Source organism: Ochlerotatus camptorhynchus, unplaced genomic scaffold (assembly GCF_037179485.1).
Source record: "Ochlerotatus camptorhynchus isolate MF236.1 unplaced genomic scaffold, CSIRO-AGI_Acam_v1.1 ptg000226l, whole genome shotgun sequence".
Taxonomy (NCBI): Eukaryota; Metazoa; Arthropoda; class Insecta; order Diptera; family Culicidae; genus Ochlerotatus; species Ochlerotatus camptorhynchus.
The window spans coordinates 1-72,089 of record NW_027040716.1 but is presented as its reverse complement, the minus strand read 5'-3'; the positions used below and the strand labels follow the sequence as shown (position 1 = coordinate 72,089).

Below are 72,089 nucleotides of genomic sequence, written 5' to 3'. Positions count from 1 at the left end.
TGATGGGTTATGGCAAATAAATTTCGATTTCTGAGTTGTCGAGTAGGTGCATAAAAATTGAATTTTGATAAAAGTTCTGCTGAGTTGATGCACTGCGAAACGGTATCGTTTACAAACGAAACCATTGCATATTCACGTCGCTCTTTTAATGTTTGCATGTTTATAAACATGCAGCGTGCTTCATATGATGGAAGAGGAAATTATGTCCAACCTTATTTACGAAGGGCATATAATAGAAATTGTTTTTGTACTTATTCTAATCTTTTTTTCGTGCGTAATTGAAGAAAAAAAGTATGGACCTCACATAGGCAATATATAGTGTTTTAATTATGTATGGGTCCCGATAGCAAAAGCTTTTGATAAAGTCTAGTATGTTATTTGTCCTGTGAATTATTGTTTTGTAATGGTCTATGAAAGTTAGTCTAAGATAATCCCAAAATCAATAACTCTTTCACATTTTTCTACAATCTGATCTCCTAATGCAATTGAAATGTTTGATGGTGTTCTTTTTCTGCTAAAAGATATTAAGTTGCATTTTTCACGTTCAGTTCTAATCGGCATTTTTACACCATGTGTAGAATAAGTGTATTTCACTTTGGAATATATTGATGTTTTCATCATTTCTTATTTACAAAAAGAGCTTCATATCGTCGGCATAGATTAGGCATTGATTTTGAGGATGAAATAAATGTCGTTTACGTATAGAATAAAAAGAAGCTAAATTTCTTTCCGTTGAATTTAATTATTTGTTGGTGGCTAGTTAAATATGATTCAAGCCATTTCAGGAGTCCTGGCTCGATTCCATTTTTTTTTTTCAATTTGAAGAATAATATTGGTATGTTCATTTGGTCAAATGCCTTGCTAAAGTCCGTATAGAGGGCTTCTACGTGGTTTCCATTATCCATTGCATTTAATGTATAGCCTATAAATTCAAGTAAATTTGTCGAGGTTGAAGCCGGGTTGCATGTCAGTAATACTATTTTTGGTTTGAAGAAATATTTTTTCATTTACAATTGCTTCGAAAAGATAAGCAATAGATAATGGCTATTCCACGATAATTACGTACGTCAGCTTTCCGGCCAGATTTTAAAATAGGTACTAAAAATGAGCTTTTCCATATTTTTGGGAAGGTTCCGGATTCCAGTGACATATTAAAAAGTCTAAACAATGGAGCAGTGAGTTCCATTGCTAGACTTTTTTAAAATACTGGAGGAATTCCGTTAGGTCCAGGACCTTTTGAGGCGTCTAAATTATTTAAAGCCTACAAAATATCCTGCACTTGAAAATTCTGGATGAAATGCTTTCAACTTCTGGATGAAAATCTTCTTCGAAAAATGTCGTATAGATTTCTGAAAAAAAAATTGCAAAAATATTACATTTTTTCCGAGCTATGCCCGACACGTTCGTCAAGATGCATTATCGATGGAAAATCGTCAGATTTTAATTTGCCCTCCCCTTGGCTAGTTTTTGCACCTTGCTGTTGGTGGCCGGGCTTAATTTCATGCTTTATAGTGGAGTGTTGGAGACGGTACGTTTATGGTCGGCGTTGCTGGCACATGCCGCGATAGAATGGCGTCATGGACAGGCAATGGGAATTACTAGGCTTCCCCTCTCTGATAAACCACTGCATGAGAGAACCAAAGATCTAGTCTAGCAGTGATAATATCACACTTGTTACTCCTTTAATTGAGAGCCGCGTCGTAGTACGCTTACATATAGGCACTGACGTTGGGTGTGATACTGGCGGGTTTTGCCGCAAATCACTCTTATTTTATTTATTTTTACGCAGATAAATTTATTTGGGTTTGCAAGGGAATTGTACTATTGAAATATTTCAGAAAGTGCCCAACGGTGCTCCTTCTATTTGCGTGACAAGCTTTCATTGTTGTTTTCATTGAAGTATTACTCAAGAAACAATGTCAAACCTCATTTTTGTACATGGTATTGTAACTAATCTTATATGTGCTTCATTGTGTTTGAACTATGGCTCGGGATTTCCACTGTGGCGTGCTTCTATTGTGACATACCCATACGTATTTTTGAGGTGCGACATAGTGGAAGCGTGTGAGCATAGTTGGAGCATATACCCTATATAATTTAAAAATCAGCTAGGAAACTAACTTCAAAATGCAGCATTTTAGTCACATGAAGGTGTTACCTGGGTCGAATTAAGATATAATAAATAGATATAGGCTTAAATCGAAAGTACTTGAAACACGTTTAATTTTAGATTACAAGCACAAGTGCAGGTACTTAATAAAGCATGGGTTATGATTGATTAGGTGAATTAGAGCTTTTAATAATTTATTAAATTAGACTAATGAGATATCATAATCATCAAATGAACTTAAATAAGAAACTTCAGAAAGTCTAATGACATTAAGTAGATTAACAAAAGAATTAGGATGCGGGGGGTCCGCTTAGGGAGGCAACTAACCTTTAAAGTTGTAGAATAAATCTTCTTATTTAGTCTTGAACTTTAAAAAGAAAACGCAAGCAGACCAATAGCATTAAGCAGATTAACAAGGAGAGGAATAGTTTAGGAAATAAGTAAAAGTAGAGGTATGTGACAATTAATAGCTTTTAAACTTTTGGAGGTATTGTATTCCCGTGAGTTTGTTGTACTCGATTACTATATTATTCTCTCAATACGCGAAATCTCTTATAAATGCGGTTAAAGCATTTGAGTTAACTTATTTCTTAGTGTTCAAGTACTTCCATTTTTAAACAGCAGTCAATGTTAATCTATGAGCTAAACTATACGTAAGATCGATTTTTCCTTATGTGGTATTGATGCATGTTTAACTTTTCAAAGCTGTCGGAATCAACGCGCCTACGTCTATGGAGCTTACGCAGAAGTGATTCGCTCACCAAAAGTTTTTTTTTAGCTTCTGTGGTATAGAATTTGTTCGGTACGGTCGCGAAATCTTGAAATTATTGATACGCGCGGTAATATAGCTAAATTGAAACAAAGCTCAACAGTAAAGTAAGTAGAATATTTAGGGAGGAAACCAAAATTAATCAACTTGCCAACATAGGCTATCACATTTATTTTGGTGGCACTCTTTAAATGATAATAAGCCTTTTTTTCTCGCACGGCTTTCGGAATTCGTGCGGTTTTCGTAACTTACATAATTTCGATATTTCGTTCGCAAAGGATTTATTTATTCAATCGGTTTACTACGCGGATGTATCTACGCGCACACGTCACAGCATTTTTTATATAACTATCTTGAAACAATACATACGGAATCCAGTGTTCAAGCGGCCAACATAGGCTAGTCCTTCTGCTGTATTGTCAAAGATAGAAGCAAAAGTTATTCAAATTGGTCAAGTCTTGAAAACTAAGCTATCACGCAGCTCCAGCTTGAACCCAAAATAAAAAAAATAAAAAAAAGAAAAAATAAATCGTCAGATTTTAATTTGGTTTTTATGTAATTAAAAAAGTTCTTTGGACAGTATTTCAAGTTCAGTTTTTGAATTAAATTGTTCAAATGCATTACTGATGGCTAAATCCAGTTGATCGCATATGTCCAAATAGATGTCGGTTTTCGATTTTTTATGTTTTTTATTTGTCTGTTATACCAGACTGGATTCTTAGTGCTTCTGAAGCGTCTTTTGTTCTTCAAAATCTTCCGAAATTATTCCTGATAAAATTTGGTAAGAGATGTCTATAGCAATTTCGAAATTTCCTTCATTCCTTAGAATTATTTGCCAATTGTTTAATTTATGTTTGATTTTTTCGTAGTTTGCTAATTTGTATTCAAAAATTTCCTCGCATTCGCAGTCGTCGGGTCTTTGATATTCGCGCACAAAAAAAAAAAAAACAATTGCTATGTGAAACGTTTCGTTTTTCCACAATGGGTTTAATGATTCGGTCACACAGTTGAAGTCTCCATAGATGTTAACTTTCACCTCAGGAGGAAGTTGAGATATAATTTGTTCAGCATTTTGGAAGAATGTTTCATAAGTGTTTTTATGAGCATAGTCGGGTGGAAAATACACTGAAGCGAACACGTGTGTTTCATCTTCTATGTGAAATTTCACCCAAACATGCTCAAATTCATTACATTTTGCTGTAGAGATGATTTCTGGGTTAAAATTGGCCGAAAGAGCTATGAGGACTCCGCCGCCTAACTTCTTCTGAGACGCATAAAAATTCCTGTCGTCTCTGAATACATTAAATGCACTTCCAAATATTTCTTCACTTCGAACGCTTTCATCTCAGCTTGTTTCAGTTGCCAGAATTACCTAAAAGGATGAGCATAATAATTTTTTATATATTTCCTTCATTTTGGCTGGGCTTTTCATGCGATTAAAATTTTGACAGTAAACCAAGATTTCAGTCGCATTCTGTTGCGCTGATTTTGGTGTTTTCGCGAATACAGGTGGCAGGTGGCTGGTCATGCAGGAATGAAATATAGGACCGCACAATGTCCATAATTCTGGGTAACTGTACCTTCAGAAAGCGTCGGTCGCCAAATGCTGTTCAGTGAGTCTGACTATAGGCGAACGCATTGGGTCCATCATTGGAGGGTGTTCATGTCCAGTTGGCTTTTCGGCACGATAAGGGTGAATAGTTTCCCCTTTTTCGAAGTTAATGAATTTTAGTCCATTGTCTGTGCTTGGTGGACGAGAAAATTGTATACGTGCAGCAGCCAAAAGCTCTTTGTCCAGAGGTAATGCCGTATGTGCATGTGTGGAGTTGATTAGTGTCGTCGTTCTTATTCCATTGCTATGATTGTTGTTGTTGTTGTTGTTATTCTTTCTTTTATTTAACGTCGGTCTCTGTTCCGCAATCTAGTGCCAATCACCGACGGACATCGTTGTTGTTGTTGTTGTTGTTGTTGTTGTTGTTGTTGTTGTTGTTGTTGTTGTTGTTGTTGTTGTTGTTGTTGTTGTTGTTGTTGTTGTTGTTGTTGTTGTTGTTGTTGTTGTTGTTGTTGTTGTTGTTGTTGTTGTTGTTGTTGTTGTTGTTGTTGTTGTTGTTGTTGTTGTTGTTGTTGTTGTTGTTGTTGTTGTTGTTGTTGTTGTTGTTGTTGTTGTTGTTGTTGTTGTTGTTGTTGTTGTTGTTGTTGTTGTTGTTGTTGTTGTTGTTGTTGTTGTTGTTGTTGTTGTTGTTGTTGTTGTTGTTGTTGTTGTTGTTGTTGTTGTTGTTGTTGTTGTTGTTGTTGTTGTTGTTGTTGTTGTTGTTGTTGTTGTTGTTGTTGTTGTTGTTGTTGTTGTTGTTGTTGTTGTTGTTGTTGTTGTTGTTGTTGTTGTTGTTGTTGTTGTTGTTGTTGTTGTTGTTGTTGTTGTTGTTGTTGTTGTTGTTGTTGTTGTTGTTGTTGTTGTTGTTGTTGTTGTTGTTGTTGTTGTTGTTGTTGTTGTTGTTGTTGTTGTTGTTGTTGTTGTTGTTGTTGTTGTTGTTGTTGTTGTTGTTGTTGTTGTTGTTGTTGTTGTTGTTGTTGTTGTTGTTGTTGTTGTTGTTGTTGTTGTTGTTGTTGTTGTTGTTGTTGTTGTTGTTGTTGTTGTTGTTGTTGTTGTTGTTGTTGTTGTTGTTGTTGTTGTTGTTGTTGTTGTTGTTGTTGTTGTTGTTGTTGTTGTTGTTGTTGTTGTTGTTGTTGTTGTTGTTGTTGTTGTTGTTGTTGTTGTTGTTGTTGTTGTTGTTGTTGTTGTTGTTGTTGTTGTTGTTGTTGTTGTTGTTGTTGTTGTTGTTGTTGTTGTTGTTGTTGTTGTTGTTGTTGTTGTTACCGACTGCTGCAGAAACGGTTTTTGCCATTTCTTCCATATGTGCTTTTACATCGAAAGCTAGAATAGCATTTGAGTCCGCTAAGTCGTTCTTAATTTCCGTAATTAATTGCGGAATTAGGTCAATTGAGTGCACTGTTGCTGTTGTTATTGATGTGATGGCTTCTACTACTGCTGTTGCTGCCGAGTTGACCGCCTTTTCTACAGCGATACAGGCATCTGCTGGAGGTGTGTCCAAAAGTGCTGACAGTTAACTTTTTATTTCAGTCGAGCTAGTATTGCTGCTGTTGGCGAGGTTGGAAATGGTTTGTTTTACGTCGACAAGCATTTTCTGAGACATAACATGGGATGTTCTGAGGCATAACATCTCTTATCACGCCTTCCTTTGGAAGGGAACTAAAGCCGTTGGTCCCCGGTTCATGAGTTGATGGGTCGATTCTAAGAGAAGAGGTGACAATACGGGGGCGAAAATGAACCACTTTTCTGTCAAACGTGAACCAGCTCCTGATTGGCCGATTTCATGTGCGTAAGATAAAGATAAAGATAGATAAAGATAGAGATAGATATAGAAATAAAAGAGGAAGAAGCCAATTGTCACCTCTTCCTCTTAGGGTCGATTGGTAGGGTCTAGGTGTGGAAGCTGCCTCCCTGGCGTCGGTAGCATTGGTGTTCAGCACGGAAAACAAGATTGACGGAAAACGAATAAAAAAAAAAGCATTTTCTCAATGTGGTCGAGCGTTTCGTCATGAGTGGCGCTTATGCTTTTGAAATTCATGAGGAGTTTGTGGTTTGCTGCCAATGTATGTCCAATGTTTTCCGTGATATTTTGGAAAGACTTGGACAGTTCCTTTATGTTAAGTTCAGCGGTGAACTTTTCCTGACAGTCTTGGCAAAGAGGCAGCATGAAGGTCCGCAAAATTTCTTCATGATTCCGCTGTGCGCCTACGTAAGCTGCGTGGAAAGTCCGATTGCAGGCACCATGGCAGCGCCATAGGAAGCGATTGTCATTTAGCACGCAATTCACGATACCGCACTTCATTGCACTCGCGTCGGGTGATAAAAAAAGCAAAAATGTGCTACTTGAAAATGCCATTATTAAAACTTATGAAAAATAAAACAAAGTTTGAGTGGTAAAATATATACAAGAACGCTGCGAACGCGCGTCCAAACTCAAAGGTGGTTCGTGGTGGAGTCTATTAATAATGAAATTTATCTGGAAAAGATTGCGCTTATCAGCACCGATCGAGGAAAAATGATAAAAGTATTCTTTTGAACAATTGTTCAAAATATAATTTCAAAAACGTGAATTTTAGGCTTTTTTATAAAACTTCCTGTATCTCAGTTGTTTGAAGATGTACAGCTTTTATTTTTCCGGCAACTTTTCATAACATTCTACGTTCTACAACGTTGCCCAAGATAGCAAACCACTATCTTGCGAAATAAAAAAATTATATTGCTGCACCATCTTTGCGGCCATAACTTGAACTATTTTTATCCAACAAATTTTAGTACTAATTATTCCAAGAAACTTCACTCCAGACGTGAGTTGGATGCAATCCCAGAGCGTTATATTTTTTTTTCCTGTTAGATTTAATTCCTAACCCATTGTACGTTGGAAGTATTCAGAGTTTCCGTTATACAAAAGAATATCCTTAACTACCAAATGGAGGGAGAGCCTCCAGGTTTCATGGCAAAGTGTTGGCCATTAGAGTGTTTCAAAATAGGTCAATCCTGGATTTCAAACACTACCCCCTGGAATGATTGTTGGGAGGGGGGATCAGGAGCACTCTGCCAAAGAACCCCTCGCTCACAGGGCTTGAAGTTTGCATGGGAAACATCGGCAAAATGTATGGAGGAACCAGCCACTTTCATATTCGCTGCTCTAGGTGGCGCTGTAGTTGGTCGATTTTCTTCATGTACAAAATGTAGAACAAAATGAAGTATTGGGACTGGATGTGAATCCGAGTTAACCCCGAAAACTTATTAGTGTTTCAAATGAATACCACCTGCCTTACTTTTAAGGAGGGCCTAACGCGCTATGTGCGGTTTTTATTTTTACGAACAGGCATTCGAATAGCAATGTTTTAGGGTATAACTCCGAGTGGTCATCAAATGACCCGCAGAAATATTCGGAACATCCTTAAAATTGATTGCTGCGTAAATATGATTAAAGTAGATGTATTAACTGGCCATTGACTCCGAATGGTCCGCCGCAACATCCGTTAAATTTATGATGATGATGGTCCCACTTCTTACCCCAAGTGGTCACCAGATGACCCACTGGAAGATTCGCAACATGTGACTCGTCAGTAGTGGTAACGTATATGTAACCTAGTTTAGTCACAATCAAGTTGCGACAACGAATTATGATGGATGTTTGCTGCTTGGGATGTCCAAACTTGCTTCATGCTGCAATAACATATTGACATATTTGTCGAGGTGTGCTGTTGAAATATGCTCTAACTCTCTAACTCTTAATATTAACAAATGCAAGTGATCTATGCCACCGATTATCATCATTTGCAAGTGAACTCGTGGGGATATACCAGACGGGATTCATAGGTGCTCCCACGGACCACATTTTCGTTCTTATTCGTCTTTAACCAAGGACCAGATTTTTGCGATTCAGCAGGTTCTGCAGAAATGCCGTGAATACAACCTTCCCAGGTATCATTTGTTCATGGATTTCAAATTGGCATACGACAAAATCGATCGAAACAAACTATGGTGGATTATGCACGAATACGATACGGGTTAGCGATTTGTGATCCATAAAAGAACACACGTGCGTGGCAACTCTCCGCAAATACTCGAAAAGCCCAGCGCTTACACACATGCGGTTGAGCCTGGATGCCGCACTGTGTATGTGGGTGCTTGGGTTATGGGTTACAGATTCAACCATAGGACATGAAGCTGCAGCTGCTGTACGGTTTCTTGGAATACTGGACTTCAGACGAAGCACACAGTTAAAATCGCCAGCGAGGATGACGTGTTGCGTGTTGTACCGTAGGTAGCATACGATTGAAGGATCTCTCTCTCTCTTTCCGCTTGGGCAGCCCTTCCCGATAGCGCGAAGACTTTGCAGAGAACCGTTTTTGCATCCTCAAAGTAATGAGACGATCATCTAGGCTTTCTCCACATGCAAGAATTTCCGTTCCACGCCTTGCGTGGTCGATATTGCAGCTCCAGCGTTTGTACAAAAGTTCAAAGTGCGTCAATCTTTGTTGGGTTCGTGATATTGTTGATGTTGAAGGAGGCGAGGTTGTAACTGGAGAACTCAGGCTTAGGATTGTTGGTTACTCCCATCTCGCTTCCCGTTGCTGTCGTCTTCCACTCGAACCTTTTGCCTGGTAGTTGAGTGCGGAGGTACCTTCTGGTGCCTTAGGTTTACGCGAAGAAAACATTACAAGTTTGTTATTATTTTTTTAAACATAAAAGGTGATAGGCACACCTACGCGGGGGTGGTGTTTAAAACCTAAAACAATTGTCTACGTAGTTAATGAACAGCCCCTCATTACATTCATGTATTTGATCTATGAGTAATTGATTATGGTTTTTGCTACTCGTTTCAGGGATGAAAGTTTATGATTGGTTTTTCTCTTTGAGTTATTTGTTTTATGTTCAATCTCTTGCCTGAGCGCTTTTGTTGGTCAGAGTCAGGCTAAACAAAATAGTATAAAGAAATAGGTAGGATGAAACCATAGTAGCTAATCTTTTAATTAATTTAATTTAAGGGCATCTTTCGCCTTATATTTTTCGTGCATAAATTTCCTACAAACAACGGGGGAAAAATCCGGCAAATATTGTTCCGCCGGCAACAGCAACGTTAATTTGCCGGATGGAATTAAATGACGGGTGTTCGGGTGGAAGATGCAGATGGGCACGGGTGCTTTATTGGAATTACTGTGTGGAATATTGATGTTTTTATTTGTCTTCACAGATAGTAATTCGTGATTAAATCAGAATTTATATCTGGTTGCCTAAGAGGCGGTATTATTTGCTTAGAATGATATTCTTTTTTTTTTCTAATTCATTAATTTGAAAAGGCTCAAAACCGACTGTTGCTAGTGGGTTATTTCGGTTTTCATCTGTACGGATAATAAACAATTGTGGAAGATAAGTGAGCTCGTTATGTATTAATGAACTCACCCAGCAGTTATACTAAATATTTTTGTTTTTAAATTACAGACACATATTCTTCTGCAAAGTTACAGCTAAGTTAATTCAAATAATTAATCACGCAACTTTAGAGAAATTTTATCAATAGTCTTTGGGTGTCTCTGGAAAAATTTGTTTTCTAGATCAAACTTTTTTATATCAAATTTATCGTGGAAGCAATTGGGAGAGTACTTTTAGAGTTAGTTATTATATATAATTTACTGAATAAAATAAAGCGATATCTCTTAACAATGAGCTTTATGAGCAAAATAAGTAAATGTCTCAAACTTAGGGCAAGCGCTCTAGATCTTTTATTATGCTGAATTGGTACACCCTGAATATTTATGAACAGTAATTTCCATTTATTTCCACTTACCTTGAAACCGACAAAGATATTTATTTGTATGGCCACTTTAAAAAATACTTAAATAAAGAACTAACCTTGGTAAAGTTCTCATACACAATTATTTTTGTAGCATTTATGCCCAAACTTATAATATAAACAGTTTGCAAGGTTATCAAAGATTAAGTTAATTAATTGTGCCTCTAATAGAACAGCATTTTTCTCACGATTACTGTTATCTTCAGCCGTAGAATATCCTGGTTGCAGAAACTGTAAAGCTTCAGTGAGAAAAAATAATAAAAATTTACTTTATCTTCGATCTCATAGTTGTGAAAAACATGGGACCTTTAAAGCTTACTGATTTTGAACAAGCAACGATCGTTTTTTCATGCTGTTTGTTTATCAAAACACATAGCTACCGCATCTCATCAATTTAAGCATCTTGAACTTAAGAAAATTCTCAGAGTTAGGTTATTCCATGAATTTGTTAGCTAGCTTTTTTTTTAGATTTTGATTATTTCATTATCAGTTAAATCTCAAACATAGGAACCAAAATTAAATTCTAGGGGTTTGAATTATATTATTTTCTAAAATTCTGGCTTTGAAACATGGTAAAGTTTGCACAGAATAAATTAAATACCTTTAAGACTTTGGAAAATATTTGAAATGCACAATTCTTAACACTCAGACTGTTAAAATAAAAAAAATGTTTTCAGATCCCAATCCCATATATTTGAAAGATTTATTAATTAATAAAAAATAATATGTCCAATACATATTGAAAGTATCAATTCCTCGAATTCAAATGTAAAGTCAATGAAATTAGATCAATTGTCATAATTCTAAGACTAAGCTAAAACTACAAGATCCTTCCTAGCCAGTCATTTCATCTAGTACTTGAATATATAAAACAAATTAAATGCATTTTTTATAATTATAATATGTTTTACCTACTCAAAATTTTCATAAAAACTCTACAAAATAAATATGCCTGAAAAAAAATTCGACGAAATTTGGTTCAAAACAAATTTTAGGGATTAGAAAAAGGTTTTGATTTTTGATATCATAGGCTTAGACAAGCTTCAAATCTCTCCTGGCCTTCATGCGTAATGTTAGATCGTGGGAAACTTACCTAGATTCAGAGACTTACAGCATTTTTCAAGAAAAATGTTCTCTCTCTCTCTCTCTCTCTCTCTCTCTCTCTCTCTCTCTCTCTCTCTCTCTCTCTCTCTCTCTCTCTCTCTCTCTCTCTCTCTCTCTCTCTCTCTCTCTCTCTCTCTCTCTCTCTCTCTCTCTCGCTCTCTCTCTCTCGCTCTCTCTCTCTCTCTCTCTCGCTCTCTCTCTCTCTCTCTCCCCCTCTCTCTCTTTCTCATCTTTTTGCAGGAAATCTTCAAAATCGTGATCAATCTTAGTTTTTGTCCGTAAAATCTGTGATGATATCTGTGTTCATAATTTATTAATTGAATCCTTAAAAAATGTACTTTGAAAGGTAAAGGTGATTGAGCCATTTTTATTATAAATGCAAAAAATTGATAATAATATATGTTCATAAATCTCTTATGGCTTGACAAAAAAGAATACCTCTGACTCTGATATTTACTATAAAAAAACCCACCCACACACAATCCCGTATCATCGGTTGGAAGACTATTAGAAAAAATATCAATGTTTTTAAAAGAGGGAAAAAAAAACAAAAAAATTCTAAAACGTTAAAGCGTTGACCAAAAATAAGACCAATTGTGAGTTTACAATTTGACAGAACCAGAGTACCAGAATTTTCGGAGTAAATTGACATTACACTGGAGCTGTCAAATAACTCCCGGGGTGGGTCGATGCATCGGACTAACTAACATTCGGAGTTATATATGAAATCAAGATTTTACTTTAATTCTTATCAAAATGAATGAACCTCAATGATTGCGTCCCTGCACAGCAAAAAATAAATTTTAATATTACATCCAAGGGGATGCACTTCAATCATATCGAAAATCTTATGTAATTTTTATGGCCACAACAATAAACAAATGCAGTAAAAGCAGCGGAATTTAATTTCATGCACTGTATTAATGATAGTTTTGTCCTTTTTGGAAAGTAATAAAGTAATATTACTTTCCAAAAAGGACAAAACTATCATTAATACAGTGCATGAAATTAAATTCCGCTGCTTTTACTGCATTTGTTTATTGTTGTGGCCATAAAAATTACATAAGATTTTCGATATGATTGAAGTGCATCCCCTTGGATGTAATATTAAAATTTATTTTTTGCTGTGCAGAGACACAATCATTGAGGTTCATTCATTTTGACAAGAATATATTTTTGACATGATTGAAGTGCATCCACTTTTATGTGATTTCAAAAAAGATTTTTTGCATTTAGTTTTACAAAAGAATTGGAATATTTTTTTTTAAATTTAAATGGAGTTAGTTTTCATTAAACGTATTCGGAACCAATTTAAAAATAATTCGTATTTTATACGGATAAGGGTTTTTTCAGTGTTTTTAATTTATTCAATCACGGATTTTTTATGTGCTAACCCATTCAAATTATCCTGTAGCTGAATTCCTGGCGTACATTTCATCAAAAAGAAAGAAATTTATACATATTAGGAATATCGTTGAAATCTATGCCCGGAGTTCAGCTGCTGGAGTGCTAATTCTTTACAGTATAGCTAAATCACCAAGGCTCGGGTCTTTTTGAATACTTCCTGAACAACCTACAGTCTTGAAAGAATATGTAAATTTTTAAACAGTTGGAGATCCTCAGAACTTGGCCAAACTGAATTTTGGGTAAAATATCCAGCGAACTTTACTAATATCTTCATCTATATGGAGATCTATTGAAAATTTCCTGATGTCTAGGAAGGATTTCTGAAATAATATCCTGTAACTTATGTAACGTTTCCTGAACATCTACAAAACTCCCTTAAGTTTTACATAATTTCCTCAAATTATACGAAGTTCCCTAATTTATTCCAAATTCCATATTTTTTTCCCCATCTTAATTCTACGAAGATCTCTGAACATCTTTGCACTTATGGAAAGACACCTAAGACATATACAAATATTCTTGAACATCTACTAAGTTCCTTGAAATTTAACGAAGTTCCCAAAACCTCCAAGAAGTTCATGGAGTTTTTTTAAAGCAAGATATCTGATAAACTGCAACGAAGTTCTCTAAACTGAAGCTACTATCCCTTAAGTTCTTAGAAGTTTATTCAATCATTCTGGATCTTCTTGAAGATCTACGCAGCTCCTCAAAATTCTACGAAATTTGCAAAACTTCTATAAAGTTTGCTGCACTTCTACGTTTCTCGTTGATTTTCTGCGAGTTTCACGTACGAAATTTCTTGAATTTGAACGTAATTTTCACAACTATTCCAAGTCCATGAGACTTGAAAATAGTGCCCTGAAATTATATAGAGGTTCCCGATCATTTATGAGCTTTGCTGAAATGAAACTTAAATACATTTTTCACTTCGACGCAGTTTGCAGAACTTTACTTTTTCCTACGATATTTTTCTGAAGATATATGAAGTTCCCAGAATTTCCAAGAAGGTTTCTTAATTTCTGCTATGTTCCCTGAACTTCTTAGAAGTCCTAGAAGTTTTAAAGTGTTTCCAGAAGTTTAAGAAAAATCCCTGGGCTCATGGCCAATTTGTAGAGCCTGGAAACGTCTTATGATGTCGTCGATTAAATATCTGGAATGATGTAAAAAATTCAATTGTATCGTCCATCTGTGAGATACACATGTTTGAAAATAAAAGGTTTGTCGCAGGCTAGATTTACGGACGTCTGGTATTCGATGCATTACGGCACAAACGATAAAATGTTTCATCTTTTGTAACTTTCCGAAGACATCACCAACATCTGTGATTTTTAGGTTAAAATATGATTATAAAAGACCTTCCAAACAAGCGTCGGAAAATTGAGTTTTATGTTAAACTGGTGCCGTAAACATCAAGCTTTTTCCCCACCTTGCTCTACTAAATGGAATTAAATGTCAAAGGCTTGCTGTTTGAGTATTCCAGTAACAGTTCAAAATTATTTGACCAATTTTGTAAATAATTTTCGAAAAAAAAAATTGGTTACTTGCTTTCTTTTTAAAAATCGTACGATGAAATATTAAACGTTCGTTCGGAGCAGTATTTAACCATTTTCATTTTTATTTTCATTGTACGAAAAACGGTCGACGAAGTATCAATCAGTCGCAACATTTTATCGATATTCTCTCCAGGGGCAACCTGACATACTGTTTGCACAACTAATACGCAGCGATTGTATGCGAATTACTAACGAGCTACACATCGTTGTGCCTTCCCCTTTCAGCGGACTCAAAGTGCATATAACACTGAGTTCCCCTTGCCTTCTACAGAAAGCCTATCATGAATCCCCTGTTATCAGGTATCGACGTAAAAGCGCTAATCTTATCTTGCATATATGTATGAAATGTTGACGGATATGATTACTCATCAAATCGGGTTGTTCCACAGTGCCGTATCTACCCTTTGAAACATCTTGTTTATAAATGCAGCAGGGGTAGCTTCAGTAGGCGGGTTGAATTAAATGAATAGTACATTATAAAAACCTATTTATATTTATAAATACATAATATTTCCTGTGTTTTTGTTCGTAGGTAAATGAATGCAACACTTTTGCTTTTCTTTTTATTCTGAATTCGACTCTGTTTTCTGTAACATTCAGCATAGTTCAATCAGGTTCACTTCAAGTCAATAATGTCCCTGTGCAGACGTATTTCGATTACTGACTCGACGCTTTAATCGTGTGTCTGTATTCCCGTTTCAGCAAAGTTGAAAATTCTTACCAGTTACTGAGACACTACTTGAGAAATAATGACTGTGTCCAAGGATCACAACAAAAAGGCTCTCAGGCGTACGACACTTGTTCCATTTTTGTACTTACTCTTATCCTAGAGTACTTTCAATTAACGTGTTTACTGTGAACTTCACCTCAATGTCAAACTTTTTACTTCATTTCAGGCTCCCTACAACGAGCGATACATAAACAGCATCCGCCAATGCCTGCCAGGAAGGGGCTACTGGCGCCCCAAAATACGTTTCTGGATACAATTGCTACGCGTTTCGACGGAACACGTGAGTATTTTCGATTTAAATAACCCACAGTTGAGTTGGCGTCAGTATAGAGTGTGATTTATTTAGAATGAATTACCGTAATCTGTTAGTTTTATTCCCACACCTACTGACAGAATGGCGCCACCTCCTATGGGCAAAAAGTTTTTCAAACAGAAAAGAATGTTTGGAGATTGCAACATTTTTGCAAAAATATTGATTTTAGAACCGAAAACAGAAAAAAAATATTTGGCTTGCTAGTTCAGTAAAAAAAAGCTAGCGATTTTCTGCTTACACAATAAAATGCCATAACTTTTTGAACTTTTCTTTAGATTTTTTATATTAGCTTGTATATCTAACATTTTTCGGCAATGGATCAAGAAAGAGAGATCATTGTGCGCACATTTGTGGGAAAATGAAACAATAGGTCTGTTCTGGTACTTGCTGTTTTGCGTTTGCTGTAAGTTGCTGCAGCTTTCTGTAAATTGCTGTAAGATAATAATATGGTACAAAAAGTACAGTAACATACTTTTGCTTTATGCTGTATAGAATATTATAGAAAAGCAAGTACGGGAGCAGACCTATTTTTACCGTCGCTACTGTGTTACTGACTGATTACGATTAAACTCAAGTATTTTTTTTTACAAATCTTGTTAGTTTCTTTAAAACGGCCTTTTTATACGGTACATAACCCCTGTTTAAAGTGATTCCTTGTAGAGTTCGCATTTGGCCACCATGTAGAAATTGCTACTTCATGTAACAGTTTCATTGTGGTACGTATTGTAGTAGCTGATATTTCTGTACTGTGTTACGTGGTTACGAGAATAAGAATCTCCCCGCTAATCAAAAAAGCCCATCCTTGGGACCACTGGTATATTTTGTATTGCGGTCTCCTTATGATTTCATATCAGTTATATATTTCTAGCTCACCTGAAATAAAAATAGGTATTACGACAATCCTTTTTCGTTTAACTTAATTTTTCTAAACTGCTTTTATTTTAACACACATTTTAACTGAATAAAATAAATCTGTTTACGATTCCTCATACCTGCGGATTTGTTAATAGAAGTGCTGATAACAATTTTCATCAATATTTCGTACTCAATACTCATGATCTGTAACCAGTAAGTCTGGTTTATAGCATCCCTCAATTTATTCTTCAATCATTTTAATCTATCTTGAGGAGTTGGTGGTTATCTTTGAAACAAAGATCCTGAGGATTATTTCCACATTTGAGAAAACCACCCAAGTAGCGTCGCAAGTTTTTTTTTTGCGGTTTTAAAGCATTCTACAAGTCTAAATCATAGTCTTCAGAACCCTCATAAAAAACGAAAATTGTCACTTGGGCAATTTTCCAAATACCGTTAGTTTGAATAGCTAAAATCGCAACTAAACGGCTCTCATATTTAATTTGTATAACTGATGCACCTACACTGGTGCCAAACGCCATTGGGCGCCTCTGTAGAGGTACCAGTTAAAAAAAGTTGGAGGGTGGTGTACAAGACACAACCGCATTGTTGACGTAGGACTACGAATTTTTTTACGGTTCGGACGTTTTCGAAGATGTCGCGCAGCAGGAGGGTTTCTCAGTTAATGAAAGTGAAACGGAAAAAAATTAACCCACCGATAAGATAGAACATAGAAATGTTGCAAACAAAAGTGGACAGTTGCATACAATATATGGGATATTGCATGACATGTCTCATAAATTTACACGATCTATAATCTAAATTTGTATGATATATGATGCTCCATTTATGTGCATCATAGTAACGGAAATTTACACTACTTTTTTTTAGCTGTGTACACACCAACTGCTCATTTGGTAATAACTTTTCACCCAGATGTTGAAATTTATTTTTCTTTAAAGTAATTGATAGATTAGGCTATAGATATGCGAAGCTTAACATTTGAATCAACACTAATCAATTCAACACTTAAATTCCGAGATGTGTAGTGAGCATTTCTCACCTCATATTTACAACGCAAAAACAAATACAGTTTACTACTAGCATTACAATCTACTTTGTTTTACATATCTGTAACAAGCTTACACTCTTTCTATCTATTGCTTCAAAAATAACTATGTTCCGTTAACTGTGTGCAAAGTTATTAGCAAATAAGCAGTTCGTGACCGTGTATGCCAAGCATGGGTGTGGAAAATGCATGGAAAACAAATCCAAAGATGGTGCATGGAAAACAAATCCAAGGAAAAAAACAGCATTTAATGTGGTCGTTGGCTTGTTTCATCTAGGAACCATTATCTGATGACTGTGTTGGGGAAGCAGCACATGCATGTACGTAATTGGTGGATTTGTTAGTTATTTAGAAGCTTTTGGACAATGCTTAACATTTACCACTTTTTCAATAGTTTCAATTTGAAAATCAACAGCCAAGAGCATTGTTATCGATGCGTAGAAATGTTTCTGATCGATTGGTGATAAAATAATTGAAATTGGTCCAGCGGCAGCTAAGTTATTAACGTTCAAAATCTTTCATAATTTCATTTTTCGCTTTTCATAAATTGTACCCCCATCTTCCCGAAAGACGTAGTCCTACGTCAAAAATCAAAGTGAACCCCGTGCGATTGCGATTTTAGCTATTCAAACTAACGGAGTTCTACGGTAGTGATTTTGGTTCTATCGCAGTCTTGTTGCACATGCTTTGGATTTATAGAATGCTTTAAAACCTCGATAAAACTTGCAATACTACCTTGGTTTAGTCCATATGCCAATAATCAGTTTGTACAACTCATCTTATTCTGGTTTCCAGTTCTGGCTTCCTAAAAGAAACGAGACGACTTTCTAGTCATAGTACTTTGGAAAAACAGTTGTAACAAAATGTATGTCAAAGTTGTCTGCCGGCAGATGCCAGGTCTAACATGTTATATTATACGGAGGGGCTGTTTCTGAAATGTTTAAATCAATGTTTCAGAACATATTTGTTCAGTGAGCAATGCCCACATGCTCATGATTTGGTCAAATATTTGTAGTTATGGTTATAAATCGAAGTTTTCGTTGATTGAAATCCGCAATTCACAAACGGCAGTGTCTAAGAATAGTTTTGTTTCACCTTCTTTAAAGTAGCATAAGAGGTTAGCCAGTTATGTTTTCTACACTATTGGCAAATTGTCACTACAGTAAAGACGTGCTGTAAGTGGTATGAATTATCGTCGTTCCATAAATATGAATCCATTCAATTGTTCGGAAACTCGCATAACCGAGAAATAATTAATCGCAAACTCAAGGATTAACGTAAAAGTTCGAGTATTTTTACATAGCGATTAGATTAGATGATCATTTTTGAAATCCCTTAACCGTTATAACAAATCATGCAAATTTATACATAAAATCATGTACATTTAAACGTGATAAACGATAATACATCACACAAGCTTGTTAACAATTGTGTTGATATATGTCAAGCTTAGTTCAAAGTTACACGAGGGATTTTTATCGCGATGATTAAGGTTATTTTTTTTTCTGCGCTGGGTAAGGTGGGCAAAGTCTTGAGTGGGGTAAAAGTTCTCTTTGAGGTTTTCAAAGACAGTGCAAAATAATAATTAATGGTTTGAATCTTGGTCTGAAGGTCTTCTCCCCAAAAAATCAAAAAAATTGATCATGATTTTGAAGAGCAATGACGTGGATACACTTGTATGACAAACTATGCGCAACTATGAACATGAGCATTATTTGTATATGTGTCCAACCTGCATTTTATTTTATTTTTTCAAGGTCGGATGGATGATAGAGTGGCAAGCGTGACTGCTTTCTCATCCGAGTGTGTCTGGGTTCAATTACAGTCGAGGTTGTTTGGATTTTTCTGAAAAAATCTCTGGTCACGTCTTTTTTTCGGAACGGAAGTAAAGCCATTGGGCCTGGCCTATCTGTTGATAGGTTCTTTAGGATCCAAGTATGAAAGTCGTCTTCCTGGTACATGGTTGCCGTTGGTGATTAATCACCAATTAGCAATCGACAATCGGCGATGATTAGCACTCGATTGCGGTACAGAGAAAAAACTTAGGTCAAACGTTTACTCCACCTGTCGAAATGTTTTTGAAGAAGCAATATAATACCAGCAAGATAAAATTTAAATGTTATTTCGCGAACGAAAGCTTAGGATGCGATTTTTTAAAGTGAATGCCTTTAAATTTTCAATTGGATAGTACCATCGTCCTGAGCCTATTTTACGTAAGATACAGCACCGGACATCATAACATCATTTTTTTTTCTTTAAATATGTTCAAAAGCTGCATTTTTTTTTATGTCGATTATTTTTTTTGAAATCTTAGCCGCTGGTTGATCAAGTATGCGAAATTTATCAGTACAGTTATGAGCACAATTAATCGAAGAAATTTGAGCATTTTAAATACAGCTCTTCTTTTTTAAGCAGCCTATTTAAACATGGAATTTTGTGGAGTACAATGAAGAGAATATGCTGAAATTTTGCTCATTGATAATCAATACACAGTTCTTTCATATGCTTTAAGTTTTCTAAAATCCATATAGTACAAACAAGATTGATTTTTTTTCGCCATCTATAAAATTTTTCAAGGCTATATACTATTTATATTACTGGGGTTTCACTCTGCGGACAAAAGTATATAACCTCCTTTCACAAATTAGTTTTTGATTGTGAACAGGGTTGAAAACGCTTATACTAATATTCTAAGTAGAATGTTGCTGACAAACTTGTTTGGGTGTCTGAGGACTGCCGGATGCCGTAGAAATGAGTTCAGAATTCGTGATGCTACTGTGAACCTCCTTATAATCCTTATAATTTAGGAAATAGTTCCCAGTAGTGAGAGAATTCTTAGCTAATCTGTCACCCAGATGGAAGACATTGGTCATCTGAACTATTTTGCAGAAGACACTGCACAGGATTTTCACCCATGACCCATGGTACTTGGCAACATTGTACAAAAAAAAATCTAGTTTAGGACTCTTTGTTCAGTTATCTTCTGGAAGCATTGAAAATAATAGGTCTCAGTTTCTTGTAATTTTTACATTTCTGCGAAATGCTATATCACAGCAATTTTGCTTTGCGCCTTCTGACTGTTCATCTATATTTCAACAAAAAGGCTGAGGAGCACGATTGTGCTATCACATCAAATATTTAGTTCAAATCTCTTTATAAAATCGTTGTCAGTTGCAAGCTAAATTTAAGTTTGATAACATTTAAAAATAAACATAGAATTTATTAAATATTCCTATATGGACTATAGCATGCTGTAATTAGTAATGGCAAATCTATTTTTTCTCAATATTTAACCATGTGAAATTACTTGTCTAAATTTCTAAAGATATAAAGAAAAGAAAGTAGTCTTTGAAAATCAAGAAAAATAGAACATTCTTCCATAAAATGTTCTATTTTTCGTGATCGGCTCAAAAATTTGAATTTCAAAAAGGGGGTTTGAAATAAGTTTCTCCTCCTAATTTGGTTTAAATCGGAAGAAGTCAATTTAACTTTTTTTTTTATTTTGTCATGCACTTGGCGCGGATTCCCATAGAGCATTTCCAGCCCAAAACGCAAAACGGTTGGACATGAGTGTTTCCGATTTGAATGAAGCATTACTCATATGTTTGTTGCAACCACAGTAACTTTTGAAATGGGCATATTAAAAAATTGATAACATAAAAAAAAAATAACACGAACACTTTTGATCTGATTAAGATGACATCTGAAAAAAAAAGTTGGAGGTAGTTAAGGTGATTCCTTGTTGAGTCCACAAATGGCCGCTACGTAGGCTATACATGCACTTCCACTTTCAATTTTCAATTTTCGTTTTGGGTAATTGAAAAGCAGAAAGCAGTGCCCAATTTCACCTGAAATTGCTACTACATGTATCCTTCAGTGCAGCAAACGCAGAGTAACAATTTGAATGTTGCACGTGTCGTAGAAGCTGATATTTGTGGACTTACAGTTTCGAAGTGGTTCCGAGCAGGGCTGGCAAATGTCATTTTCAATGAAAGATCTCACGCGATATTTACAGAGTTGCTTCTGTCACTATCATTGGATGAGAAAACGATGATAGAGATTTTCTTCAAAATCTCATCGAATTTTTCGTCATGACAGAACGTGACAGTGTTGTGATCAACGTTATTACTAGCTCATTTAATACTATTAAAGTTTGTAGTACCGAGGAAATTTTATTAATATATCCACTCTACTGATTACATACGGTAGTTTGCTTAAATTCATCTAAGTCAGTTAAAAATGTAGATATCAAAACCGCATAAGAATTATTCTCATGAGTGCTTGATCATTGAAAAATGACAAGAAAGCTAATGATAGGTAGTGTCGTCTCGTGATAGTGAGAGGACCTGTTTTCTCATCGTCAAATGATGGCCGTGATATTTACCAGCTCTGGTTCCAAGAATAAGAATGTCACAGCAATTCACCTTAAATTATCTGTATGGAAAAAATACACTGAAATAAAAAAAAAACTTAGTAATCAATATTAAAAAGACGTAAAACGTTTATTATCTCAAAACATCTCCCATTATTTTACTATCTATTATTTTATTTTACTATCTCAAAACATGAAGGGGGTGTTTTGATATAGTCAACGTTTACGTTTTTTTACATTAATTTATTAAGTTTTTTTTTTATTTAAGTGACTAGCTTGTACAGGAAAAAAATTAGCTGTATAAGCTAATCTGCAACTAAAATTTTTATTTGGGAATTAATAATATGAAATTGTTTAAATTTAATTGCATAAGTTTTCTCATTACTACGATTTTTTTTTAACATATATTTCTTTGTTCAGGTTAAAATCTTCAAGCTTTAAATTCAAACATTTATACATTGTAATTTCGTTGTCTCATTTCCTTTTTCCAGATTCCAACTTTGTTCTAGGCAACGCACAGGTTAGTGGATACCCGATCGTGTACTGCTCCGATGGCTTCGTTGAGCTTTCAGGATTTTCACGTGCGCAAATTATGCAGAAAGGTAATGTTCCATGTGTTGTGTGGTGTGATTTCGTGAAATCGTTTAGATTTTTTTTATTCCGTTTCCTTGTTGAGAAAGTATTGTCGTAGTGTGACTGATGTAGAAACAAGTTTTACTCTTCTTTCATTTAGTCGAAGTCAAAAAAAAAATAAGATAAAAGTTGATCATTAGTACCTAGGGCTTCATCAATGTAATTCGGAGATTTGCCGCTAGGGCGGTGGTTTAGCTAACTTTTCAATAAAGCATTAGAGAAAGATGGTGTTATCGGCAAGTTTTTAGCCATTGTCATTCTGAGCAACTCTTCTTGAGGTACCGTAAACCGGGGGCAAATAAATCACGATTGTCAGTAATATTTGAATATTTTCTTTGCTTGTAGCTTATTTTCAATTAATGTATTTTTTAAACAAGTATTGATGCACAGATAACACAACCTAGTAGACTGATTTGTTAAATTGTTTACGTAAGTTTTAGTTTGAATAATTATTGTTCGAACATTTAAATTCTGCTTTGGGGTAAAATTGATCAAGAGTTTTTTGATTGATTTGTATGCCTTGTTTCAATAGTTATCAATGTCTGCAGAATGTGATTTGATGTGATTACAGCTTATAAATATGGGCCCAACATTAGATACATAGGCCAACATTAGAGCCATTTTCTTTATGTTTGAAAAATACTAAAATAAAAAAATAATACAATTTTTGCTGAGCATTGTAAGATGCTATCTCTTAGTTAAAATTAAAATATGTATTCAAAAAATAGACATTTGCAGGACCTTTCTAGTTATCAAAAAACACATAAAAGACCGCGTGCTGACACATGTTTTTATAACTTTTCAGCAGTAAAATAAGTAAAGCTTCAGAATCCTACCTAGATTTTTGCGCCAATTTGCGCCGGAAATAGTTATTTGAGGAGCAAATACCCCTAAAAATATCGATTATTTAAGAATTATTTTTTTTGTTTTAAGAGATAATAAGTTACAATGTTCAGCAAAAGCAAAATATAGTTGTATTTTTTTCCTTAATTTGTTTTCCGTTGATCTTGTTTTCCGTGCTGAGCACCAATGCTACCGACGCCAGGAAGGCAGCTTCCACACCTGGACCCTACCTATCGACCCATCAACTCATGAACCGGGGACCAAGTGGTCTAAAAGGGCCAAAACGTGCGTTTTTTGTTTATGCAAAAACGGGCCATTTAAGCCATATAGTATCTTGGGAGAAGTTTGTGCACTTAAAAAGCTTCTTCTTTTGAGCTTAGCCATTTAATGAATAATCCACCTAGCAGGGAGATGAAAACTTTACTTTTTTTTGTTTGTCAAGATAGCAAAATGGTGTCTTGAGCAAAGTTTTAGACAATATTAAAACAAACATGTTTGCTCTTATGTTTACAGAGATATGTCATTTTTTTGTAATGAGCCTTCAGAAAATCAATTTTTGCAAATAACTTTTCAGGAAGTCATTTTTTGACATTATTATGTTTTACACTAATGTTGGTTTTTTTAAAATACTCCATTTTGTCTTGGGAAGCAAGTCCCTATCTTCAATATTTCTTGAGATATTCAAGATCTGCTTATTACCAGACTATAGGGTCACGACTTCCCGTATAATTGTGCTACTGTTGTTTTTTATGAACATTAAAAACAACATTACTACCTCAAATGATTACTACCCATATCTCAATATAGTTATTTTTCATTAAAGGTTTCATATAATATCAAAGAAAAAAATATATTTATCGTTACCCATTTCCTCGTCACTTTCAGAATTGTCGCTTACTTCTGTTTCACCATCGGTTCATGCATCGGTAATTGGAAGTGGAAGCTACGCAACCCAGTTTTTATTTTGGTTCCTTGCGGTTCTCCTCAAAATATTATTTTATACTTCCCTTGTGATCAGAGATGTTATGCCTCAGAACATCCCGACGGCGCCGACTGGGATTGAACCCAGGCCTGCTGAGCTGAGAGGCAATCACGCTTACCACTACACCACAGGCGCCACTAAATATAGTTGTAGAAGAAACCAAAATTGTAGAATGTCTAGAAAATCAGTTATACTAAAAACCATGATTAAAAGGGGCCTTTCACGAAAAATGATACATATCTCGCAATTTATAAGACCTAGAAATTTTAGGTGTTCATCAAAGTTGCTTAAAATAACATTTGCTACAACTTTATTCAGAACGTTAAGTCTCTATCTGAAATAAATAAAAAAATATTTTTTTATCTCACTTTTAGGTGGATTAATCACCAAACCGTCTACATAAATAAAAATGGTTTAACATATGCAAAAACATCTTTGAACAAACTATACCCATAAAATCAATGTTTGAGAATCTATTAAAAAAGCGCACAAAAACGACAAAAAGTAACACTGTGCGATGTTGTGGTACGTTTTTGGCCATTGTTGTCGTGTGTCTTGCCCCAATGTTGTGGTGCATATTGCACCATGAATCAGGCGTTTTGCCCCGCTATCATTTTGGAATCAATTTATAAAATACCTTGAAAATCATTAAAAATCATTGTTTTTGTAGTTCTAAATCACTCGATCTTCGTAGAAAACATGGTAATGAACCATACACCATTACTTTCTTCTTGATTTTACCTTCCATACGCCAGCAATTGACGATTTTGCTTAAACGGTGCGTTTTGCGCCATCCTACCCTACTGTTTGCCAAACAATTAGTCTGGATCTCTAATTTCAGGGACGGTAGATGAATGACAAACTGTGAAGAGATATTGGTCTTTTTTCATTCTGTTTTTATTTTAAATTGATGGCTGTGTGACTGATTGAGTTAATTTTGAATTTGACTATTAGGTAATTTAATTCTGTTTTTTTTTCTAATCTTTTTTTTCAGGTTGTGCTTGTCGGTTTCTCTATGGCCCGGAGACGAAGGAAGAACACAAAAGCCAAATCGAGAGCAGTCTCGATGGTAAAAACGAGCTGAAGTTGGAGGTGATATTCTATAAAAAGAATGGTAAGTTTATTTATATTCATTATTCACGGTGCACCCATTTTTACCCCATAAAGAAGTGAGATGATGGAACATTTTATAATATTATCCACTTAGCTTGTAAGTTTCTTCATTCACGGTCACGATACAAAACACTCGCTAGCAAGGGGACATACAGTAGAAGTAAGCTTTTCATTGCACGCGCTGTGAATGGGTATAAACATAAAAATTTAAAACATCATAACGTCTCTCGGAGATTGAATGCGTGTTTTCGAGATTATGGATGGTAGAGTTACTACTGATGGCATCTTTATGATTTCAAAGGGTGCGAAATGCTCAAGGAACATATGCGTTAGATTTTATTTCACTTTGCCAACTTTTATAGTGCTTTTGTGAAAGCATAAATTTAATCGAAAGCTGTGGTTTAATTTTCCATCTTTTAAAAATAACTGTCAGAGTGTTGAGCAATAATTGTTGATTATTTGTGCGAAAATAGGGTAATGTTTTCAAAAGTAGATCTAATTCAATAAAAAGGAAGATAACAAAAGTATTTTGATAATTATGTTCACATATGAAATGCTTGTAATTGCTCGATTTCCAAGAAGGTTAACATTAACGAATGGTCCTTTGACCCAAAGTGAACATGTTCTCAATACAGTAGAAAGAGCTAGGCAAGATAAGCAATCTGGGTCAAGTGTCCTTGCTTAGATTATTTCCATCTAAAACATGCCCAAGGTAATCGGATGGGCTAACATCTTGAATAAGCGTTCCTGTAGCTAGAAGATGCTCTCGTCTAGCAACGACATCATACCAAATAGCCGCTTATTTTAATTGCGAAAACACTCACCTTCTAGGAAAAAATAATCAGGATAATCAATACTAATACTACTTCCATTCATTTTGCTTAAAAAAATTATTTATGGTATTGGTATTGGGATCATAATGACGAATGGTTGTTGTTGTTGTTGATCTTTATTATTGACATTTTACATCCTGCGGATGCATTCATTCATTGGTGAGAGAATCTGATTAAATCGCTTATTGCGACTTTCATAAAGTGAAATCGGCAGGTTTTATGTGTCAACACAATCTTTACAACCAATTCTTGTTACTTAAAAATACAAAATATCAAAATATCACAGATACGCAAAACAGAAGTAAAAACGAATCTTAAATTGTAAAAAGTCATTTTTCTCCGATGGTGCATTTTTTCAAGGAAGCTCTTAACATAGAACATTACTTACTCACTTAGATTTTTCTCCGAGATATTGCACCACCGAGCAGCGCGGCATTTTATTTTGCTAGATCTTAGTGAAAAACATGCCGAGATTCAGCTAACAAACGGGATTTTGCCGAGATCTCAGCTAACAAAAAGGAATTTTGCTGACTTCTCTTTTTTGCCGAGCTGCTCGGTGGTGCCAATCTCGGCAAAAAATCTAAGTGTGTACTTATGGCTTTACTAGACTTACTTGGGTGACCTGAAGTACGTATCATTTATCACGTTTTCTCCTTTTTTCATAACTCAATTAAAATAAGCTTTGCAGTATCCTCTTCTCAAACTACAAGTAGCTTGACGTACTTAGAAGTGCATTAATTGCAGATAAGATGTTGGTGTAGCAGGTACTTATATCGAGAGTGGCTTAATAGATAAATCACAAATATTAATTGAGACCATAGAAAAATCTCACACTGGCGAATTGTAAAATTGCCAACACGTGAAATTTTCTATCATTTATCAAACTCGCTTTAGGCTCTAGGAAATACAAAATCTTCCCTGCTTCGTAGATAGTGCCGTACGCTAACGTGCGTTGCGGTACAATACTGTTGGGGTTTCACCATTGACTGATACTGAGTAACAGTAACAATGGCTTTATTACTTTCCTACTGGGACTTTGCGTCGGCTCTCAACTTAGTGTTATTTGAGCACTTTCCCAGTTATTAATTTAGAGCTTTCTAATATGCATGCATTTTCCGTCTGTGTCGGAAAACTGTTAACAGCATTGTGATTTGGAACATGAAGGTACCCAGAGTTCATATTCCTTCATTCTCTGAATTCGGTGTATGCATTTTCCCGATGCATCTTTTCACTTCTGCAGGAAACACAAATGCTGATAGCGCTTGGCGATGGTGATGGAGGTGGTGCCCGAGCTGACCGTAGGAAAAACACATGATGGGATCTTCATTCATCTCGAGAACCATCTAAAAAATATAATCGAAATAAATAATAAAAATAATAAAAATAGTAATAATAGTTTTAATTCTACTTACTAACGAAAAAGATCTTCTGTTCCTCCATCGAGAGCTTGAATTTGTTGGAGTATTTACTCATTTTTCAAACACTTTCCAATTGCGCACTTTATAACACCGGAGAAACGAGTCATAACCAACTTTAAAAAGGTGGGCAATAAATAAGTTTGACAGCACGTAATTCACAAATCGTTCAGTACTTTTTCAAAAATATAGTACTTAACTGTACAGTTTGTTTTGTAAAACATAATTTTTACTGTACATACGTAATAGTTTTTTACAGTATAACGGAATTGCAGCCATTTACAGGTTATAACACCGTATTTTACAGAACAATCGGTAAAAATTGTATTTTACAGACTAAGTTCAGCAAAAAAAGTACCGAACATAATTTAAGAAGTTTGGTGTGTAGAAAAAAATCGGGTCAACTCGAGAAGCTTTGCGTTAGTCAGCAGATATTTTGTCCATGGCGTTTGAAAAAATCGTTGTTACTTTTTTCATTGTGAACGGATTTTGAAAAATGGGTCAGGCGTTTGAAATATTACATATTTTGACTACAAATGAGCAACATTCCAGCTTATATGATATTTGTTACTTAAGAAATAGCAGTTTTAAAAGAAGCACTTAAGTAAGAAGCGCTTTACAAAAAAAAATCGCAAACTTCATACAAACTCAGCCATTTAAGCCCAAAGCTATACCGATAAACCTTAAACAGCTGATCAACCAGCAGCTAATATTAAAAAAAAAAGAATGTTGATGTTGATGCAATTCCTTAAAAGTTACAGCTTTCTACTTTGTTTCGCAATGAAAAAAATAACATACTGCCATTTACACCAAGAAAACCATCATTGGATGGAGGTACCGTAAATAGGTCATATTCAGTAGGCTCCAAGTGTATCCCCAGCTGTACGCAATTGAGGATTATACGAGGAAGGCCGACACATCTAAATCTCAATTCTATATGCTCTCTAATTTCACACTAGTGAAAAATCTCCTTTTTTAATTTATTTTTTTAACTCTTTATTTGTCAGTATAACAATTGAAATCTTAAAAATAAAAACTAAAACTAAATTTTATCTAAGTATAAAGGGAATTAATCGTAGCAATTGAAGTTTGGATTTCCTGTTTATAAGAGGATAACGGGTGTTCAATAAAAAATGAGAATGATTTCAGTGCCGTCCAGCGCTCTTGTGAGAGCATCGCGACTAAGTTGCGTCGTACGGCTTACCAGGGCCCCTTCTCCAATATTTATTGACGTTTTTTGAAGAATAAACATTATATTTTTAATAAAAAATACTGAATTCGTAGAAAAAAAATTTACTAGCTATATGACTGAAAAATTTCTCATTTTTTTTTGAACACCCGTTACAAACATTTTTATATATTTGTTACATGGCTTGAATGCCCTCAATGTGATCTTTAAAAGTTAATTTTTTGTCAAGTACTAATCCAAGATATTTCACTCGGTTTGACCAGGAAATTGGAACTCCGTTCATAGTGACTATGTGACTACTACTAGGTTTCAAAAACGAAGTTCTAGGCTTATGTGGAAATATTATAAGTTGAGTTTTGGAAACGTTGGGAGAAATTTTCCATTTTTGTAAGTAAGAAGAGAAAATTTCTAAACTTTTCTGCAGTCTGCTGCAATTAACACGAAGACTTCTTCCTTTAGCGGAAATGCCTGTGTCATCAGCGAACAAATATTTGTGGCAGCCCTGAGGCAAATCAGGGAGGTCCAAAGTGAAAATGTTATGCAAGAATGCTACCCTGAGGAACTCCTGCTCTAACAGGTAGTCGATCAGATTTGGAATTTTGATAATTTACCTGCAGAGTTCTGTCGGTTAAATAATTTTGAACTAATTTTAAATATAAAGTGGAAAGTTAAACTTTTGGAATTAAGCAATCAAACCTTCATGTCAAACACTGTTGAATGCTTTTTCTATGTCTAGAAGAGCAACTCCAGTTGAGCGGCCTTCAGTTTGAACGAATTAAATTTGTAACTCTTAAGAGTTGATGAGTAGTTGAATGCCCATGGCGAAATCCAAACTGCTCATCTGCAAAAATTGAGTTCGTATTGATGTGAAGCATCATTCTATTCAAAATTATCTTTTCAAAAAGTTTACTTATTGAAGAAAGCAAACTTATTGGGCGGTAGCTAGAAGCTTCAGCTGGATTTTTATCCGGCTTCAAAATTGGAACAACTTTTGCATTTTTCCATTTATCAGGAAAGTATGCCAAATGGAAACATCGGTTAAATAATTTTACCAAGAAAGACAAGGTACTCTCTGGGAGTTTTTTGATGAGGATATAGAAAATTCCATCATCACCTGGAGTTTTCATATTTTGAAACTTTTTAGTTATAGACCTTACTTCGTCCAAATTAGTCCCCCAGGAATCATTTTTCCCGAGAGAAAATATTCAGATAATCCCGAGCAACCTGATTCTCAATAGGACTAGTAAGACCCAAACTTAAATAATGGGAACTCTCGAATTGCTTAGCAAGTTTCTGAGCATTTTCCAAATTTGTGATCAAAATTTTACCACCTTCTTTAAGCGCTGGAATAGGCTTTTGAGGTTTTTTCAAAATTTCTGTGAGTTTCCAAAAGGGTTTGGAACTCGGGTCTAATTTAGAAACATGATTTTCAAAAGTTTTGTTCCTCAGGGCAGAGAATCGCATGTTAATTTGTTTTTGCAAATCCCGCCAGATAACTTTCATGGCAGGATCGCGTGTTCTTTGATATTGTCTCCTACGGACATTTTTAAGACGGATCAAGAGCTGAAAATCGTCGTCTATTATAATTGAATCGAATTTAACCTCGCATTATGGTACTGAGGCAGTTCTTGCTTCAACTATAGAAGTAGTCAGAGATTCAAGAGCATAATTAATTTCATCTTTGGTTTGCAAAGGAATGTTTGGATCGAAGTTATATTCCATAAATGTTCGATATTGCTCCCAATCAGCTCTATGGTAATTGAAAGTAGAGCTGTTGGGATTAGAAATTATTTCTTGGGATATTTCAAAAGTAACTGGAAGGTGATCAGAACCGAAGTCAGCATGGGTAACCAATTAGCTACAAAGTTGACATGAATTAGTTAAGACCAAATCAATAGTGGAGGGATTTCTTGCTGAAGAAAAGCATGTTGAGCTGTTAGGATATTGAATAGTGTAATAACCTGAAGAACAATCATGATGGCAACGCCACCACAGGCTCCATCAAGACGATCATTTCTATTAATGAAATAATTTGCGTCCCTCTTAACCTTATGGTCAGGTTTAAGGGACGTTTCAGTTATAACGGCAATATGCACGTTATGAACTCTAAAAAAGTTAAATAGCTCGTCTTCATTATCTTTAAGAGATCGAACATTCCAATTTAAAATATTTAATGATTTAAAATCCATTGATGAATTTCAAAGTCATGACAATATTGTTTGCAAATTTTACTCCAGTTTGAATAGCATCAAACATGGAGTTAGATTTAAGCATATCAGTAATCATGTCGAAAAATTCAATTTTAGGAGCAGTATTGCTTCCTAAGTCAAAATTTTCAAAATTTCCGTTAGAATTACGTTAGTTAGTATTTTAATTTCTATCCGGTACAATAGCAGCATAGGTAGCTCCATTAACTCGCTGAACATTGTGAGCAGCGAGGGGAGTAGGTAGATGAAAAATTTGAAGCAGGAGTGATATTTGTACCTACAGGTACGAATGTAGAATTTGTTCCTCGCTGACCGTTGTTAACAGCAGAAGATTTAGTACCTGGTCGAGAACGTGGAGCTTTGGGAGTCTTACATTCCCAAAAATTGGATTTGTGGTTTTCACCACATTTTGAACCTTTAAATTTCTTAGGATCTTCCTGCACAGGATAGTCGTCCTTTTCGTGAGAGGAATCATCACAATTCATGCATTTAGCTGGCATGTAGCAATTTTTAGTTCCGTGACCCCATCCCTTTCTCTTACCACACTGGGTGAGGTTTTGGAAATTTCCTCCAGTCTTCCTGAAGTGTTCCCACTTCACTCGGACATTGAGCATAAGGCTAGCTTTTTCCAAGGCCTTAAGGTTGTTTAGTTCACTAGAATTGAAGTGAACTAAATAAAAATCATTAGAAATCCCGTTGCGTGAATCGCCCGTACGGTATTTCATTATCATTTTGATTACTTGGAGTGGCACAACTCCAAGTAACTTTGCCAGTTCATCTTTGATCTGATCCAGGGATTCACTATGTACTGGGCAGTCCTTTCATGACAACCTTGAACACACGTTCAGTTTTGGTGTCGTATGTAAACAATTTGTGCTGCTTCTCAGTAAGATACTTGAGAAGACATTTAAATCCGTCCAAGGTTTCAGCCAATACACGGCATTCACCCCGAAGTTCAATTTGTAGTGAAAACTTAACTTTCACGAGGTTCAAAAGTTCCATGCGAAGAGCATGGAAATCGAAAGTGGTTATCAATAGGGGGAATCTTTTCTTTCTTGGCATTAAGCCGGGAAAGTTTACTAGAATTTTTCCTGGATGATGGATCATTCTCATCATCCGTGAGCAAATCAAATTGATTACTCAAATTAATTTCATCAGAAGGGGGATCAAGAGTTTGCCCTTTTATTTTGCGCTTAGGCGCCGTGGCGACAGTAATTTTTTATCCAAATCAACTTCCAAGCAGATTACTATAAGAATCTGAAGGTTCAAAGAGGAATTTTCCAAATCGATATCCAAGAAAGATTACCTCGGGTAGGTCCAAAAAGGATCGAAAAGGAATAAGAGTTAAACAAGGTTGAAAATTTACAGGTATATTGAGCACTGAAAAGTGCTGTTTAAATTTGTTGTAGCTTTAGGTAGTAGTAACACTTCCTTCAGCAAAAAGCAAATAGATCCGCACGGCAAGAGAGCAAGATGTGGACTGAAAAAAAAAATCTTCTTTCATGTCTCGCATCTACTACACTGAAACAAATCGACATGTACCGTTTATTGGAAACATTTCAAAAGGTTATCTATTTTGATCAATTCTCTTCATCGGTTTTCTTTTTTGATAACCATGGCTCTGAAAACAGATTTTGAGCTACTTCTGCCCCATAGTTTGATAAAGAAGCTTCTAATCTAGCGCCGATAACGTCAAACACAACATGGAATATTTTTACAGCTGAAATAATAACGAAAGAGAAAGTCGATCAATGCAGATAGGACATTTTGAAATGTTCATCTAGAACTCCAAATAATGCCAACATCGGCTTTTTGGACTGCTACATTCTAAAAATCTGCTGCAAAGCTGCTCGAATGAGCTAGTTTTTTCTAACATCTAACACCAGGGAATCAAATACAGGATTCCTCGACAAAACGTAACCATTACATCGCAGATTTCTTCCATTAGATGAGACAGATTTGTGTGATTGCGTTATTGATCGCGATGAATCAATGACAGATGTGAACAGTGACAGTTACGTTATATCGTGGTATACTACATGACAAAATGACATACGAAATACGAGTCAAATAATGATGGGTCAGTAACGGCAACTCACTCATGTACAATCCTAGTTGTGCATAGGGTCACCGTGAATGATTTCCATCCTACACGGTAAGAAAAAAGTACCCAACGGAAAGTTCACTTTTACCTACTTTTGACTAGTTTGTCTCCTTTTCTCCTTCTAATGTTGTCAAAAACGGAGGAGCAAAACCACCCAACAGGGGTAGTAAAGTGTGGGAACCCAACGTTGAGTATAATCATATTTACCTACAGTTGGGTACAACTAACTTACTTTTGGGTAGAAAGCGAGTGCAAAATTCCATACGAATTGCACACAAGTAAATGAAAACTATTTTGACCCACTTTACCTACTTTTGGGTTCCTGCACTATAGTGCCGAGATGAGTGAAAAGAACTTAATTTTGGGTAATTTTTTCTAACCGTGTAGGCGGCTAGCCAAAATTTTTGACATTTCAAGCTGAACATTGCATTAGGTCCTAAGTAACATTGACAGATTCTCTTCGTCGATTTTCTCTTTGTATCCCCACGGTCATGTAAAGAAATTCCCAAGAATTTTCAGCACACAGATCTATAAAAGAAGCTTTTATCTAGCATCTAATACGACAAACATAACAAGAAACGGTTAGGTGTTCAAGTTATTAACGAAAGAGAAAGTCGACAAAGAGAATCGATCAATGTTACTTAGGACCTAATGCAATGTTCAGCTTGATTTTCATCGCTCGTAATAAAACGGAGCGAGAAAGTAGCCCCACTCTATTTATTACGTAACGCTCTTCAAGCCCTATTTCTTTTAATGAAATTCAGATTTTTCTATAAATGTTAGGTTTGGTATTTTAACATATTCAAAATAAATCTAAAGATAAGCGTACCATCGAGTACCTGCAATTCAAAAGTTTAACGAAAGCAAAAAAAAAAAAATCAAGATAGCAAACTAAAATACGTCCATTTTGCAAGCAAGATTTAATTGATGCTAGTTGCTATTCTGATGCTGATAAAGAAAAACTTAAAAATACTGAACTGATATGGTACAAAGACATAGCATACCAAAAAGGTTAGTAGGTTGCTATAGTAGCAGGAGCTTATACGTTAAAACCAGAGGTGATTCAGCACAAGTTCAAAAGCTTCTTTAATAAAGAAAATTTACCAACTTACTAACTTATAGGCATTGCTAAAAATAACATAAATAAAGATTTTTTTTTTTCAAATATAGGTTCAACATGATTTTTTATCAGATAGCCTAGTCGATTAAGATACGGTTCTATCAAGCCGGGGGAGGTAGGTTCGAATTCCGGTCAGGTCCAGGAAATCTTTCAGGATGGAAATGCTCTTGACTTCCCTGGACATAGAGTATACTTTTTGGCATGGAAAACTCTCAATTAATAACTGTGGAAGTGCATCAAGAACACTAGGTTGCCATTAGAAAACCAAGTAGAAGAAGAATTGATTTGAATTATGCACAAGATTAGTTTTTGGGTCAGGTAAATTTTGTTCTGAAGTCTTCCCTTTAACTTTAAGAACATGGCCCGGTCAGTAAATTACCCATTTTTTGCTATTAATACAAAGAAATACCCTATTTGCCACACCTGCATAGACCTCATTGTTCAGGGATGTCGATCGTTATCCACGACTCGTACACTCAAAAGATTTTCAAATCTAAATAGATTAAAAGTCACGCTTAATCACAACTCTCTTTACCGGCGCATAGCTTGGTTTAAAGAGAGATAATACTAACTTAGCATAAAACTGGTTTATACATTGGATAGTAAATAAAACAGCAAAAAAGGTTATCTTCCATTTAATTCTTCTAATACAGGTGTGGGAGCTGCCTCTTTGGCGTCGGTAGCATTGGTGCTCAGCACGGAAAACAAGATCGACGGAAAACAAGATCGACGGAAAGCAAATCATTGAAAAACAATTTTTTTTTTAGAAAACGATGGTCTGTATTACGATGCACCTTTGTGTAAAAAATCAGCGCTCAAGGACTCCATTTACCCCCTGATGATAAAAGGTAAAGAAGTGCCGCCGATGCCGTCACAGTTAACAATAAAGATTTTCTGAGTCAAGGATTTTGGTTGTGATAATATTACCACTGTACGACTCGTTTTTTTACTACCTCCGTAAGCTGGGCATTAAACAGTTGCTAGATTAACCACGGTCAAGAAAATTGCTACGGGAGTTTGAGTTTCTGTTTCTTATGGCAATATATGAAAACGACGATGCGCTGAATTCTCTCAGGGCATCTGGTAAGATTCAAAACAAAACCAAGAGCACGGTGCTAGCATGGAAAATTTCCGGTGTTCATACCGGATGAAAATGAACAGACTTACTGAACCTATCCGTAAATCATGTCGTTAGGTTGTATTGCACTTGGCCATTATAGTACCATCAAAGGGGGTGACACAAAACAGTCTTGATAGTTCATTTTCATTCGATGAAAGATGCTATAAAATTAAAATAAATGGATTAGTTTTGATATTGCGGTGAATCTGGAAAATTTGTTCATTCAACAACAACACAATTCTTGACTAAATTAATCTAATGATTTCATAATTTTGGAAAACCATGTTTTATAGTAAATGATTGGCTAGTAAATAATTTTATATTTGAATCTATTGGATGAAAGAATGATGTGGTCAAGACTAGGGTTCTAATGCAGTGTCACTATCGATGAAATTGATTGATGTTGTCGCCAAGGAATCTGATTTTGATTGACAAAGTTGTGTGTTTTTGGAGGGTGTTCTTGGTTTTTGCAGGGTATAAATAGCAGGACCATACTTTTAGAATCGGTTCATTGCGATAAAGCATGACAACAAACCAATTACTTCATCATTGCTCAATAGTGATGGAGAAATCTACATGCCCTAAGCTAAGGACACGGGATACAGTAAAGTTTCGATTTTATCAGTCAAATTTAGTCGATTTTAGAGTCAAACCATACCAGTACAAACATCTCATCACAAGATCGCTACCAATTACATATAAACTTAAAGATAATAGAAATAAGACAGAAAGTTACCCTGTTTGACGGTAATTTTCTTCTTCTGACAAAATCCCTTCCAAGCGTTCTTACGGACTAGGCAGAGTAATTTATTATTATTATTATTTTCGCACCTGCTACATTGTTCTGCTTTTATCGTTAGAATTCATAAAGTTCAGCGCAGCTAGACCCACATTCAGAAGGAAGCAGTGCATGGAAGAAGAAGAAGAAAGTGTTTAAACCGGACAGAGAAATACTTTACGAAGTAGTACACCATGCCTAGCGGCGTTTTTCACCGTGTTGTTTTCATTTCGTGACTATGTTTAACCTTCACCTCAGCTTGGGTGAGGCATGATTAATGTGGATGAAATAATTTATTGCTGTTTGCAAGTATGATAGGTTTCACAACCACTTCGCGCCAAAACGTAAATTTCGTATTGGTGCATTTTGGATTGTTTTTCTTTATTTTTTATTTGTGGTTGGGGCTCAATTTTCCTATGCTAGTTTCCGAATAAAATGTTTCATGTAAAAGTTAATTAAAAGCAGCAGCTAGAATTAATCCAATCACGCAAATTTCATCTCTTATCTAATCACCAGGTACACCGTTTTGGTGCTTGTTGGATATCGTGCCAATCAAGAATGAAAAACGTGAGGTGGTGCTTTTCCTTGCCTCCCACAAGGATGTTACGACGGCGAAAATGTCTGAGATGTCAATGTCGGATGAGTGCGATAGTGGTAAGTGGTGGTTGAAATATTTCATGCTACTTGATGTCATTCAATGCTTGCCTTTGTAATTTGAACGCTTTGAAATTTATATTTAGAGTAAAGGTACTAAGTAGGGTATAAGTAGCGATGTGTTCTATTTTAAACTCCTTATAGGCAGTGTGTTAGAGATAAATTTGCAACAGAAACCTTAGAAAAACTTATCGATCGTACATTTCTTCGTAATAATAATATTGAAGTACACTGAAAGTAGAATACTTTTCATACACATAACAAAACAAACTCTTAAAATTATTGATTGAATTTAAGAAGAAACTATTCATGAGTTTCATTTTCGAAAAAGATCAATTTTATTATATTAGGCAATCGTAAACTCTTTAATGAACACAACACAGTACATCTTCATTATGCAAATGAAGATGTACTGTGTTGTGTTCATTAAAGAGTTTACGATTGCCTAATATAATAAAATTGAAGATTATGCCTTCGATAAATGCTAAATGAGAGTAGCGGTGTTCAAGTTAACGATTTAGCTTCCAACAGCACTTTTGATTTAAAATCAGATCAGGACAGTTTCAAATATTGGGAGGATAATAACGACTAGATAAGTATTCGATTCCGTCTGCCGAGCTACAGTGTATCACAAAATTGAGCGTACACCCTAATGGAGCATTTTTTTTGAAATATTCTCAATAGATATTTTTTTTTAAATCGTGGCTGGTGGTTAACCAGATGTTTATTGATTTATCGTTTTAGTTTTAGACTTTATTGGAATATGCTGTATGAAGTAAGATTTATTTTAGTAAAACGCACGATTTTCATCTTTTTACCTAGTGGATGAATTTTCGAAAAAAAAATAGTGGTGTATTAATGATCTTTATTATGACTAAAAATAAGCAAAATTTAAAAAAAGTTCAGTTTATTGTTTTTCATGATGTTAAGGTTTTTCGAGGAAAAGGCGTATTTCTCAAAAAGCTCTTACTTTTAATAAACGCAACCAAATAAGCCCAACACTGCAATAATTGATAAATTTATGATGATTCAGCAGTCAGAAATTCAGACACGTATCTCTTTAAATTGTGCTTTTAAAGCTAATTTTTATAAAATTTAAGTACATCTGTACGCTCAATTTTGAGATACACTGTATGTCCAGAATTTGACATGGGCTTAAACTCACCAGAAGCACAGACAAACAGACGTAACGCTTCATTGTGTATCTTTGTTCACACATTTAACGGTTGATTTGAATATTATGATTTCCGCGAACTACTCACCACAGCGCTAGCATCGGATCACTTTGACGTTTCTATATATTCTATAGAACTTGTATACAATATTGTTTGCGAGCTAGCGAGCAAGTTTGTTTTCCGCGAGAAGTCCAAGAAATGTCGTTACAGAGGTTCTATGTTTTGAGATAGGTTGTTTTCAAGAAAAACTTTTTCAAAGAGGTACGTCTGTTTGTCTGTGGGTCAACTTAACAACCCTCTACTCCTCTACAACTCTATCGATTTGTATTGAGTTCCCCAACAAATTTGCCAAATTTGAACGCAGTTAGTTATAATCTGGAGTTGCGGGAGAGCTTTATGATTTGTATGGGAAAATGAATTGGAAACGGTCCGAAACTGTTCAATTGTTTAGATTTAGAAAACTATGCAGAACAGCTTCGTTGAAGAACGCAAAGAGATTCGACATCTGTGCAAAAAGTTTTTTTTATGTATAGTCATTTTTTCTTTGTAGGTATCCCCGGAGAAACAGAGCGACAGTAAAACGATAGTAACTTTTTGTACAGAAGTCGAATCGATTTGCAGTCATCGACGTAGTTGTTTTGAATAGTTTTCTCAATCTATGTCTCAAGTCTCAAGAAAATTGAGCAGTTTTTGAAATATTTTCAAGCAAATGAATAGTTTTGTTTTGTTTCCCATACATATTTCCGTACACATTTTAAAGCTCTCCCGGTAATCCGGATTGAAAATGAATGCATTAAAATAGGGCACAGTTGCTGGGCATCCCAATACGAATCAAAAAGAGCAGAGCCGGGGGTTGTGATCCGCCATATAAATTTCGACCCACCCTACTCACCATCAATTCACATGAAATTCCAAAAACTATTATAAACATCATATTGTGTGTCTAAGTCAATGCCAATGTGCATGATTCTAATACCTCTATGGATATAATCAAAATCAGAAAGGAGTAAAATCTCATGAATGCGGTGTATCAAATTGAATTGTCGTTTGTTTTATTATAGTCACTAAACATTTAGAGAATGGTGACACTGTCCTGGGAACATTTTTAAACATTTGACCATCGGCGTGAGAGGCATGTATGCTAACCACTTCGCAAGGCCCGCATTACTCGCATTAATTTATTCACTTTTTCTTCATGTCATTTGAAATAAGCATCAGCAGAAGACGTAAAGAATCCACCAACAACTCAAACATATATTTGTTGTTTAAAGTTAAATAGAATGTAGTATAGTACATTGTAGTAGAATTGCTATGTGTTATCATTCCACAGTAAGATGAATATACCTCTAATCTTGTTTTATTTTTCTCACGAATATTGAATCACGAACCACTTTCAACAGCGTCACCCTTATCAATGCAAGCAATGACAGATTACTCAAATACATAGTTTTATAGCATACTTTTTTCTTTCTTCACAATTCTAGTAAAACAACTGTTGCCTCCTTTTCTTCCGCATCTCGATGTATTTTTAATCAATCCATTCTCTCCTACATTTTTGTACAATGGTAATTTTAGCCGCTTTATTGGGAGCACGATTTCGATCAGCTGAAACCTCTTTGCTTGCAGACGATGGAGCGGAGGATGAGAATTTGGAAATACCTCCGGGAGTAAACATGGGCCGGCGACGTTCGCGAGCGGTGCTATATCAGCTTTCCGGCCATTATAAGCCGGAAAAAATGAAGACTAAAATGAAACTTAATAGTGTAAGTACATCAGGGGAAGCGAAGCAAAACCGTTTCCGCTCCGGAACCATTCGCTCCAAAAATATTATATTGATAGTCTAGCGGACAAAAGAGCTACTCCCATAGTACCTCATCGTGATAGGATCATGGTCTAATCTCATATTTTGCCTTTCTTTTTCTTTTTTCCATTATTGTGTGTCCCTTTTTTGTACTTTTATTAGAATATATTACATTCTAGCGAAGCTCCACTACCTGAATATAAGACGCAAGCCTTAAAGAAATCACGTTTTATTCTGTCGCACTACGGAATGTTCAGGGGTTGTTGGGACTGGTTGATTTTAGTGGCCACATTCTACGTCGCCGTTGCCGTACCTTACAACGCTGCTTTCGTTACAATTGATCGTTTGACTGTGGCATCCGATGTTATCGTTGAGGCTTTATTTATTGTTGGTGAGTATGCCGTAGAAGATAAAAGGGATTGGGTTGGGATGAAACATCTCTGTTCAATTTCGCTGGAAGCATTCGGGACAAAAGCGACGCGACGGTTTGTTCTGCCTTGGAACGCAAACACAACTTTGATCTGCATTTTCATAGACTAACGCCGTTTTGGGTTGAAAAGCAAACATTGTACTATGCATACATAAATATATCATGATTAAGTTCACTGGGATGCTTTAAAGTGGGTCACAAGAAAATATGGATTTTGTAGAAAATTACGGATATTTTATGCAATATTTTAAATACCTGTATTAAAGCAAAGTTATTGATCTTTTCCTATTTTGAAAGAATGAAGAAAAGCTAAATTAAGCTTTTTCATTGTTTGTAAGAAATTTTACTGATGGCCTGAACGAAGGGAGAAATCCTCTTTGAGATTTGAATCGTAAACATATTAAAAAAAAAAAACATATTAACATAAAAAAATGACGCTCACTTGTGACTGTAAATTGTGTGTAACCAATACAGCCAATACTATAATAGGGCTTCCCAGAAAGTGTACACGGAACCGAAAAATTACCCAAAATTAAGTTCTTTTCACTCATCTCCCATGTTCCGTTCAATAAGCTAATTTTCAGTAAACCGCTTATAGTAGTTTACATTTGACTACGGCAAAAAATAATTACTTACTCGTGAGTATTTTCCACCCAAAATTAAGTTCAATTGACTCAAATTTGAGAGTATCTCATATACTCACAAGTAGCTTATTAAACGATAGTCATGAAAAAGTCGAATCTCTCGTTCCGTTTTTGACAACAACAAAAAGTGAGAGTGGGATGCAAAACTCAAAATTAAGCAAAAAGAACTTAAATTTACGGTTTTTTTTTCTTTGTGTAGGCACACTTTCAACACGCTTCTATCCCGATGAAGTTTATCAGCTGTCCATCGATGTGTGTTGTTGTTTACTTATTGCTCAACAAGTTTGAGTGCGCAAAGTGCATTTTTTACAAACTCATCAAAATTTGAGGTATTTTTCCGGAATAGCTCAGGTGCACTATTCCCAACCTATCAGTAAGGAAGTTGGCGAAAATGGAGAAAGTAAGTATCGGAGCAGTCCGAACCGCCATCCGAAAGTTCGGTGAAGAAGTTACCTTCGAGGACACACCAAAATCTGAACCGGAAGATCAGCCAAGCTTTCGTCAATACGAAAAGTGCCTCTGTCTGAGATTTGGCTAAAACACTGAGAACATCGAGGAGTAACGTTCAACGTATCAAGGCAAGGCACGGGCTAAAAACCATCAAGAAGCAGAAGAACAAAAATCGAGTCAGAAACAAGCTGCATCAGTCAAACCAAAGGCTCGGATGCTACATGATAGTCTGCTGTGTGGAAAATTGGCGTGTGTTATCATGGATGATGAAACATACGTCAAATTTGACTAAAAAACGCTTCTGGGAGGCTACACAGTCTGTCATGGTCAGGAAGTTGAAAATGCCGATAAATAATTTTTTCCGAAAATTTTGGTAAGAAGGTCATGGTTTGGCAAGCGATATGTGAGTGTGGCAAGTTTTCAAAGCCATTTATGACGAAGGAGAAGATGAACATTAAAATTTACGTTCGGGAGTGTTTGAATCGGCGTTTGCGACCCATGATCCGTCAACGGCCCAGTAATATTTTGGACCGATTTGGCGTCAATGTACTACTCGAAAGACACGGTAGCTTGGTAAAAAGCAAACAATGTGCAATACTTGCCAAAAGAGATGAATCCTTCGAATTGTCCGGAGGCTCGGCTAATCGAAACTTTTTGGGTCCTTTCCAAAGGATATCTACGGAAACACTTAAAAGCACTGAATTCAATTGAAGAATTTGAAAAAGACTGGGCAAAATTGGTCATTATTATCACCAAGAAAACTGTGCTAATGCTCATGGGCAGCGTCAGATCAAAAGTTCGCTCCTTGGCATACAATTAAAGAACTGTGGATTATTATCTACTAATTGAAAGAGAATTCTATAGAGAACATATATCTATATATAGGTATATAAATATAAATGAATTTCTACCTGTATGTCTGATCCTTATAGACTCGGAAACTACTGAACCGATCGGCGTGAAAATTTGTATGAAGGGGTTTTTGGGGCCAGGAAAGGTTTTTATGATGGTTGGAGACCCCTCACCCTCTGTAAGGGGGGCTCCCATACAAATGAAACAGAGAAATATAGCATGCTTTTATTAATTCGCGCATAAAAGCTAATATTGAATCCCGAGCAAAGCCGGTCACACTCAGCTAGTATGAAATAACAATTTGAGTTCATTAGCATAACGTTGTTTTATTCCAATATTAAACTGTGCTTATACTTTTTGGGACGCCTTTTATTAGAAATTTAAAGGGTATACAGGAAATTAGGCTCAATATGAGAAAGCGAAAGATGAACTTTTTAGCCACATCAAGAATTATGTTTTTCTTAAAATCTTAGAGAAAACATTTCAGGATTTCGGACTTGATTTTTTCAACATCCCGGTTACATTCGTTTTGATCAGATTATCGAACTTTGAAAAGAATTCATAATTCCAGACATAATTTTATTTTTGGGAAGCTCTGCTACCCATGAATGTATGTGATTGTGACATTCATATGTCCCATGTGAATTTTAACTATTACCCTTGTTCCCGTTTTCAAACCAATCGGACACACCATAGAAAAAAAAACACGAAAAATTACCTGTTTTGTTAAGAAATTCTCGCTAAAAATTCAAAAAGAAAAAAAAAACATTTTTTTCGGCATGGTGTCTTCCACATGGGTCTGTTATGTGTTTTGTAAGCAGTATAAGATTTAAATCATACGTGTTAATTATGGACATGATCAAAATACTACAAAAAACATGATATCTTCTGAATCCAATAATTATATTTTAATATCAAATTGAGAAAAATAGGACTTTTCAAAACATTAATGATCCTAGCATAATTCTGGGATAATTGAGTATTAGTACGTGACACTGAAGAAGTCTGCACATTGTAGACAAAATACGCGTATCTGTCAAGGATAAGCAATTGAAGTAGTGGAATTAAATGGAAATTACTAATTCTTCTCTCTTTATTCTCTCAAATTCATCAGAATTCTGGGATCTTCGGCTTATTTTTTTTTAATTTCGAACTTAAATATGTTTATGCTTCTGGAGCGGATGATCGTGTTTTTAGATCTTTGTATAAAACTCTGGACCCTGGATAAAATATGTACCCAACCATTAAATGTAAGATTCTATTGCACCGAAAGTATGCAGAATTTGATATATTTCTCGACATGAACAGATTCTATAATGTTGTCGCCAAAGATTTTTTAAATAATGTTGTAGTGTTTATGTTAGCTTATTCTTCGAAAAAGTTCGTTTCACCAATTTCATTGAAAAGTATTATACAAAAATATGCATTCTGGAAAGACTTGCTTATACGCTACAGTCCATTGCAAAAAACTGCCATTACATTTGTTGTATGAAACATATGCAGAGGATGTAATAAATCAAACCATACATTGGATGCAAGAGAAATTTCTAATGCGGGTTTGACCAAGAATTGCAAGAACAGTAAAAATATTTCATTGGCTGTATTTTTCAAAAATGTTACTGCATTTTTGCAGAATGCTCATACAAAGATAGAATTCACATGCGCTTACGATTAATTGTGTAGAGTATTTTGAGCAAACACATTCTCTATACCATAAAACTTTCCACGGAAAACTTTATCGTCATTGCGACACATCTAAATCGCCACCAGCTAACATTTACAGTGCACCTCAACATTGAGCCTACGGAAAATTTATTTATATACTGTAAATAAAAAGATTTTTGGAATCTTGGTTGGTGGTTGAACAACTACCGTATACGTGATAATGTTTACACCATCGTACAAATAAGGTTCCCGTTTCACCTGTGCATACAATGCCTTGGTTTTCTTTGCATGCACGTAACCTACACGGTAAGAAAAAAATACCCAACGGCCAGTTCACTTTTACCTACTATTGACTAGTTTGTCTCCTTTTCTCCTTCTAATGTTGTCAAAAACGGAGGAGCAAAACCACCCAACAGGGGTAGTAAAGTGTGGGAACCCAACGTTGAGTATAATCATATTTACCTACTTTTGGGTACAACTAACTTACTTTTGGGTAGAAAGCGAGTGCAAAATTCCATACGAATTGCACACAAGTAAATGAAAACTATTTTGACCCGCTTTACCTACTTTTGGGTTCCTGCACTGCCGAGATGAGTGAAACAAACTTACTTTTGAGTACTTTTTTCTAACCGTGTATAGCTCATACCGTAGTAGGCTGTGTATAAAAGAAAATGATTTACTTAGTTTGACAGTTGCACCATGACGAAGTGGCAGCGTATTCGTGATTTGTCCCACGCGCCAATGGCGCAAAAAGACCATTTTAATCGTTGTGGGAGTGTCCCGGTGGACCGTCAAAAGGGTTTTAGACCGATAAAAGAAAGGACAACTATCCATGAAGATTCGGGTGAATCCAGTGCGTTCAATAAGGAAAATTGCAAAGGAACACGGGATCAGTGACTTTACGGCACGGAAGATCGTAAAGGAAGATTGCGGGGCGAAATCGAGGGCACGGAAATATCTCACATGATTACCAACCGCATCCGGGAGCTACGAGTCGAACGATTCAAGAAAATCTTGAACTTCCTTAAGGGAAAAAATCCGGTAATCCTGTTCACCGACGAGAGCATGTTTACCGTCGATCCCGTATAAAATTCCAGAACTGTCCGGTATATTAGTTCTCTTCTGGTAAAAGACGTGTCCGATGAGCACAAGAACGTGTATCTGACCAAGCATCCTGCTAGCGTTACGGTGTTTGGATTGGTGGCTACCGATGGCAAAAAAATGGACCCGGTGTTCATTCCAGAAGGCGACAAGGTCAACACGGAGGTCTACATCGGGATTTTAAGTAAGTATGTTCTTCCGTGGATCAAAGAACAGTACGGTCCGAAGCCAAATGTTGTATTTCAACAAGATGGGGCTCCGTGCCACACCTCGAACCGCGCTCAGTAGTGGTTGCAGGAACATCTTCCGTTCTGGGCGAAGGATATGTGGCCGCCATCCAGCCCCGATCTCAATCCGCTGGATTACTCAATATGGCGCGTCATGAAGGCCAAGACCTGTTCTAAACGCCACCCGAGTACAGCAAGCCTCAGACAAACATTGACCCGTTCCTGGAGAGAAATTGATCCAGGCTACATTATTAGAACCTGCCGTGCATTCCGGTAGCGTGTGGAGGCCGTAATTGCAGCAAGTGGAAACTCGATCGATGATTAACATAGTTTTAGACTCTGAGAAACATCCCCCTTAGAATAAATAAAAAAAACTCGAAAACGAAATTTAAAAAAAAAATTTTGACATTGCTCAATGGTGCAAACATTATCACGCATACGGTATTTATTAATTTATTGGTACAGTTTTGGACAGAGCCTAGGGGCCTAGATAGGACAATTTCAGTAAAACGCTCGATTTTCAACTGTTTTTTTTTTGTAGTGGACGGATTTGAGCCAAACTGATGGCATATGAAAACTCTTTATTATGACTACAAAAGAGCAATGTTACATTTTTTTAAAAAGGATTTTTTTAGATACCTTTAACTGTTTACTTACTAAACCTATTAAGCCCAATACAATACCGATAACCGATAATTATTCAATTAGCCAGCAACCAAACATCAGAATCAGAAATCTATCTTTTAAATTGAGCTGCCTTCTAAAATGTATGAACAGCTGTACGCTCAATTTTGAGATACACTGTATTTCATGCAGTTGACCAATCTGGAGGGTCCATATAGACATCCTCCAAGCATGTCCCACCAAAAAAAACATGGGAATGCATATTCATTTGTTTAAATTAACAATGTTCATCTGAACTGGAGCCAGTTTGTGAGCGGTATGTGAGCGTTTTACCGGCTTTCAACTTAGTGTTGTAGATGCACTTCCATTGTTCTAACCAATGCACGAATGTGTATGATATGTGGCAAGCACAATGATACTATATGCCCAGCGAAGGCGTGAAAATGTCTAACCCTAATGATTTCCTTGTATTCAGTATGTACATTTTTAAATTAATATCTGTATTTTCACAAAAAAAAAAAAAAAATGCGAGTGCCGTAATGCACCGAAATTTGGACACTTTTTAAAGTTAATTATCAAAGCCTACCATGCTCAAAACAGCCCGTAAAATTTATTATGCCTTTATGTCATCGTTCAGAATCATCAGATATGTTCAAAGTAGACGTACTAATTAATTAGTATGATGGGATGGAACTGTAAGTACAACATTTAGAGCTACATATTCGTTCCATTTCACTACAATTTGCGGTTTGCAAATGTTCTTCAATACTATTTCTGGGTTTTGTTAAGAAGCGCTTCTAGTACATAGTATGTATCAAAACTTATGCACGATAAATCCTAGAATTAGCTAAAAAAAAATCACGAACTACTCAAATGTGTATTGTGTTGACGGTATCCATTAACTACGTAACGCTAAAAATCGAAATTTTCGACCCCCTCCACCCCCTTTGTAGCAAAACGTATCGCGGAAAGTTACTTCCCTCTAATAATTGCGTAACGCTCTTAACCCCCCCCCCCTCCTTCCCCTATCATTTCATGAAATTTAGTTTTTTTTTTCAATATTTTTTAATTTGATTATAACTCCCCCGCCTATAAACGTTACGTAATCTATAGACGCCGCATAAATAGTGCTTCTGTTCCGGGGCTACGTTTTTTACAATTATCCCCCATATATCTATGTATAGTAAACATCAATACAAAACCTTATTAAAGTATACATGGAAGTATAGAAGTATTAATTGACGTGGTCCCACAGCCACACTGTTCATAAAGCTATCACAAATTGTAAATTAGCACCTCGATTGTTACCCTACTACATATTGTGCGAGGGCGATCAATTTGTATGAAAATTTATCCACAGAAGCGATACCCCGATTGACTAATTTCTGCGAATGAAACTGCAAATTCAACCGCATCACGCTACACATATCCGCAAAATAAATAATTTAATCTATTCTCAATGCCATTTCAGATATTCTAGTGAACTTTCGCACAACGTACGTGTCTCGCAAGGGTGAGGTTGTATCAAATTCTAAAAGTATAGCAGTTAACTATCTAAAAGGGTGGTTCATGGTTGACCTGTTTGCCGCTCTGCCGTTTGATCATCTCTACGCTAGTAACGTGATTAGTGGAGAGGTAAGAGATAACACAATTATAGTCCATGTCTTGTCTGAATTTGATGATTCAATTATGCAGATTCGCCTATTTACACAAACACCGAGAAAGAGAAAGTCACACCATTCTTAGTTACATACATATTACCCTTTGATATGAACATCCTTGCGTAATATTCCAACTACCTATACCACCGATATTAGCCTCACTCGAAGCTATGATACTAATTAAGTTTTTTTTCTTTTCCTTTCTATGCATTTTCCCGTGTTTATTTAATTACGATCTTCACGCACAGGAATCTCACATTCATTTAGTCAAATTAACACGATTATTAAGGCTGGCACGATTGCTTCAAAAGATGGATAGATATTCGCAATATACGGCTATGATTTTAACGTTGTTGATGCTATGCTTCTCTTTAGTTGCACATTGGCTGGCTTGCATTTGGTATGTGATAGCAGAGAAAGAAAGACTCGTTAATGAGCAAGACTGGGATATTGGTAAGTGAAATCATTTGTGCCTCGATGGATGTCCTTGGTGTGTATTTAAAGGGTCTTCTTTCCGCGATTAATTTCTGAAATCGATAGATTAAACGGTTTAGTTAGCTTACACGGGCTCACGATAATTGAAACGGAAACTAATTGCTTGGCACTCCCTCAAGGTAGCCGAAAAAAAACGACCAGAGTTCGTAGCCTTGCGTTTATCACGCGCTATTATTTTTTTGAAGCGATCTACACTGCATTTTGTACCGCCGTGTGACAGCGAAGTGACGTATACGCCAGTATGGCTTTTTTTTCTTTTTTAGCATTTTCATATTCAGTGCATCAAACAGCACCTATCGACGTCAAAAACCTTGAATTTAGACCATTGTTCATCATAGGGAAGTATGTTCTACGAACGTCACTTTGTTGCAAAATGTTGATTTGAAATCTCGTTTTTGCAGCAGCTATTTTTCTGAAATCTTCTTGCATGAGGATGTTAATTATGCTTAAAACTATTGATTTGGCAGAAGAGAAAAAAAGATTATCCTGATCAATTTAGATTTTGGCGCTTACGTCACATTACTGTCACACAGCAGTGTAGGAATCATTGCGGATGGGGATTTTAACTATGCTGCCTTAAAATTTCAAGTGCATTTAATTAAATCTTGAAGTGACGTTTATATTCTGCATGCGCTTTCCGTTCTCGGAACGAAACTTATGCGGAGTGATTTATTGCATAAGCATAACTTCTTTGGAGCTGCTTTCAATGTGGACGGAAGCACGGATTTTTTGTAATGAGAGTAGTTGAACCGTTGAAGTTCAAGGTCATTTCATTTAACTAGATAAGGCTACAATTATTATGAAAGTTTTATTTTTTGTTTTTTTTTTTCATCAATATTTAAAGCAACAGGCTTTGGAGAACACAAACATTTTATAAAGGTTGGATGGATAGTTACCCATTTGAATGATGCAAAATTTGAAACTTTCGCTCCACAGTTCTCAAATCATCTTGTCATCTCAAAATTTGCAATAATTAACCCTGACAGTGCACAAACCACTTGAAGTTTGCATGGGAATTACTATGGGAAAAACAGATTTTGTACTCATATAGGGTAGAGAACTACTTCGGCCAAAGCGCCCATTTTGGGCCTATCAAGCAGAAAACATCAAATAAATCCATGATTTCTGCGTTAACAGGTAAATTATGCTTTTGGCACGATACTTTACCCTAGCAGCACACTTGTCACTGAACAATTGCGGTTACTTATGTGCAACTTATTCCAGTCACAATCAAGTTTCAGCAGCTTATTTCGATCGAAGTGTGCTGCTTGGGTAGTTCAAATGCTACCGAACGAAGTAAATAAGAACGCGTCCGATAGGCCGAAGTGGATTCATTGGCGTTTCAATGCGTTAGGCCGAGTTTAGAATCCGTAGGCCGAGTTTGGCGTCAAAAAACAGGGTTAGACTTTTTACAATATCTCAACAATTTGTTTCTCTGTATCAAATCTTACGGTACGTACGGAAAGGTAAATACATTTAGAAGCCATCAGTAATAATAACATTCCGTTTGGTGCTAAACTACGCTACATCAAGAAAGACTAAGGGTGGGTTGTGCTTAATAGGCCGGAAATGGGGTAGTTAACCCTATTTCTAACAATTTTTATCACACAGCACAAAACAGTGTGCCCAAACAACAGCTTCAGTGTTGCTTTCGATTTATTGTTTCCTGCTACGATCAGACTAGCCAGTTTTTCTGTACAAACCTGCACATTTTATTTGGCTTCTAATGTAATCGGTTAACAGTTGTCTGCAGACAGTCAAAATATCTGTGACTTTCGAACCGAGTACAGTCAAAGTGTACAGATTATCTTTGACTGTGTGGTCATGGTTTGTTAAGCAGGGCTTAGACTAGGCAAGTCAAATGATCAACTCAGTTGAATTCAATTGGCTTGAAAAGTTGAGTCTGGTTCACCTTTTTTCAATTCAAGTGAGTTGATCAAGTCAGTCTAATGGCATGGTTTACACGTTCAATTCGCGTTCAAGTCAGTTGAATTCAACTGACTTGATCAATTGATTTGCCCTGTCTAAAGCCAGCTTTAAAAAAAAATTGATGACTGTACAGACAAATTTGTCAGTTTCTGCAACTATTCTGCAGAACCTGTCTGTTGCAGATATTCGGCAGCTTGTTTTTTTTTCAGTGTTCATTGTTGTTGGCTTGGATCAGAAAGCATGTAGTTGTCATAAGTGACGTGAAAATAAACGATTGCAGTGACCAAAAACTCCTAAACGTAATCGTCGAACGGAGACTCGTAAGTGGTCGAATAAGGAATCCTTACTTTGCATTAAACCAGCATTCTATCACTCAAATTGGGAACAAATTCTTTAAACTTTAATCGCTCTTCCGTCAAACTCACAGATTGTCTTCCAATTTAATCATAGCTTACATAGTTCCCACTGTCTTTACAGTGTAATCAGCGTACAAAACTTAAAAAGTCTGTCACAGTCAAAGAAAATGGCAAAAATATTGTCTGTCCACAGTCCACAGAGTCACTTAACTGTAGGTAGTGTGATGACGTTGTCAGGAAAATTTTCAACAGTCAGCGACAGCGACAAGTCTGTGGCAGACAAACTGCGACAGAGAAACTGGCTAGTCTGATAATAACTTTAGAGTAGGATCGTGCATCAACGCTGCTTGAGGGCATGATTACATTTTTTCTGCATTTTTTTTTTTCGATAAGCTGGGACGTTTGACTTTAGCAGTTGATTTGTATGAGTTGCTTTGTGAAGTATGTTGGATGCCCACTACTTGCACACGGAGATCTGACAAATCGCAATCTTAAGATTCCTCCAAAAAGGAGATCCTTATCACCTGCAAAATCAGCAGCAACACTCGAAGCCTCGCCCGTTGTCGTTCCCCCGTAGGTTCTAGTTCAGACAGTTGTGGAAAATCCGCATGAATATTTTCCGCTGAAGATAACCATATTTCACTTGCAAATTATACTCTTGACAAATGCTGGAAAGCACTTTTGGCTATTTCGCCGCTGATTGAGTCCTTAGCCAAGTTAGCAGGTCCTCCATCTGGAATCGTCATGTTTAGACCGCTATCAGCACCTTTTATGGCATCGGCCATAGATAATCGATTATTAATCGAAACGTTCACAAGACTTAGCATACTTTGCACACTTCTGTGTATAGTGTACATTTCGATTGTTGTGTTTGCATGTTGCTACTTGTCCCTTGTATGTTACGAGCGTCATCATGTTTTCGACTGTGATGAACGAGAGAATCGGTTTCAGGATCCTCATCCGCAGTACTCTTAGAGAAGATGCATAAATAACGTAGCATTTTAGGGTGACCACTGACTAGTCATGTAGAAAAATACGCTAGTGAGTCCAAAGTATAGATACTATAGATTCCATTTTTGGCAACCATGAAAAATAAATGCTCTTACTGGCATCGGTGAAAATTGTCATGCCATCAAAGAACTTCTCGCTGTGCAGTTTTGTTGTGTTTTGTTTCGTACTTAAAAGTTCAAAATAAAGTGCCAAGCAATTCATTGCAACAATGAATCAAGGAAATGTTTGTGTAATATTTCATTCTCCGTTTTCCGTAAAATAAATCAATGGCTATTTAGGAATTTGTAGTCGCTTGCTATTTAGAGATTGGTGCTTAAAACTGTGTCCTCAATTAATTAAATGTTTCCATTTATTGTTGAAAAATATTCACTTCCATTTCAAGTTAAAAATATGCTGAAATGAAAATAAATTATAATATTACAATACTTCCTTTGAAAAAATATCATGATGACGTCATGCTCGTTTGGCTACACTACCTGACAGCTTATCTATGGAATCTATAGTATCTATAGTCCAAAGTTGGTGATCATGTTTTCTACATCACACGAGAGAATCGGCTTCAAGATCCTCATCTGAAGTACTCTTAGGGAAGATGCATAAATGACGAAGCATTTTAGGGTGACCAGCGAGGGGTGCGACACATCCAAATCTCAATTTTAGATGGTCGAAAAATCTTACGCTAGCGAATCTCTTACATATATATATCCATCTGCTTACATCGCTATCCACCTTTTTGCAGGAAATCTTCAAAATCGTCATCAATCTTCTTTCTATCACTTAAGCGTGCGCGCATCTCACAATAGCAAAGCAAAAAATTTCCTGCATCTTAGTTATAGTCATTTAAACATTAACATTGTTTAGTGTTTAACAATTTTAAACATTTGTTTACGTTTGATGAAGCACCAAGTAGCATTTTAGGGTGATCATCAATGTAGAAAAATACGCTACAAGGGGGAGCAGGTACAAAGATGGTGAAATGTTTGTTTACGATTGATGAAGCACCATCTTTGGACACCCTCCCCATTGTAGCACATTTTTCTACATGGCTGGTCACCCTCAAATGCTACGTCATTTAGGCATCTTCCCTAACCCTATTTTGTATTGTATTGAGTTCGTGATGAACACACTACTTCATCAATTATGATCTGGTCCTCAATAGGGTGTTGATGCCTTAGCAATTAGCTATTAATAATCATATAGCCAGTAGAATAAAGCATATAACGATAGTGTTGCATAAAATATATAGATCCACACCCAGTAAAACATTTACCGCACCGATACGTATTAAATCGTTTTCACCACACATCCATACATATTTTATGAATCAGCTAATTTTGCCATTTTTCTCGTACTCTCTTCATCACCATATCCTAGGATGGATTCATACGTTGGCCGAACGGTTGAAAATTCCTGTAACGAACGTAACACACGGTGAAGCGTACATAACATCACTCTACTTCACGTTCACTAGTCTGACGTCGGTAGGTTTTGGAAATGTGTCGCCCACCACCATCAGTGAGAAAATCTTCAGCATCGTAATGATGTTGATCGGTGGTAAGTGGATCCCTACACTCAAATGTTTTTGCTGTTCATTCTTAGGTTCTACAATTGTTATATGCATTAATTATTAAGTACATGAGAAAATTAAAATTGCGTCCTTGCACTGTAATGTAAAATTAATCGGAAAAAAAATAATATGACAAAAATAATGTACATTTAAAGCAAACCTTAAAATATTTTAAATTATTGTCTGTCCATATTTGTTCATGTTTCACTTTGTTTATATTTGTCTGCATCGTTATTAGTTTGAAAAATTATTATTTAAAAGGTAAATAATTAAAACTGAATTTGAAGGAGCATCCATAGAAAACGGTCTACATCTCCAAAACTATTAAAAATAGAAAATTAATATCTTGAACAAAGTTTCATATTTTGAGTATTTCTACAACTTTACTGGAAAAAGTATCCTTCTATCTCTTTAGGGGGAAAAGTTAGTTTTTCTTCCTCTAATGACACTTTTTTGATTAAGTCAATAGTGTAGGCACAATTGAATTAAGTTCGTGATTTTGTTATCTCCGACCACTGTGCGTTGTTGTAAGGCACAGTATAATTGAATATATCTCCCTATAAATGTTAAGTTCATCGGCATACAGTTTACCAAACTTCAAACGGAAGGCGAGATTATTTATGAACAGAACAAAGGCTTTCCGATTGATTCAGTTAGATCTTAGCCACCCAGTAACGAACGATATTGAATTCAAACATAAAAGCCTAGAATTGAACCCCATATTACATCTTTGGGATCAAAAAGAATCAAAAGAAGCACATGACTTACAGAAGTTAGTTAAGTACTTTTATGCCCGAATTTGGAGAGTCATCCCAACTTGACAAACTTAACTGTTATTTCGGTGATTTCACCAGCGTGATTGCAGTAAAGGCGGAATACGAGCTCTGGTGCCGAACATCCATAAATATTAACAAGAATTTTGATAGTTGAAGATGCTAATTTCAAATAACAGACTGTAGTGGTAATTTTTATACGATAGATGGAGTAGATGAAAGCATAGAGTTGATAGTTCCGTTAGAGTACGGCAGTGTGAAGATTGTATATAGATATTAGAATAGCGAACTAGGACAACTTTTAAGGAAGGTACAAATCGGTTTTTTCATCTCTCTTTACCAAACTCCCCCTTTGGAGAGGGATGGTGAGGGGTGTCCCCCCCGCCACCACTGGCAAAAAGAGATGAAAACTTATTACATTTATTTGATGATAAAAATAAAATATGTTAAAATTGTTCGTTGCATTACGTGTGACCGTTATTTTTAGTTTACTGACTTTTTCAGCTGTTTGAAAACCCAGTAAAAAATTACTGACCCCAGTAAAATAATCTCTGTGTGTATGCTTTCCTCTACTCCATCTATCGTATAAAAATTACCACTACAGTCTGTTATTTGAAATTAGCATCTTCAACTATGTAAATCGTTGACTTCACGTAGAAGTAATACTAAAAACATATAGTCGAAGTAAGAATTTTGAGGTATTCGATTTTGACACGACGTATTTTCCAACAATCAATCTTTTGTTGACGGTTTTGGTGACACTCCCTGTCACTACAGCCAGTGTGGAGAGGATTCTTCACACTGAAACTAATTAAAACTGTTCAACGCAGCGTAATGGGAAACCAACGACTTTCTGGCTTGGCTATAATATCAATTAACTAGGATTATGCCACTGATACAAACCACGTGTTTGATATACTACACCCTTAGAAATAACTAATTTTACACGCGACGGAATCCATCTTAGACATAAAGGATCAGACGTTAACAAATATTTCATGTAAAATTAAGTGCTCCGAGACTGAAAAAGTCGTTACTCGACGAAAAGTACGTTATATCGAGTTGAATTTCGCGTCTGTTATGACTCAATTTTATGTCAAAATTTATGCTCGTATATTTCAGTCTCAGAGCACCTAAATTTACATGATTTTTTCTAAGTGTGTAGCATACTACAATAGATCAAATTACTGGTCGCAGTGGTGTTATGTCCCGAACAGATAAAAAAAAAAAAAAAAAAAGTGTGTAGCAAAGAGTAAAGCTAGAAGATTACTTCTGTAATAACCAGGTGTAATGTCCAGGATGTGACCCTACGTTGTGTTTAATTTGTTGCTCAGATTTCTGGACAGCAGTTTCGAGATCGGCAATTGATTCAAATGAAGTAAAAGAATACTTTCACTATTTATTACCACCGTCAGGCAGCACCCTGATCGGAGGTCAAATTCAAACTTAATCGATTTACATTAAATATTTGCACTTATACAGCTAACTGTAACAATACAAAATATCACAGAAAAACGATCACTTCACAACCAAAACAAAAATACAGCGATGGCAAAACAAAAATATAAAAAAAAACATATACACTAAGATTTTGTTTAAGGCAATTGAATTTGAAAATAGTTTCAAAATATGTTCAACCTTGTTTAAATTATTAAATCTTGTCATTTTAGTGGAGATTTAGTTTCAAAGTAGCTGAAAAGTAATTGAATTGAATTGCATAGATTTTACCGAACAGTTCAGCTGTTCAGATTTCGGTAAAAATTACCGAATTCGGCGATAATTTCTAAGTATGATGTACGCAACAGTAGCCACTGTTCTCTTCGTGTCGATCACATTGCTACCACTGCATCGAGGGACGTTTGATTTTACCGCCTTCACAAATTTAAATGAATTAGCATGCGGTGCCGATGGTGCTATTCAACACCATTTAATATGTTAAACCTTAAAGTAACATAACATATTTTTGTCCTTCCTTACATAATGCAAATATGGGTCATAATTACCAGCAGAAAACAAATAAAACTATAAATATTTTCTTAAAATTCATACATTTGTTTTACTTTTCTCATAATTGGTTATTAAAGTCTTTGAAAAAACTATTATTTTACATTCTGATAGTTCATTTAAAATTCCGATTAAAGATTAAAACGAATTAAAAAAAAAGAATTCATGACACATGATTTTGAACGATTTTGGTGAAGGTAAAAAAACAATAAATTAACATACAGTGTATGGCAAAACTGAGCGTAACCCTAATGGATTTTTTTTTTTAAACATTGTCAATATATATATTTTTTTAAATCTTGGCTGGTGGTTAAACAGATATTTATTGATTTTTCGCCAAAGTTTTGGACTTTATTGGAAGAACCTGTATGAAGTTAGATTTATTTTAGTAAAACGCACGATTTTCAACTTTTTACCTAGTGGACGAATTTTAGAAAAAAATAGTGGTGTATTAATGATCTTTATTATGACTTAAAATAAGCAAAATTATAAGAAAGTTCAGTTTATTGTTTTTCATGATATGAAGGTATTTTAAAACAGCCTTTTTCTCAAAAAGCACTTAAAAAAAATCAGAAACGTATGTCTTTAAATTAGGCTTTACAGCTTTTTCAATTTTGAGATACACTGTATGTATCGTGACTCTGTATCATTCGATGTTCAGTAATGCACACATTTTATGAAGCATCAGAGTTTTTATGTCATAAAATGTAAACTGTAAACAAAATAAATATGAAGACATTTGGTAACAAAATTGCTGACATATTCTGACATTCAAACACACATGGGCCGGGACCAACGGCTTTACTTCCCTTCCAAAGAAAGACGTGACCAGAGATTTGTATGATTCAAAAAAATTACACCGACCTCGGCTGGGATTGGACCCAGACCCATTGGGGTGAGAATGCAATCACGCTACACCACCGGCGCTGGCTAATACGAAAACATTGACAAACAAAAAAGCAAAAACCATAACAACAAAATAACGCACATGCAGTAGAGCATCATTTTATCTCCCTATTACAAGGTACACCTAATCCTTTGATAAAAGAAAAACATCGTTGCATCATGATGTGATCCAAGCTGAATGCACCGTAGGGTGGATTGTTAATGATTGCCAACTTCAGTTTTCTCACATACCATGTGCCATCAATACTTGAGATTTTTTCTAACATAAGATCAAGTTGTAATTGTTTCAACGATTATTATTACATATATTTGTAGGACCAAAAATAATGTGTTTGATAAAAATTGAGAGATGTGGCTAATAAATGGAAAACTACCTTACAGTTGTATACTGTAAGGATGCTCTAACCTAGATTAAATTCTCTATCCTTTGTTGCAATGCTGCAAAACCGATGGAAATTAATAACTATTCACCACTGTATTATGGCTCGCCATAATTGGATTGACTGTAGTAATAGCCGATTGGTAAACGGAGCTTATTATTGAATCGTCACCTAGCATATTACTAACCGATTCATACCTAATTACTTCTTAAGGCCAACGCACATTGCATCCGTTGGTGATATTTTACGGCATAGCGACACTTTAATCTATTGTATAAAATAAATCTGCGGGAATGACACTGATGAAGATTGCACATTGTAGTTGAAATACGTATCTGTCATGGATACAAAATATTAAAGGGTGTATTCGATAAAAATGGCACACACATATTAACTCACCAAAACTAAACTGATAACCGGATTTTCTTGAAACTTTCAGGGAATGAAAAATATCTAATGAGTTCTGATTTACAAAATTTGTTTTATTCAATTTTGTCTACCATCCCGAATGCCCGCACCTTCCTTTTCACTTCACCCATCACATTTTGTACAACCGATTTTCCCAGGGTTTTTGTTGTTTTTACCCAAATTTTCTTCAACTCCAGCTCCTTTTTAATAGTTTTGGGGTGTTTGGGAAGTTCGTCTTCATAATTTCCCAGAATTTTTCAATGCACAATTATTAGTGCAGAACTTGGGGTAAATTATAAGTATTAGTGCAAGAAAATATTTGAATCCACCCAAAGTTCTGCCCTAATACTAGAGCAATTCATAAACGTCAGAGAAGTCTATTGGCTGAAGTTCCGGTGAATGTGGTGGGTTCATATATTTTGGCACAAAATTGACTCGGTTGGCTCGTTACCACTCCAACATGTTTCGAGCGTAGCGTTGTTGGATGCTAGATCAGGCCAAATCAGAGTTGATCCTTTGTGCTTCTTTATAAATGGCAAGAGACGCTTCTTAAGGCACTCTTCCGTGTAAATCGCACTGTTGATTGTTCGGGAAGTGATGAAGTGAGCGCTTATTTCACCACATCTGCAAATCGCCTGCCAGATCAGCAAATTTCGATAATTTCTTCTTTCGAACATCCTCCGGAACATCGAACTTAGATTTGACAACGAAATATTCTTGCCCAGGAAGTTGACGGAAGTCGGCCTTGACGTAAGTTTCGTCATCCATCACGATGCAACACGATTTGGTGAGCAACTTCGTGTAAAGTTTCCGGGCGCGGGTTTTCGCAGTGATGTTTTGCTTTTCACTCCGGTTTGGGAATTTTTGCACCTTGTAAACATGTAACCCAGCGCGCTTCATGGCTTTCTGCACAAAACCGACTGACATCTTGGACTTTTGAGTGACATCTCGAATTGACATGTTTGGACGGTTCTTGAACTGTTGCACCACTTTCTTGGCCATTTTACTGTCCATTGGACCACTTTTACGACCACTCCCTTCCTTCCTTCGGGCACTCAGACGCCACTTGAAGGTTTTTATCACACGAGACACAGTTGTATTTGAAATTCCAAGCTTTTAGCGATCCATCGGTGGGACGCCTCTGGATTTTAACTGTAAGTGCACAAAATTTTTTCAAGGATAGTTTCTAGTTTCGATGACATGACTGGAACTACTGTATCAATAACTATGAAACTTGACAGATGTAAACAATAACACTATGAAAAATATTTACTCAAATCATACGGTTTAAAAGTTACAGAATATTTTCGGTGTGCCATTTTTATCAAAAACACCCTTTAAGTGGAATTAATTGGAAAATAATCACCTTTTACTCCCAACAGCCGAATTCATAACTTTCATAAATCTGACATAAAGGGAAAGTGTACCGCTTTAAAAAAAAATATTGCGTTTTAATTAAGATTATGATAAGGCTGGCAAAAATATGTGTATGAACAAATTTGGTCAAAAGCTAAAAAAGTAGTAAATTAGAAGACACACTACGAAAATCTAATATAAATGGCTTTCCGTCAATAGGATGTCAATTTTTTCAATTTCGTGGCCACTTATCAATGAACCTCGTTTATGAAGCTATCAGAAGTATTTAAAATCAGTTACAAAACAATAAATATCGAATAATAGTATTCTGGTTCTCAAAACGGAACATCAAACCACGGTTGCAAATACTCATTTCGCATAAAAATATTATTTTTGGAATAATGTAATCATATGATGTTTTGAACACATGTTTTACTTATAAGTTACAAGAAAAGGTTGCGAAGTATGTATTTAATACATAACACTATTCATTTTTGCTAGCTATGAGTCACAATAAGCAATTTTATAATCGCTGAATGAGTGAGTGAGTGAATAAAAATAGATATTATCGCTGATTTTGACTCTCAGGAAACAACATTGACAGGCTTTATATCTTAAACATATACTTCGCAACCTCTTCTTGTATCTTACTAGCATAAAATATGATAATAACATCTAATGATTTCATAATCACAAAAAATATGTGTTTATCATAAATTTATATTTGTAACCTTGCCTGACGTTATCGAAGGTTAGCTATGAACAACATTGGTGCAGAATACATAAAATGTTCAACGCATCATTATGGAAAAACATTGGATGATCATGTCTCCCTCCAGATTGAGTATCTCATCCCTCCCCATCTGATATAAATTATTAAACGAAACCAAAAAAAGCTATTGAATGTTTGCCAGATAATATTAATCTTTAGTAGGTACAGCTACAACTATTATTAATTAAAAAATATTCTTTTTTTGATTTTATGTTATATATACATGGGATTTTTTTATTCATAAAAATCTATCACCGAAATGAAAGAAGGTAAGGTACACCGTTGTAAGTTGCATTGCCTGGGGAAGTTTCTATACGTGGAATTTACTATTCACTAAACTACTGGATTTAAGATAACCACAATGATTATTCACTCCCGCAAATACATACACCTTACATTCCAACATCTCCGTGCATATTTAAACTTGCCCTCTTGCCCAGTGTACTTTATGTTGAATCTACGGTCAATTTGTCGCGGACATAATCATGTATGCTCAAGCTCTGACCTTTTTTCATAATTTATCAACAAGTCGAAAAGAAATTGCACCCTAGAGTTAGATAATCGTCGTCGTCTTGGCTTGCTTGCTCATATATCCCTAACAGAGGAATTATTTGGCAGTCGTAATGGTTTGCCAGAGCCAGCGAAATTATATATTTTTTCCCTTGATGCCGATCATGTCGCTTGGAAATGAAAGTTTCCACTTTATCGTTTCCACAGCTAATCATCATTTGTGTTTGCTCACACCGATTTCAAATCATGGTGCTGTACCCGAGCAGGAGAAAATAACTAATGAATACCTAATTCTGACCTGATAGCAAAATTCGGTATTGACCAGCATGACATAATAGGTAAAATACCAAAGAATAATACCAAAAAAATACATGCAAAATACTACGCAAATAACAAAATTTGATAATTGGATACCAAAAGAATACCTGTGTGGTATTGCATTATCATAATTTGATATTGGAATGGTATTGTGGGAACATTTTTTTTTTGTATTATTGTTTGGTATTTTACCTCTTATGTCAGGCTCATCCATACCAATTTAAGGTATCGAGATATTCGTTCCTGCTCGGGCAGGCAACGCAGGATATAAAGGTTTGCTCAAATTGCTTTAAGTTCGGTTTTTTTAGAATTTTCTTGTTATAATTTTTGGCATAAATATGAAGTGTAATTCAAGCAGGTCTAATTTCATCCTATTCGAGCTCTTATGCATCGACATTGTTCTACGATTATAGTTATTCCACTAAATGCAATTCAATCCAAATGATAAATTAACCTTGAGGTTTTTGTATTGGTAAACAACTGACCATGAATAGAAAATTGAGACGATTGATGCCCAAAAATGTGAATTTTGCTGCCAAATTCCTATTTCAAAAGGAATTATCCGATTTCATAGGCCTGAAGGCTAACAAAACAGAACATCTTTCGATGGTGTCACATGTGTTCTCATGCATTGCGACAGATAATTCCATCCATAACAGATATCTGGTGAACTATTAGGAGTCCACTGCTAGAGCGCCATGATTTTTTTTTTCGTTTTCTATCAAGCGCTTTCCATCCACCAACAATGATAAGCCTGTCGTACATCCATTTCTAGTGTTGCATTCCGGTAAATACTTTCATCAGACTTGTGATGCAGACGTCAGGGAGACCAGAAAAGGCGAAATGAGAATTTTGCCATTGCTTCTTCGGCGCTGAACACACATTCGTACAACCAAAAGCTACAATATAACGGAATGCCATCAGAATCAACAAGCATACATCAATGGTGTGCTTTGGTTGATAGTCTTTTAAAAAGCTTATTCGTTTGTTGTACGATCTAAAACTGTAATCCTTATTTTTTTTAATTCACGTTGCTTACATCGGTAAGTAGCTTTATGAACTGACCGCAGTAAGTATATAAGACTCAATGGTGGTGAAAAACAAAGATGTAATCGGCTACTGACAAAACTGCTCCCTGAATGATTTACTGGAATCAAAATCATTTTCTATCTAAAACATACGCCTGCTCTCAACTTAACGTCCTTTAATGATCACATTCATAGTTGTGAAATTACTGTGTTCTAAAATTAACATTGCATGGCTTCTGTACCCTAAGGTATTTTTTAAACGACCACGATTACGTACAGTGTATCTCAAAATTGATCGTACAGCAGTAATTAAACTTTAGAAAAACGGCTCTAAAAGCACAAATTAAAACGATACGTCTCTGAATTGTTGGCAGCTGACTCAACATACATTTATCAATAATTGGCTCAGTATTGGGCATATTTGGTTGAGTTAACAAAAAGAGAGAGCCCCAAAAAAAGAGCAATTTAAAGAAAACACATTTTTCTTGAAAAACCTTAATTTCTTGAAATACAATGAGCATCCAACAAATAGGAGAAAATGGGGTGTTTTTTTCTCACATTATATAGAGTTTGAAGAGGAAGTAGGAAGTAGTTTTCAAAATGGCGTATTCGATGTTTTTTCAATAAATCATAGCCTTAAAACTGCGCATCGAATCAAAATTACGTCTGAGACAAAGTTGTAGAAAACCGGATTGCCTTTCCGAAAAAGAAAATCACACCGAAATAAAATTTATAAATATTCGTCAAAAATGAAAACAAAAAATTAAAAACTTCAATTACATAAAATGTACATGATTCAAATGCCTTTATTTTTTTTTTTCTAAAAGACGTTCACTACGAAAAAAGTACAACAGTTTCTTTCTTCTAATCAATAAATGTTCGTTTATTCTTGGCAACAATTGTAATTTTACGATTGATGTGGCTAATAAAATAAGGAATGTTAACAAATGTCTTCGGTTTCAATCAGTTAAACAAAGTTTTAAGAATATTGTGAGTCATCAAAAGAAATATTAATTGCTGGTGATACTATAGTTAAGACCGCCTTACAAATAATTAGTTTCTGCTTACTCGTTTAGTTTGTTATGAGCCTTAAATAAACTTTCATTTCTTAACGTTGCAAACAAATCATTAACGAATCCATGAGGTTTTCATTTTTTATAAGAGAATAAAGAACAGAGAAAATAAACCTTAATTTGTAAAACCACTCACTTGTTAGGTGGCAGCTCCTTCTTACAAAGTATACTTAAAGCTATGGCATCCGCAGCTTGTTTTTGTATTTTCTTGTAATATTTACTTTGAAACAGATTTGTGTAAGCCTATTTTGAAGTTTTATCACTTAAACCACATTAAGTCTGGTGATTATTATTGCTAAATAAATAAAGGATAAGATATGTTTTTTTTGTTAATAACTTTATATTAACAGGCTCAATCGAATAAACTTTACGAGCCAAGTTATCATTTGCGTTATACATTATTGATGTCTTAAACATCTAAGCTCCTCCCCTGATCCTATCCTTTGAAAATGTACCTCTCTAGCCTCGAGTAAACCGCGAGTATTCGGCCCAACTCCTACTAGACATAGAATTAAGTGAATTTTGTTACAAACAAAGAACAATGAACCATCGGCTCCGTAAAGCTAACGCGAATAAGCGAACTAGTTAAAAAAAAAGATGTCTTAAATAAAAAATTAAAGGATTTGAACCGATTACTCGCAGTCTGGTGGATGACAATTATATGGATCGGGAGAGAGAGAATGAGATTTGGAATATGATTTATAATTAAAAAAATGTCACTATTTCTAAAACATGTACTTAATCCTATCAACGTTATATCAGCTTTGTAATTATACAATTATTACAGAAACAAATATACAAAAAAAAAAAATACAAACAAACACACAAACACACAAAATACAAACTAAACACAGGTTAATCAAACTTACAATCTAAGATTAATATTCTTCAAGAAAACATATATAAGTTGCATAAACTCCAGATCGCGTCTAGCCAAAATATCCCGAACTGGAACATTAGATTGTATACCTCGAGCCCGAAGGGAATCGTACAACTCTGACTCCACGGTGCTCAGCACATGACCAAATAGTGTGATTTGCGTCCTTTTAACCTTAACCACATTCACAGAGATTGCTGTCCCCCTGCCCAACTCTTAGAAGCTCTCGTATTTTCATGAGAAAATACGAGGATTGTTTTACCGGCCTCATGAGGTGAATAGGCTCGACAGAACTGAATCCATCCGTAAAAATAAAATAATAATCTGGTGAAAGTGAGGCGATAGTTTCTAGCGTATAATGTTTTGCCGCCAGCTCAGCAACATTTACGGAACAAGGAGTGACGTGGTCAGAGATGTTATATGCCTCAGAACATCTCGGCGGCGCCGACTGGGATCGAACCCAGGCCTGCTGGGGTGAGAGGTAATCACGCTTACCACTACACCACCGGCGCCGCTATGAAATTCGTTATAAATTCGTTATTTAAAAATGTATAATATTTTTGTTGAAGTTCCCCCTCATTAGTTTCAGAAGTGTTGTTAGTTACAAAAGTTAACGTAATTCGGATTGTACGATTCATAAGACATGGAGCGCAGGTGTACCAGTTATGCCTATACATTTATATTATGGTGTGTAATTGGAACACACCATAATAGGATCGTATAGCCATAGCGGGTACACTTGCCCTACGACTCATTGCTTTCTGTGCCTGTTTCCAATTATGTACCACAGTTTCCTCGTTTTCTCCTCCCAAGACATACATACCTAGGTCCCAAACAAAAGAACAGACGAAGGCACAAAAATTGAGAAATTTTCTGGGATCGTTGACAATAGATAGAATTGTGTTGCGTTATTTTTCCTTCGCATAGCTGAGTGCCAGAGACAAACATGATGATGGGCTTGTGCTATTCCTTCTCATTTCAGCTCTGATGCATGCCGTGGTGTTCGGAAACGTGACGGCTATTATACAAAGGATGTATTCACGGCGTTCCCTGTACCAAAGCAAGTGGCGTGATTTGAAAGATTTCATCGCCCTACACCAGGTGAGCGGATTTTCCTAAAGAGGTGTTTCCCATCGCGATGCACAACCGCAGTGGGATGATGGCGGGGAAGTTATTATGAATTCTGTTTGTTTTTGCTTGTTTCATTTTCATTCGTCTCCTTGGGAACCCATCTTACACGTTGTACTAATAGATGCCGAAAGAGCTGAAACAGCGAATGCAGGATTACTTTCAGACTATGTGGTCGCTTAATCACGGAATCGACGTGTACGAGGTACGTTAGTTGCCAAGTTGTACAAATATGACCTACAATAACGGAGGTGATATTTTCTTGATTATATAGATTCTGAAGGAATTCCCCGAGGAGCTAAGAGGTGACATCTCGATGCATCTGCACAGGGAGATTTTGCAGCTGCCTATCTTTGAATCAGCGTCCCAGGTATGCATGGTAACATTAGTATGCAGCTCATATCTCGCACCAATATAAAAATAGAATGCTTTATAAAGAAAACAAAAATGCAAAATTCAATTGAACTCGAAGTCATCCTTTGTAGGAACATTCCATTTAATTTGTATAAGTGCATTCAAAAGAAGAGTGATACTGTGTGGTTTTTGATTAGTAGGACAGAAATCAGATCAAACCCTACTTCCACTACACCGTATACAATTCAAGAAACTCCATATTTTTGTTTTTATTCTTGATTTTACCTGAAATAGGATGAGCATTGGACAACCGAAATATCTTTCGAAATCATTTGCTCATCTTTATTATAGTCGCTACACTCAATTAAACTCCCCGATTGAGTGTAGCGACTATCCTAATTAAACCCTAAAAATTATCTTATGAAGGTTTTGTAAAAAGAAAACTTACTCTGGAAAATGTTGCTTGGTCACTACAGGCTTTTTTAAGAGCTACCAGAATAGTTCTTATAAGAAATAGCTCAGCGAATGTAAAGAATTCTTGCTTTTTTTTTTGAAGTGCCATTTGTTTTGCGTATATATTTGTATTACCGCCAATAATGGTAGTCAATTTGAACTTTCACTTGTTGGAACCAATCGAGAAAGGTATTTTCTCATTGGATCCATGCGATGGAAGTATTGTAGTCATGCGATAATGCGCACTAATGCGCACAGGCAAAAACAATATAATATTATGGCAAATGCATTGCAGATTTGCATTGATAAGTGTATGTTTTCGATATTTTGCATAACAATTTCTTTCAATGTCATTTAAAATTTGGTATTGATACTGTGCTGATAAAAAAATTTGTAAGAACAACAAATGATTTTTAATTAAAATGAACTTTTCAACTGTGATTCCCAAAAAAAAAAAAACTATCGCCTTGAAAATAAATACATATATATTGGGCCAGTAAACAGTTAACGAAAGCATTCAATCTTCTATAACTGCAGTCTATTGAAAAGTACGTAAAAAACCATAAAAGATCATTGTTTGATTATTTATACAATTTACCCACTTGAATCCACTGCTGACGCTTTATCTCAGCTTTTATCAAACTTTTGAAACAAGTTTATGGTAATTGTCCTAAAAATATATATCTTGGCACGTTTTACATCATTTCCACAAGTCGTTAGAAAAATTTACTTCCTAAACCGTTTATTTATTTATTTATTTATTTCGTCAACCAACGTAGACTAGTACAACTAATACAGTTTTGTTTTCTTAAATATATATTTATATAAAAAAAGTAGTGTCAGCTTTCTTGTGTTTTCTTTTATGAGTTGTTATTTCTTATGGAATAAAAATATTGCTTTAGTTTATGCCGGGACATTGTAAAGTCAATGGTTTCGCAGTGTTTATTGTAAGAGGCCATCATGCAGTTTAATGGCCCATATTTTGCATAATTTGTGCGATGATGTTTTATGGCAAATAAATTTCGATTTCGGAGTTGCCGAGTGGGTGCATGGAAATTTAGTTCCAATGTCAATACCTTGAAAGTAAGCGGCGCCGGTGGTGTAGTGGTAAGCGTGATTGTCTCTCACCACAGCAGGCCTGGGTTCAATCTCACCGGCATGTTCTGAGATGATCGCGCCTAGCCAGTAAAACCATTGGTCCCCGGCTCATGAGTTGATGGGTCGATAGGTCCAGGTGTGGGAGCTCGGCTTCAAAAATGTTTCTGCCGTCTTCGTCGAATTAGATGCTAGATTGTTGCTTCTTTCATCGAACTGTGTGTAGAAAATATCCAGCCGTGACGATTCAAAGAGAAAGTTGATGCAGAGAATCGATCAAAATCATTTGCACCCCTGCTTCCAGGTTTGGTTACATGAGCATTTTGTGTGGTCGTTTGGGGCGTGTGGTTCAGAATATGGACAAACAGGCAGATAAATTCTATTCCTACTCTTTACTGTAATAAGCTTGGTGGCCCTGAAAAGGACCGTTTTGTCGCCAAAGTTGGTGATGATTTAACCTTCGCAACCGCACAGAGTGCGTCTCTGTCGCTTCAAAGCGTAGATGACATCCATGGCTGCTTACGCTTGGCGTGTTCAGTGTAGGTGACAGTTATTTGAACTTAAGGTTTATTTTTGAATTTTTCTTTTGTAAAAACCGATTTTTTTCCAGGATTTATTTTTTATATAGCCTTATTAGTTCCCAACAACTCTTATTTAACCAAAATTTCTCTACAACCAACTGATGTCGAACTTAAATTTTTATATAATATGTATACAAGTCAAATGATCTCCTTTCCTGCAGAAATATTGGGTCTATCAAACTGAAAATATGTGCAGTGTCATCCAGATTGATGATGGTCGAGCACGATTTCAGGTTTTTTTAGCTTATTCTGGATGGAATCCCTCTGATCAATAACAACTGAAAATCTTTGCAACAATGGTCCCAAAACCGTTTTTAAGAATATAATAATTTTAAGTAAATAGATTCTTCGGGGATTAAAAAAAATATTGTTGCGTCAATGTAATTGTAATTGGGTCATATTAGTGATCAAGTACACTGATCAACTGCACCCCGTATTACGGTAGTTGAGCTAGATCAGCATAATATTGCACAAAGTTGTAGACATGTTTATTTTAATGGTTATCGTTTCATTTATACACTGGTTTTAAAAAGGTAACTTAGGGTGACCCTAAAAACCATTGTTTTTACATTAACTTTGCATACTGTAACTCTAATGTCTGTTCCCGGTAAGTTCTCAATAGCAAGAGACCTCTCGAGCTGGGTCTCAAGGTCGGCTTACTACTGGGCAATCGGAGGGGCTAGTTCCTTTGCTTTTAGGCCTAGCGGCCCCTAGAGACTGCTAAGCCGGATCACGTGCGCGTCGGTTGATCTTGTCAACGGACAAAATGGCGGTGTGTACCAAACGGTAATACAAAAGGTCCTGTGAGGGTATCGAATGGACGTCAGTTCAGCCGTTAGCTATAGTTTGGGCAGAGAACTATTTACCTGAATCGAGCTGTGGTGCAGCAAATTGCCACACTCGAATATTACCACTCACTACTGACTATTTCAAGCACTTTAACTGTTTAACACCTTTCACACGTGAACTCCTGGATAGTTATGAGGAATGGCGGATCGTTCGTGGGCTATCTGACCTCTGTCCCTTCGCTTTACAATCCCACCATCCTATATCCCAATCAAAAAAAAAATCCTTTCTCCATTTTCTCGTCTGCATATCCTTGTAGTATTTGCACCCACTGTACTGTAACCTATCCCCATTTTACTGTTATACAATTCAAAGTTTAAACAATTCCCTACTAACAAATTGACAATATTTTAATACATAATATGTATAACCAACACCAAATAACTTATAAAAACGTGACAGTACATTAAACAATTATGCACAAATTAAACATCATACAAATCTTGTAACAGACGGTTACAATACATTGATTGTTCTAGACAATGGTTTACTCCAGACACTCGTAGAACATTTAACGGTGCTTATAGTATCTAAGTTGCTATCTCTTTCGAATGGAAAGCCATAATTCATTTTTGTAGAAAAATATGTTGTTTCAAATGTTTGAGATATTAACAAGGAGCAAGTTATGCTATGAATGAGAGCACGATCTACAAAATGCAACTCTATTAGTTCTCTATCGTGATTTCATTCATATATAGTGTTCAAACTACGAGATAATAACTAGGTAGCCATTATGTTGCAAAAGTGGCTAGAATAAAGAATTCGCGAATTTAAATGCAAACATTTTTGTCTTCCATAATACGACTTTGGGACCATTGTGCGTTGTGTTGACGACGGTGATGTAATCCCTGAATGTAATTTTTATCAAGCCGTCGTTGAAAGGGTGCTGTGTTCTGCATATGTTGACTATACTCAGTATTTTGTTCATGTATTGAATCTACTTGCCTCGAATGAGTTGAATCTAGGAGATCAGTAAAAATAAGTCAATAGCAGTCGTTAATGTGTCTTCTTATATTCATCATTTTTATCTTAGATTACACGTTGCACTTGAATTGAACATCCGAATATTGAATCACAATTTAATTAAATTAATTATATGTACTGAAGAAAAAATGGATTGTCTTCTAATGAAAGTAAATGACATGATTCTGTTTTGTACCTCACTGTGCATTTCATTACAGGGCTGCCTAAAACTTTTATCTTTACATATCAAAGCTAACTTTTGTGCTCCTGGCGAGTATTTGATCCATAAAGGTGATGCGTTGAGCTATATCTATTACATTTGCAACGGTTCCATGGAAGTAATGCAGAACAATATGGTCGTCGCCATTTTAGGTGAGAGCTGAAAATACTAGAGTGGGATCTTTTAGATCTAATTTAAATTTTATGATATCAAATAGGAAAAGGTGATTTAGTCGGTTGTGATATAAGTATACATTTACTACACGGAAGCCAGGGCAATACTGGAAATCAAGGCTCGCAAGATGCTATTGTAAAGAGCAGTGGGGACGTGAAAGTAAGTTTTGAATATAAACTAATTCATGAGTAAGAGTTGTAAGATATTCATCTTTGCGTGTATATTCTGCAGGCTCTTACCTATTGTGATTTGAAAAGCATACATTTGAGCGGGTTGGTAGATGTGTTGCGTCTATATCCAGAGTATCAGCAGGAGTTCGCCAACGACATACAGCATGATCTTACATACAATCTACGCGAGGGTTACGAAGCAGAAGAGGAAACCGAAAACAACGGACCATGCCTTGCACTACCGTCCATTAGTGAAGATGATGAAAACCAGTCGGACGTTGATTCCAGCACGACGTCTCCTTTAAACACATCCCTAACAAAATCACCAGCTCACAATACCACCGCTAGTCCAAGACACGCGAAGCTGATACACAGGTAATCTACTGTTAATTATTTGTATCGTTAGTGATTTTTTTTTGTCTCTGAAAAGGTGCTTGACCAAAATTCACTGGTACTCGACAGAATTGCATGCAAATTCTTAAAACCAGAATTTATAGGGCAGATTTTAACACCAACATTTTACCATTTTAAAAGGTTTTACCACAGACAAACAGACATAAAACTCGCAAGTTGTTCATCGAACAAGCATTTAACGGACAATTTAAAAGTATCGTAGTTGTTAGTACCGCCACCTGTGGCGCACATAGTCAATTCCCTTGCGTTTGACGTTTACACACTACCGCCATCTGTTCAGTGTAGGGCCCACCACAGTGTACTCAACAGATGGCGGTAATGTTTTAGCGAGGATGTTTTACAGTGAGAAATATTCAATGCGCTATGTCTGTTTGTCTGTGGTTTTACCATGAAAAGAAGTAGACGAAAAAGGATTCCTTACTGTGTTAAAACCCTTTAGCGGATGTGTTTTTTTTTTGTTCAACTGAAAACACAACTTTTTCGTTCGGGATGTGGCCAAAAAATGCATCTGATTTCAAATTTCGTGCAAATCTCGTGCAACCACTAAACGGGTACATTCAGAGTCAAAACGCATCGAACGACATAGTACGGTAGCTACAACGAGTGCACAAAAGCTGTACTCACTAATGTTGATGAAACCACACTGCTATGTTGATGACGAGACGTACGTAAAGGTGGACTTCCAGCAGATTCCGGTGAAACAGTATGTCACTCGTAGTGGCAAGTCTGTGGCAAGTGTACCATAGCACCTCTGGCAAAAGAAAACTATCTAAGTGATTTGGCAAGCAGTTTGCTCGTGAGGAAAAAAGAACATTCCTTTCGTAACAACTGCGACCATCAATGGGCAGGTATACATTCAAATTAGGCCTGTTGCATTTATCAAATCGCACGAGGGCCCTTTAGCTTTTCTGATCGGGTTTGGCATTTTGATCGGAACTAGTTTATATCCGTAAAAGGTGGGAAGCCTTGGAAAGAGGTTCTCCAGGCACATTGCTTGAATATCATGCTAGTTCAACATTACATTATATACTTAACTACTACAACAACTACAATAACATAGTGAACAGCATACGAAAAAGACAAACTAAAAAAGTACAAATTAAGAAAAAAAAAAAAAACAAAACAAAAGCATGTATGCAAATGAAGAAAATCTGAATTCCGATTGAAAAATGGAATTACTGACTTTTTCCCGATGTTTTTTTATTCCCGACTTTCTTACGCAATTGAATTGTCTAAATTTTACCGAACATATCAGCTGTTGAAAATTCGGTAACAATTACCGACGTCGGTTACAATTTCTATGTGTGCACGTAGGTGTTAAGAATCATTCATGTCGTTATTTTTTGTTTTATATTTTATTAGAAGACATCAGCAGTTCCACACAGATTCGCAGATCGTTTCGGATGGATGTTTTTAGAATTACTTGTTATTTTACACAGTTGTTTGTTACTGTCCAACATGCCATTTTACATATTTGGTTTCCTAGTTTTGTACACGATTAACACTTGAAAAGGGCTTATGCAAAAATGATACACATCAATAGAAAAACATATATCTCACGAACGATTTGTTTGATCAAGATGGTGTTTTCGGCGAAGTTACGGACAAGTATTGTGCCTTTCAAGAAAAATAGCCACTGTAAGAAATTGGTTTGTTATTTACAACAAAAATCAAAATTAATAAAAAAAAATTGCATATTTTTTTAATTATTTTTTTTTTATTTATATTGTAGTTTAGATAAAGTTCTACTCACTGACACTGTGTAGTTGCTGGGCAATTCATAAACAAAAAAGTTATGAATTATTGAAAAAGTACTATTTTCCAAAATACTACCTATAGTTATCGAATATCTCTGAAGTAGTTCCAAGTAACCAAAAGTCCTCATAAAAGGCTATTTGTGGCTTAAGCAGCTTGGTTGAAGGTGGTTTATAGAATTCTAAGCAGCCTCATTTTTATGTCGTTATAAGAACTTTAAAGTTCCGGTATCATAATTGAAGAGCATTCTAAGCAGTTTCTGGCGGAACTCGAACGGAACTTTGAGAAAATAAATTTAAAACAGGTTTTTGTCCTCTACACCAATTCTATATTTAGTTCGCAATTTTATGAAAGTTATTTAAGTTTCAACATAATCGTAGAAGGTCTAACAAAAAATTAAAAAAAAAATTGTCATTTCAAATGGAACTGCTGAGTACTAATTAGTTTAAAGAGAAAGAGAGAGAGAGAGATAGGAAGATTAGTAATTTCATTTAATTCCACTACCTTATTTGCTTATCCTTGACAGATACGCGTATTTCGTCCACAATATGCAGACTTCTTCAGTGTCTTGTACTAATACTCGATTAATGAGTTGTCCTTTTCTTCATCTAATCCTATGCTTTTATTTTAGTCGAAACAAATCTCTGGTAGCTTTGAGAGAACGCGTAGAGCGTCAACGGTCAGTGCAGGCCACCACCGTTAGTGCAATTCCAGAAGCTGATAATTCATTCGAAGGATTGAATTTGGAGCTGAGAAACAAGGAGAAGACACATCCAGCTAGAGTATCAGTTGAACGATTAGACACACAGGTGTCGTCTCTGCATAATGACGTTGCTGCTTTAAGTATAGAGGTGGGTAGATTCATAGAGGTAACTATAAGAC

General features: G+C 35.8%; 1 protein-coding gene across 1 annotated transcript; it reads left to right on the top strand.

Moving 5' to 3' along the window:
• Nucleotides 1-15,060: 15,060 nt before the first annotated feature.
• Elk (Eag-like K[+] channel) lies at nt 15,061-72,058 on the top strand (the record flags this gene model as incomplete). Its single annotated transcript, XM_065225319.1, has 18 exons — nt 15,061-15,123; nt 15,231-15,344; nt 22,162-22,272; nt 25,123-25,242; nt 36,524-36,661; nt 39,321-39,401; nt 39,463-39,599; nt 39,800-40,028; nt 47,102-47,265; nt 47,540-47,744; nt 52,457-52,636; nt 64,037-64,155; nt 64,307-64,387; nt 64,457-64,552; nt 68,693-68,846; nt 68,912-69,027; nt 69,100-69,413; nt 71,839-72,058. Coding segments are annotated over exons 1-18 (2,619 nt in total), but the record flags the coding sequence as incomplete, so codon positions are not given.
• Between the last annotated feature and the right edge of the window lie 31 nt (nt 72,059-72,089).